General features: G+C 34.2%; 1 protein-coding gene and 2 long non-coding RNA genes across 9 annotated transcripts; all 3 read right to left on the bottom strand.

The window, feature by feature from the left end:
- Nucleotides 1-21,373: 21,373 nt before the first annotated feature.
- Nucleotides 21,374-23,466, bottom strand: LOC149498951 (uncharacterized). The gene is made up of 3 exons (XR_016322587.1): nucleotides 23,246-23,466; nucleotides 23,029-23,108; nucleotides 21,374-21,523 (listed from the first exon to the last, which is right to left on the bottom strand). It is a non-coding gene; the product is annotated as an uncharacterized LOC149498951 (long non-coding RNA).
- Nucleotides 23,467-29,170: 5,704 nt separating this feature from the next.
- LOC149498950 (uncharacterized) lies at nucleotides 29,171-31,242 on the bottom strand. Its single transcript, XR_016322580.1, has 3 exons — nucleotides 31,022-31,242; nucleotides 30,805-30,884; nucleotides 29,171-29,320 (listed from the first exon to the last, which is right to left on the bottom strand). It is a non-coding gene; the product is annotated as an uncharacterized LOC149498950 (long non-coding RNA).
- Nucleotides 31,243-37,389: 6,147 nt separating this feature from the next.
- LOC105640155 (spectrin beta chain, brain) lies at nucleotides 37,390-48,444 on the bottom strand. Of its 7 annotated transcripts, XM_012224395.4 has the most exons (17): nucleotides 48,287-48,444; nucleotides 47,210-47,628; nucleotides 46,439-46,682; nucleotides 45,629-45,906; nucleotides 44,374-44,541; nucleotides 44,065-44,204; nucleotides 43,452-43,986; nucleotides 43,241-43,335; nucleotides 42,733-42,795; nucleotides 42,558-42,646; nucleotides 42,395-42,460; nucleotides 41,561-42,178; nucleotides 41,405-41,476; nucleotides 41,146-41,216; nucleotides 41,003-41,060; nucleotides 38,640-38,907; nucleotides 37,390-38,352 (listed from the first exon to the last, which is right to left on the bottom strand). In XM_012224395.4, the coding sequence occupies exons 2-17, from the start codon at nucleotides 47,482-47,484 to the stop codon at nucleotides 37,748-37,750; spliced, it is 3,645 nt and encodes a 1,214-aa protein (XP_012079785.1). In that variant the 5' UTR covers nucleotides 47,485-47,628; nucleotides 48,287-48,444; the 3' UTR covers nucleotides 37,390-37,747. The 7 variants fall into 7 exon arrangements, with proteins under 7 accessions (XP_012079785.1, XP_012079780.1, XP_012079784.1 ...); XM_012224390.4 differs by having other exon boundaries at nucleotides 43,452-44,204; XM_012224394.4 differs by having other exon boundaries at nucleotides 43,452-44,204; nucleotides 46,445-46,682.
- Nucleotides 48,445-72,089: the final 23,645 nt, after the last annotated feature.

Raw genomic sequence — 72,089 nt, 5'->3', positions numbered from 1 at the left:
ACCAAGTCAAGATAAATACTATCAAAGAGAAAAGTCAAAACCACATAAGAATTATAAAAGAAAGCAACCATCTAAATCTCCAAACAAAACTTCTTATAAAAATTTAACTTGCTATAATTGTGGTAAAAAAGGACATACGTCAAAATTTTGTAGATTCAATAAAAAATTAAATGAATTAAATCTAGACGAAGAAGTGTTAAATAAAATTCATGAACTATATCTCGATTCAGATACCATAGAATCAGAGATAATAGAAAGTGAAAACCAAATTGATGAACTAGGAACAACAACTAGTTCTTCAGAAAAATCTATAAATATGCTTTCTAAAGATCAAAGTACACTTTTAGAAGTAGTAAACAATATAACTGATAATGAAACCAAAGCTCAACTTCTTAAAAAATTAATAAAAAGTTTTGAAGAAGAAAAAGAAGTAAAAGAGATAACTCCTAAACTACAGTCTAATACTTATGATTTAACTACCATATTAAATAAAAATAAGACTAAAAAAGTAGAAATGGAAATCTCCACTAAAGACTTACAAAAAGAAATTAAAATTCTAAAGCATGAAGTTAATGAATTAAAATTACAATCTCAACACAATGCTAAGAAAATAAAATTTTTAGAATCTCAACTCATATCTAGTTCTTCTTCTGAAGAACCAGAGGATGACATAAAAGATGAAATAAATCAATTAGAAGAAGATGAAGAAGTAAATAGTAATATTCTATTTTTACTACAAGAAATTACTTCAAGAAAATATTTGGTAAAAATAAATATTAAAATAGCAAATGATTTTATTATAGATGCAATTGCATTGTTTGATACAGGAGCAGATTTAAACTGTATAAAATCAGATATAGTACCTAAAAGATATTGGTTAGATACTAAAGAAAAATTAAGCACAGCAAATAAAACTAAATTAGAGATAGTTGGCAAAGTAGAAACATTAATGGTAAACCAAGATTTAGAAAATAAAAAATTAATTTGTAAGTCAAGAAGCCCATGGTCATGTGCGGCATTTTATGTTAATAAAAATGCAGAGATAGAAAGAGGAGTACCAAGATTAGTTATAAATTATAAACCACTAAATGCAGCTTTAAAATGGATAAGGTACCCTATTCCAAATAAAAAAGATCTTTTAAAGAAATTATACAATGCTAATATTTTTAGTAAATTCGATATGAAATCAGGATATTGGCAAATATAAATTCATCCCAAAGATAGATATAAAACAGCATTTACAGTTCCGTTCGGTCAATATGAATGGAATGTAATGCCTTTTGGATTAAAAAATGCACCTTCAGAATTCCAAAGAATAATAAATGATATATTTAACCCATATTCACAGTTTTGTATAGTTTATATTGATGATGTATTAGTATTTAGTCAAACTATTGAAAACCATTTTAAACATTCAAAAACTTTCTGTATGATTATAGAGAAAAATGGTTTAGCACTTAGTAAAACTAAAATGGATTTATTTAAAACTAAAATTAGATTTTTGGGTCATTATATTGAACAAGGAATTATATAACCTATAGAAAGGACTTTAGTATTTGGAGAAAAATTTCCTGATGAAATAACTAATAAAGTACAACTCCAGAGATTTCTTAGTTGTTTAAATTATGTTATTGATTTTTATCCTAATTTAAATTGTATGATAAAACCTTTACATGATAGACTTAGAATTAATGCTGGTCCCTGGACCAATACACATACACAATTGGTAAAAAAGATCAAATCATTAGTTAAAGAAATTCCTTATTTATATATTCCTAATCCAACTGCATTTAAAATTGTAGAAACAAATGCATCCAATATAGGTTATGGAGGCATATTAAAACAAAAAATCAATGGTGAAGAACGTATAATTCAATATACGTCTGGACATTGGAACCAGACACAGATAAACTATTCCACTATTAAAAAAGAAATTTTAAGTATAGTGATATGTATAAATAAGTTTCAATCTGATTTGTTAAATCAAAAGTTTTTACTTCGTATTGATTGTAAATCTGCAAAAGATGTTTTGCAAAAAGATGTTCAAAATCTTGCATCTAAACAAATTTTTGCTAGATGGCAAGCACTACTAAGTATTTTTGAATTTGATATTGAGTATATTAAAGGTAATGCTAATAATATACCAGACTTTCTGACTCGAGAATTCTTACAGAACAATGGGAAAGAAGAAGGATAAGGGAAAAGAACCTAAACAAGAATCCGATTCACCCACTAAAGCTCTTTCTGAGCATTCTGAAGATCTCACTAAAACCTTTAGTAAACAAACCCCTTCTAAAGACCTTAAAAAATGGATTGAGGAACTCACTCAATCTCTAGAGGTTTTAAAGGCGTTGCAAGGTATGGCATCTTCTTCCACAGAAGATACAGGTATGACTTCTAAACCTAAAGCGATCGTATCCACTCATGGTACGGCTAGTCTGTCTCAAACGGTAGACAGTAAAGACTTATCAAATCCGTTGATGGCTGTGGATTTGCCAAAAATCCAGTATTCTAATACTAGTAGTATACATAAATGGTTTGTAAAAAATATTTATGATTATGAAGTTGAAGTCGAGGATGGATATAACCATATTAATCCTTGGCAAATTATAAAGCATTATTACCCTGAGGACTGGTATTTTGTTCCCACTGATCCTTCAAAACCTCAGGAATATTATCATAATATTTTAATTGATACTGGTTCAGTAAAAATCAAACATACTTTTGATACTAAAAATAAATCTGTAATTTCTTATTCTTCTAATCAAATAAAACGCGTCATTCATCCCAAGGATTGGCCCGTATCTTCTTTATATACTCCAGTAAGATTTAAAGTTTTATATAAACATAATCCTACATATAATTATTTTGATTACAAGGAAGCTTGGGAAAAGGTTTTTTGTATTCAAAATCCAACTACCACCCATTCGTGGTTAGTATATTTTGATCAACATATCAGAACTGATTTAAAAATTCCAAATTGGTTTAAAAAGTGGTGGCAGTCAAGAGGTATTTCAGAGGAAATCATTACTCCTGAGATCCTTTCTTTATATCATTATTTTAAATCCCATTATAAACCTAATCCAGGAGAAGTTCATATTCCATCTTTGATGTATTACTGTATGACCTTCTTCACCCCTTGGGTATATCAGTGGTATTTTGATTATCAGTATGTCCCAGGAACTCAAATTCCTATGTTAGTAAAAAGACATAAAATCAAATGGTGGGGATCTTTCAAGAATGTATCATTCATTATTCTTTGGAATTCTGAAGGTGCATTTTTTAATCCAAATGGCATTACATTCCATTCATATTGACCGAAAGGAACTGTAAATGCTGTTTTATATCTATCTTTAGGGGCAATTTGTATTTGCCAATAACCTGACTTCATGTCAAATTTACTAAAAATACTAGCATTATATAATTTTTTTAGAAGATCTTTTTTATTTGGAATTGGATATCTTATCCATTTTAATGCTGTATTTAAAGGTTTATAGTTTATTACTAATCTTGGTACTCCTCTTTCTATTTCTGCATTTTTATTAACATAAAATGCCGCACATGACCATGGGCTTCTTGACTTACAAATTAATTTTTTATTTTCTAAATCTTTGATTTCTTTTTTACAATGTTCTATTAATTCAGGATTCATCTGAATTGGTCTAGCTTTAGTTGTAATGGTTCTTTCATCAAAAGTGTTTTCATATGGTAAATCAACTATGTGCTGTTTACGATTCCAAAAAGCATTTGGGTGATCTGCACAAAGTTTTTTCTCCATATAATCTTTTAGGTTTTTAATTTTATTTTGTATAAATTCAGTTTCTAATTGTTCTTTAATTCTTTTTAAACACATATTATTTTTTAAATCTTTTAAATCTGTTTCCTTGGATTTTATTAATGAGTTGATTTCTAAGGTTCTAATAGAATGAGCTTTTAATAAATTTAAATTTTTTCGTTTAGGTTTTTCTGTAAATTCAAGTCTAGCTTTTTTATTTCTTATTTTGAATTTAATACAATCTTCTTTAACAGAATAAGGTGTTATTAAATTTATAAAGGGTGTTCCTAAAATTACCATATAATTTATCTGAGGAGAGATTAGAAAGACTGTTTTTATTTCTAAATCTTGGTTTACAATCAAGGCTTCTACTTTTCCTACTATTTCTAATTTAGTTTTATTAGTTGTACTCAATTTTTCTTTAGTATCTAACCAATATCTTTGAGGTACTATATCTGATTTTATACAATTTAAATCTGCTCCTGTATCAAATAATACGATTGCATCTATAATAAAATCATTTGCTATTTTAATGTTTATTTTTACTAAATATTTTCGTGAAGTAATTTCTTGCAATAAAAATAGAAAATTACTATTTACTTCTTCATCTTCTTCTAATTGGTTTATTCCGTCTTTTATGTCATCATCTGGTTCTTCAGAAGAAGAACTAGATATAAGCTGAGATTCTAATAATTTTATTTTCTTAGCATGTTGTTGAGATTGTGTTTTTAGTTCATTTACTTCATGCTTTAGAGTTTTAATTTCCTTTTGTAATTCTTTATTGGAGAGTTCCACTTCTATATTTTTATGTTTATTTTTATTTAATATGGTGGTTAAATCATAAGTATTAGGCTGGAGTTTAGGAGTTATCTCTTTTACTTCTTTTTCTTCTTCAAAACTTTTTATTAATTTTTTAAGAAGTTGAGCTTTAGTTTCATTATCAGTTATATTGTTTACTACTTCTAAAAGTGTACTTTGATCTTTAGTAAGCATATTTATAGATTTTTCTAAAGAACTAGTTGTTGTTCCTAGTTCATCAATTTGATTTTCACTTTCTATTATCTCTGATTCTGTGGTGTCTGAATCGAGATATAGTTCATGAATTTTATTTAGTACTTCTTCGTCTAGGTTTAATTCATTTAGTTTTTTATTGAATCTACAAAATTTTGACGTATGTCCTTTTTTACCACAATTATAACAAGTTAAATCTTTATAAGAAGTTTTATTTGGGGATTTATATGGTTGCTTTCTTTTATATTTCTTATGGGGTTTTGACTTTTCTTTATGATAATATTTATCTTGGCTTGGTTTAGATCTATTATGTTTTTTATAATGCTTATTTTTATAATGTTTTTTAGGTTGAGAACACTGGCCTGTACAATTCTGGGTACAGGTCATACCATAATCAAACTGTTTACAAAATGATCCTAATTCTTGTTTAGTTTTATGCATCTCATATTTCAAAGTTCTTTGGAGTTTTAAGTCATGACAAATTTGTAATCCTTCTCTTTGAATTATACTATTTAATTGTCCATAAGTTAATTTATTATAAGGTATTGGATTACCAAATTGTTGTTTAATATAATTCCTAACCTTTTCACCCAAGAAAAAAGGTAGTCCGGCTAAGAACTTCTCTTTCCAAAAGGCTTGGTTGGAATCTTCTCTTAACATTAATCTAGTAAGAAAAGTGGTTTTATAATATTGAAAGTCACTTAATTTTTTACATTTTAAATTACTTAATAATTCTGCATTTTTATCTTTTAAATGAGATGGATCTCCTATAAAATGTAGTGAAATGGTGAGAATTAATGTTGATACTGCATCTTGAATAGGTTCACCATTTTCATCATAGATTGGATCTCCTTCATCATTTACTTGGACTGAATTTAAGATTTCTAAATGTTGTTGGTCAGTTAGGTGATAATCCCACCAACCTTTAAGTTGACCTGTAAATCCTGCTATAATTATTTCTGCTATAGCTCTATCTGATATAATTGACTGAGTTTTATAAGCATTAGCTGCCATAGTCATTTGTTGTAATATACTTAATATATTATATTCAGATAGTCCATCTATATTCCATTCATAAATTGTAGTTGCATTATATTTAAATTGAGATATAGAATTGGGTTTATCTATTAAGCCTAAATCTGGTGCTCCATTTACTAATTCTCTATGTGATATATTTACTATGTCTCTATGTTGTATAGGGTTTAGTTCAAATTGTTTAATATCTTCTGATTCAGGTTCACTGATTTCAGATTGAGAGTTTTCTTCTATAATGTTTATATTTCTAGATGCTTGAGGGGTTTCAGGTGCTACTTGTTGAGTAGTATCTGAATGTAATTCAAGTTTACTTAGCTGTGCCTTTAATGTGCCTAAAAATTCATTTTGACTAGATTTAGAAAGTTGATATGGTTTAAAAATATGAGATTTTATCTGTTCTTTACCCTTTACTTTAGCATCTATAATTGGTTTTTCTTCTAATAAGTTTTCTATTCTTTTTAATTGGGTATTTAAACAAATTAAACTTGCATTACTAAAATTATTTTGTTCAATTAGTTTTTTATCTGTATCATTTTCTCTACCTATTTTATATGGAGCACAAATAATTTCATTATCTTGATATTTTAGTTTACTAATTGTTTTAGGTGGAAAATCACTTTGTATGATTCTATCATTTACAATCCATTCTGGGCGTTTATCTCTGACTATGATTGGATTTATACTTTTATTAGAATTATTTTCTTTAATTAAGGCAAACCAATCAAAGAATTTGATTTTAGTTTGATTGTTGAGTTTATAATTCAAGTATTCATTTTTTAAATCGTCAAAAGCATGAGTTTTTAGTATTTTATTTAATTTCATCAAATTTTTAGTTTTTGTTATTTCTTTTATTAATCCTTTTTCAATGTCTTCTTTACTGAGTACATTTAATTCTCTATTTATTTCATTTATATTTTCAGTTATAGCTGAAGCTATTGGTGATTCAGGTGAAGAATTTACTAAATTTGATTGCTGGTTTATATAGGTGTCGACAGGATTATTGAAACGACCTGAAAATTTAATTTCATAGAATTTTCATTTAAAAACTAAATTTTTTATTTCAACCAATGAGATTATACTAGCTAGTATTTTATTATTGCTAAACTGGACCCGTAAACCAATTCGATTTTTCGAAAACCAAGCGAAAAACTCAAAAACCAAGCAAATTGAGCCAAATCATAGAATTAGACCAAATCGGTTCGAATTGAACCGGAATGGTCTGGAAGCTTTAGAATTCTCCTTTCTTTTCTTTTCTTTCTTTTTTCTTCTTTTCTTCTTCTTCCGGCAGCGTCGACCTCACCCTCCCCCTCTCCTCTCGTTTTTCCGACCACCAGAGACCAGCGTCGCGCCTCCTCGCCGCAGCAGCTCCGGCCTCTCCTTCCCTCTCTCCATTCACTTCCAGCGAGAGCAGCTATCGTAGGAAGAGCTGCGACCTTACCTCGACCGGAATCGCATCGTAGTCTCCTCTTCGGCTCTCCGGCGACGCCAGACACTCCAAACGACGGCGTAGCTCCGACCCTCTCTTGCTCTGTTCTGGCTGGCACAGAAAATCACAAGGTGTTACGATTGTGGCTTGCGATCAGTCTGCTCCTCGTCCCTCTTCCCGTTTTCCCGCAAGCCCAGCCAAGGACCGGCCGGACTACGTTTCTCCTCATCTCCAGCGGCCCTCCGGCCACCTTCCCACCCATTTTATTTTTTTTTTAGTAAGTTGTAGCCTAGTATAGTACATTGAAGTTGTAAATTTGATTTTTGATAGGAATAGTTAGCTAATGTTTAATCCATGATTTTAACATAGAAAACTTTGATTTCTGCAAGTTGGCATCAATCATTTGAGTTTTTTTTTGTGTTGCATTAGAAGGACGCATTTATAAACAAGTAATGTATAATGGATAGGCGATTTAAATGGTTTGTTAGCTATGACGCTGCTATTGAAGGAGGATGGGAATTAAATTGATTGATTGCCCGACGGATGGGCTGTGTGTATTGATTGATAAATATATATAATATTGTGATATTTGAGCAGGTAGATAGTCCAATTTTTAGGGGAGGTGCTGACGAAATTTCAATAGAACATAATAAATAAGCTTATTTAGATAAATTCTATAATTCGATACATAATAAATAAAGTGCTCTAATTATTTATTTATTTATTATCATTATTATTCATTTAAGTATTCCATTATTTATTTATTTTCATTATTATTGTTTATTATTATTATTTATTTTATTATTGTTGTTTATTGTTAACACTATTTACTTATTTATTTGCATTTGATTTTGGATGTCTAATTGTGCATTGCATTACGATGTTTAATTGATTAATATGCTTGCATTTAATTGCAATACTTGATTAATTGTGTTGTGATATTGATGTGCTTTGTTTGTGCGGGATTGGGATGAAGTGGGTCACCATGGGACTGTGAGGACGGTCTACCGTCGGCCAATATGGGGAGATTGGCGCCCCCGTGTGCACCTACCGTTACCGTTACCGTTACCGTTACCATTAACCACAGGGTGGCCTCCTGATGGTATGGAAAAGAAAAGAGAGAGATTGGAAAAACAATGAGAGGGCTGGTCAAGTGAGGATTAGACTGGTCGGCCAGTATGGGGGATCGGCTCCCTGGTGCACACGTTATGAGAGGATGGGCCATGTGGGAGGACGGCTCATCGGGGGATTCGGTCACGCCACTGACCAATTTCCACGTGATGTGATTATATGAAGATGTTAATGATTGTGAGTGCTAGTGATTTGCCATTTGTGTGACTGGCTGCGTGAGCATACAACTAGTCGGATGACTAGATTGATATGTTTACATATTTGTGTGACTGCGTGTGTTGTGCAATAATCATTACTCCTTAGAAAACTCACATGTCTTGTTTGATTTTTTTTCAGGAAGTAAGTTTTCATTTAATCCGATTTAGGCTATGTTTCTTCGGCGCAGGGCAATAGAGAAATTTTCCTAGTTCCATAATTATTTTACTATGTAATTATGTGTATAAAAAGCTATGTATACCAAAGAGTTAGTAACTCCGCAGTTGTAGGATTTACATATATTTAGTCGTGTATTAACATAGACAAAATAATTCTGTAAGCCCATATTAGAATGTGATGTACTGTAAATTGGACCTGAACTATGGAATGCTGTAGAAGATAAACTTGGGCCGAGAAATAATAAAATATTGAGGTTTATTTTTCATAATCATATGGGCTGAATGTTGAAATTTATACCGAGATAATAGATTCTAGTGTTTCAGGCTTACTAGGGCCTCGGGGGCCTTAAGCTTACCTGGGCCCTAGTGCCGGTCCGACCCACGGAATCGGGTCATGACAATTATAGACTGCTTGAGGAATTGAAGAGCTATAATCAACACCTTTCATTTTACTTAAACTTGGAATATCTGAAGTAGAATACCTGGGTTTGACCAATGTTTGAATAATAGGTTTAGGTTCAGTATCTTTATATTTTGCATAAATTACTGAAGGTATATTTGAAGAGGGTTTGTCATTATCATCTGTGACTACAGAAGATGATGACCCTGTATATCTAGAACTTTGACTTCTATTAAATTTTAATGTAACTTTACCATCTTCATACTGCTCTATTTTTTGTAAATTTATATTTGGTTTTACCTTATCTGGAATAGGAGGAGGTACTATTCCCTCTAAGATCCATTCTTCTGGTAGAGTTATGTCTTTCCATTGAATGGTTTTAGGAATTACTGTATTAGTTTTAGTTAAATCTGTTTGTAGGAATCTTGTTTCTCCTACTTTAGGTTGTAACTTATATTTAGTACCAAATGCTGAATTCATTGCTTTATAATGAATCTTATATATCAATGCTATAGGAATTGATCCTTGTTTCATTTTATAATTATGGGTTTTGATTTCTAGAACCATACTTTCTAAAATATTTACATCATTTAATGAAATAGTCATATCTGGGTATACTTCAAAGGATATAGGTCCTTCACTTAAACTGGTTTCAACAGATCCTAACAAAGAATCTTGAAAGTTTAAAAATCTAGCATCTCTAACCACTGCTAATATACTTGTGTTTAATCCTTCTCTAGTTAAAGGTTTTATACCTACTTGGATTAATCCTATGTGGATATACTTATATTTTTTACTTTTATGTTGTTGTAAGGTTTTAGAAGAGAGAAGAGTAATCCTCTCAAATGGCTTACTTAATTGAAAATCTCTTTCTTCTGTTTTTATTACATAATCAGTTTTCCATAAATTAAATTTAGAAACTTTATAGATTTGTTCTTTATCAACTCATCAATAGCTTTACTAAAATCCTGCAAAATTAATTCATTTCTATTTATGACCCTTTTTATTTCTGAAGATTCAGAATCATCCGATTTAATACTACTAGCAGATCTACACAATAAAGGATCCATTTTAGAATATCACCAAGTTGCGGCCACTGCCTAGTTATACCCTTACTTAGCCTTTCAACACACGGCCATCAAACGGGTTCAGTAGGCATACCCAAAACTATCTATGATACTTCTTAAATGAATTCTTTATTAGTCTAGATGCTTAGTAATATATAAAAGGGACTAGCTCTAATACCAACAAAACAAAGAGGACCGTTTATAGTAACAAAGCAAAACAAATTAAGTTTACCAATATATTGATTCTGAAGTAAATGCTATGATGAAAAGATTAATAATAAAGTTAATTTATAACAACCAAAACAATATTTCTGATGTGGAAGATCAGACTAGGCTGCATCCACAGAGCATACTTATCAACAAAACAAATCACAACAACAATTTTAACTGGTTTAGGGTTCCTGCAACCTTAACCTGAGATCCCCAGAATTAAGTCAGAGTGTGGAGGGAGAAGAGAAATGTGCCGTCAACACGGACTTAAGATGTAACAATTTAAAATAAAACACAAACTTTTATTTAATTACAAAATATAAATACAATATTTAAATATGAAATACAATATTTAAAACTTACAAAGGTTTTAGAATTTAAACTTTCTTCCACTGAATGCTTACAAAGAACTGAGAATTGAGAGGGAGAAAGAGTTTTCTAGAGAGGGTAGTAGGTTATGCGTATTAGGTTATGCCTTCACAAGGGGAGAGGCTCCCTTTTTATAAAGAAAATTGGGAATCTTTACTGTTTGCCGTTTACTGTTGATGAACAGTGGTTGGTCTGCCACCGAATCTTGATCTTTACTGTAGATGAACAGTGGTTGGTCTGCCACCGAATCTTGATCTTTACTGTTGAAATAGTAACTTGGCTTCTACTGTGGAAATAGTAGCTTGGCCTTTACTGTTTTACAAATAATGAGATCAAGGAATAAGGTTCCTTGTGCCTGTTTTATATGGAATCAGAACAAGATGAGGACGATGATGTGTCCTTCTTTTTCTTTTCTTTTCTTTTTATTTTTTCTTTTCTTTTTTCTTTTTGCTTTATTTTTTCTTTTCTTTCTTTTGCTTTTTTATGCGCTTTACTTTTGATTTTTATCGTGGAGACTTCATCATCAGTGTCTTCAAAAGAAGATATCGAGACAGTTGAAGATGAAGAGGAAATGACTTTGGTCTTGCCTTTATGACTTGTTTTAGAGGAGGATTTACTGGATGATGGATTTACTGGAGGGTCTGAACTGGTAGAAAGTTGTTGAAACATTTCTTGACAGATTAGTTTATACTCTTCAGGGGTTTTAGCGGCGGCTAACCTGGCTTGACATTGGGCTTTCTGGATACTAAATGTAGGATGATCTGGAATAGCTAATGTACTCGCATAGGTTAATGCTGGTTTAGAGGAGCTGGCTATTTTAGTTTGTATCCATTGACTGATTTTTACTTCAGTGGTGGTATTCTTGAAAGAGCCCCTGTGACATCCTACCGAGTTGAGTCTTTGCATTGAGTCGAGTCTTGCATTGAGTTGAGTCGAGTTGAACCAAACCTGGTTGGGGTAGAAAGAGATTAGAAGTGGACTTATTTGCATATAAAGGTTAGGACTTGTTTGCATTAAAATATACAGCTTGTGTATTAAGTTGTAGCCTTTGTACACTTGAGGTACCAATTGGGGAGTTTACACAGCCAAGTCATTTCATCTAGAGACTACCCGTTCTTATCATCAACTCACTTTCCCATTTTCCCGTTTCTCCTTCTCTTCTTACTTGTCCCGCCCATTTTCTTTCAATTGTCAACATAGTTAAGCGTTAAGTCAACTTCAAGTAAGTAGAATTCCTTGAAGTGTGATGTTATTTCCTATTTCATTTAGTTCTATTGGAGATGAGTTATGAGAATTCTTGTGTATAGGAGAAGAAAGTTCAAAAGGTGCAGAAAAGAGAAGCTGAAACAGAGGTCAAGCTTTTGACGTCAAGGTTTGATATCTCATGTTGTTTACTATTTTCTTTGCATGTAAATTGTGTGGTGTGTTGCTAGTGAGATGATATGTTGCTTATTGTTGAGTGAGAAGAGTGGACATGATGTGAAAATAGGGGATGAATATATGAAGTGGAAACAGAGTTTGCTGGAAATTTTACCAGCAACTTCATCTTGATTTTGAACCCATTTAATGATGGAATTAGGAATTGTCACAGAAGTGTTATTTGTTCCTTTTTGTGTTAGCTTTACACGCGTTTTGGAATCACTCAATTTGGAGATAGCTATTGAGAGTTATGGCCAAAAGAATACAGACTGCACAGAATCACGTCGCGCGCTCGCGCATGCTGGAAAGCACGTCGCGCTCGCGACTTCCCATTGCGCGCTCGCGACTTTGGCCAGAAGCTCTCTGACTCTCAGTGTGCGCATCTCGTGCTCGCGAATCACACAAGCGTGCCCGCGACTTCATCTCGCGCTCGCGACTTGTGCTGCGCGGTCGCGACTTCAGCCAGAAACACACTGACTCTCAGGATGCACAAGTCGCGCTCGCGACTTTCACATATGCGGTCGCGACTTGAGCCAGAAACCCTCTGACTCTCAGTCGCGATTCTCGCGCTCGCGACTTGGCATGTCGCGCTCGCGACTGATGCTTTGACATTCTTTTTGTCTTCATTTCCTATGCAATTAACTTCCTTTGCTCATCATGCATGCATCCAATCATTGTAAAACAAAAATACAACATAAGAACATGGATTAAAACAACATACAAGCATTCACATGATGTGAACTCAAATCAATATGATGAACTATGAAGTTGTAAAACTATTTATGTGCTATTGTGTTACATTGTTGATATGCTAATATGAAGCTCCATTGAGGTTGGGTAGAAACCATGTAGATAAGGCTATGTCGCGACATAGGATAGCAGATCTGCGCCTCATACAGTTTGTTACTCCGGCTACAGGCCGTTGAGTGGATATGATTATATGGGCCATAGCAGCCAAGTATACAGTATTCATCCAGTTTATACAGTTTTTCTTATCACCTCGGTTTCGCTATAACCTTATGGAGCCATACAGATATCTGGATATAATATTGCATATATCATACAGATAAATGAAGGATATCATGATATGTGTGCTTATATGTGCCTTGTGTGCCTACATAATTCCTTATATACAAGTATGTGCTTTATTGTTTCTTTCCTTGTTGAGATATCCACTGAGCTTTATTTGCTCAGCGAGTTACCTGTTTAACTCGCAGGTTTTGAGACTGGTCCGTAGAGGGTCCGTTTACAACTGCTGCCGTTCATCTGTAGAAGACCCGATCTTCAGGGTAGAAACTCATTTTGTTATTTTTTTTGGCATGTACAGGGCACACAGTTGGGCCCAATCCATTTTGTAAACAGTATCATGTCTTGTAAATATTCAATACATTATTACTATAAGCTAGCTCAGCATGATATTAGATTCATTATACATTATGATTTCAGCATGTCAGTTCATTCAGTCAACTAGTTTGTAGCGTCTCGGCTCGGTTTATTCGGGTTTACGGGTGGACCGAGAAGGGGTGTTACAGCCCCACCATTTTATTTTGTGTCTTTTTACTAACATAGGAATTTGAGTTCCTGGGATATACTGATAATCAAAATACCATTGGTATACCCAAGGGGTGAAGAAGGTCATACAATAATACATCAAAGATGGTATATGAACTTCTCCTGGATTAGGCTTATAATGGGATTTAAAATAATGATATAAAGAAAGGATCTCAGGAGTAATGATTTCCTCAGAGATACCTCTTGACTGCCACCACTTTTTAAACCAATTTGGAATTTTTAAATCAGTTCTGATATGTTGATCAAAATATACTAACCACGAATGAGTGGTAGTAGGATTTTGGATACAAAAAACTTTTTCCCAAGCTTCTTTATAGTCAAAATAATTATATGTAGGATTATGTTTATGTAAAACTTTAAATCTTACTGGAGTATATAAAGAAGATACGGGCCAATCCTTGGGATGAATGACGCATTTTATTTGAATAGAAGAATAAGTAATTACAGATTTATTTTTAATATCAAAAGTATGTTTGATTTTTACTGAACCAGTATCAATTAAAATATTATGATAATATTCCTGAGGTTTTGAAGGATCAATGGGAACAAAATACCAATCCTCAGGGTAATACTGCTTTATAATTTGCCAAGGATTGATATGATTATATCCATCCTCAACTTCAATTTCATAATCATAAATATTTTTTACAAACCATTTATGTATACTACTAGTACTAGAATACTGGATTTTTGGCAAATCCACAGCCATCAACGGATTTGATAAGTCTTTACTGTCTACCGTTTGAGACAGACTAGCCGTACCATGAGCGGATACGATCGCTTTAGGTTTAGAAGTCATACCTGTATCTTCTGTGGAAGAAGATGTCATTCCTTGCAACGCCTTTAATACTTCTGGAGATTGAGTGAGTTCCTCAATCCATTTTTTAAGGTCTTTAGAAGGGGTTTGTTTACTAAAGGTTTTAGTGAGATCTTCAGAATGCTCAGAAAGAGCTTTAGTGGGTGAATCGGATTCTTGTTTAGGTTCTTTGCCCTTATCCTTCTTCTTTCCCATTGTTCTGTAAGAATTCTCGAGTCAGAAAGTTTGGTATATTATTAGCATTACCGTTAATATACTCAATATCAAATTCAAAAATACTTAATAGTGCTTGCCATCTAGCAAAAATTTGTTTAGAGGCAAGATTTTGAACATCTTTTTGTAAAACATCTTTTGCAGATTTACAATCAATACGAAGTAAAAACTTTTGATTTAACAAATCAGATTGAAACTTATTTATACATATCACTATACTTAAAATTTTTTTTTTAATAGTAGAATAGTTTATCCGTGTCTGGTTCCAATGTCCAGACGTATATTGAATTACACGTTCTTTACCATTGATTTGTTGTTTTAATATGCCTCCATAACCTATATTAGATGCATCGATTTCTACAATTTTAAAGGCAGTTGGATTAGGAATATATAAATAAGGAATTTCTTTACCTAATGATTTAATTTGTTTTACCAATTGCGTATGCTTGTTGGTCCAGGGACCAGCATTTTTCCTAAGTCTATCATGTAAAGGTTTTATCATACAATTTAAATTAGGATAAAAATCAATGACATAATTTAAACAACCAAGAAATCTCTGAAGTTGAACTTTATTAGTTATTTCATCAGGAAATTTTTCTCCAAATACTAAAGTCCTTTCTATAGGTTGTATGATTCCTCATTCAATATAATGTCCTAAAAATCTGATTTTAGTTTTAGATAAATCCATTTTAGTTTTACTAAGTGCTAAACCATTTTTTTCTATAATCATACAGAAAGTTTTTAAATGTTTAAAATGATTTTCAATAGTTTGACTAAACACTAACACATCATCAATATAGACTATACAAAACTGGGAATATGGGTTAAATATATCATTCATTATTCTTTGGAATTCTGAAGGTGCATTTTTTAATCCAAATGGCATTACATTCCATTCATATTGACCGAAAGGAACTGTAAATGCTGTTTTATATCTATCTTTAGGGGCAATTTGTATTTGCCAATAACCTGATTTCATGTCAAATTTACTAAAAATATTAGCATTATATAATTTTTTTTAGAAGATCTTTTTTATTTGGAATTGGATATCTTATCCATTTTAATGCTGTATTTAAAGGTTTATAGTTTATTACTAATCTTGGTACTCCTCTTTCTATTTCTGCATTTTTATTAACATAAAATGCCGCACATGACCATGGGCTTCTTGACTTACAAATTAATTTTTTATTTTCTAAATCTTTGATTTCTTTTTTACAATGTTCTATTAATTCAGGATTCATCTGAATTGGTCTAGCTTTAGTTGTAATGGTTCTTTCATCAAAAGTGTTTTCATATGGTAAATCAACTATGTGCTGTTTACGATTCCAAAAAACATTTGGGTGATCTGCACAAAGTTTTTTCTCCATATAATCTTTTAGGTTTTTAATTTTATTTTGTATAAATTCAGTTTCTAATTGTTCTTTAATTCTTTTTAAACACATATTATTTTTTAAATGTTTTAAATCTGTTTCCTTGGATTTTATTAATGAGTTTATTTCTAAGGTTCTAATAGAATGAGCTTTTAATAAATTTAAATTTTTTCGTTTAGGTTTTTCTGTAAATTCAAGTCTAGCTTTTTTATTTCTTATTTTGAATTTAATACAATCTTCTTTAACAGAATAAGGTGTTATTAAATTTATAAAGGGTGTTCCTAAAATTACCATATAATTTATCTGAGGAGATTAGAAAGACTGTTTTTATTTCTAAATCTTGGTTTACAATCAAGGCTTCTACTTTTCCTACTATTTCTAATTTAGTTTTATTAGCTGTACTCAATTTTTCTTTAGTATCTAACCAATATCTTTGAGGTACTATATCTGATTTTATACAATTTAAATCTGTTCCTGTATCAAATAATGCGATTGCATCTATAATAAAATCATTTGCTATTTTAATGTTTATTTTTACTAAATATTTTCGTGAAGTAATTTCTTGCAATAAAAATAGAAAATTACTATTTACTTCTTCATCTTCTTCTAATTGGTTTATTTCGTCTTTTATGTCATCATCTGGTTCTTCAGAAGAAGAACTAGATATAAGCTGAGATTCTAATAATTTTATTTTCTTAGCATGTTGTTGAGATTGTGTTTTTAGTTCATTTACTTCATGCTTTAGAGTTTTAATTTCCTTTTGTAATTCTTTATTGGAGAGTTCCACTTCTATATTTTTATGTTTATTTTTATTTAATATGGTGGTTAAATCATAAGTATTAGGCTGGAGTTTAGGAGTTATCTCTTTTACTTCTTTTTCTTCTTCAAAACTTTTTATTAATTTTTTAAGAAGTTGAGCTTTAGTTTCATTATCAGTTATATTGTTTACTACTTCTAAAAGTGTACTTTGATCTTTAGTAAGCATATTTATAGATTTTTCTGAAGAACTAGTTGTTGTTCCTAAGCATCTAGACTAATAAAGAAGATGGTAAAGTTACATTAAACTCCAGGCTCTTACCTTTCTTTATAGTCAAAATCTTATATATATATGAAATAACCCGAATTTTTATTTTCAAAGATTTTTCATTTAAATTTAATAAATTGACAGCGTGGAAAATGTATCTAATTATTTAAATGCAAATTAATAATTCGTACAGTGATAAACCGAATCGAAAACCAATTGAAAAGTAAAAAAAAAAAATCAAGTAAAAATCGAGATTTGGGCTGAATCGAACCGGAATCGAACCGAACTAGCCCAAACCCACCCAAATCACATCTAGAACCCTCTTCTCCCCCTATTTCCAGTGCATACTTCACCCTCCCCTACACCATTCTGTGCCTCCACCTGTACGCAGCACCACCACAGCCTTTCTCCTCCACTTTCTTCTTCTTCTTCTTCTTTTCTTTCTTTTATTTTCTTTCTTTCTTTCTTCCTTTCTTCACTGCGCCTGCATTTCTGGTGAGACAGAGCAACAGAGCCGCGCCACCCACGCCATCGTGCGCCACCGGTGCTCCTCGCCGCAACTGGCCGCCGTAGCAGCTCCGCCAGCAGTCTCGCCTTACCCTCGGCCAGATCGTGCAGCGCCAGCTCCTCCTCTAGCTCATCGCGCCACCTGCTCGCAGTTCCAGTGAGCGCAGCAACTTAGTTTGGTCGACTCAACGCCATTGCTCTCACTTGCTCTTAGTTCCGGCACGCGTAGCTCCCTTTTTCCAGTCGAACAATTCCGGCAGCAAGATTTTGGAGGTTTATAAAATTCTGAAATGCGAGGACAAAGGCTGGAAGCACGTGGCTAGAAAGGCAGTCCCCTTAGAAGACAATAAAGATTTGTGAGTAGTGTTAGATAATTCGCCTCATCCGCCTGCATTCATGCATTCACGGTTAAATGTTATCATGCATTATCGCCATATTGTGATGCACTATTTGTTGATATTAAATATTGCTTGATTACTTGTGCTGTGATATTGTTGTGCCTTGTTTGTGTGGAATTGGGATGAAGTGGGTCACCATGGGTTTGTGAGAATGGTATATGTGATATGGATCCTGATACTGATTACTGTTAGCCGGGTAAATGGGAGATCGGCGCCCCCGTGTGCACCTACTGTTACCGTTACTGTTAACCACAGGTTGGCTTCTTTATTTGGGCGCACCGGATAATCTAGGTTTGATCGCAGCCCGCAGGGTGGCCTCCTGTTGTGAGCGCCTGATGATCTAGATTTGAAGGAGACGACCGGGTTGCCTCCTATTGGTATAAAAAAAAAAAAAAAAAAAAAAAAAAAAAAAAGAGAGAGAGAGAGAGAATGGAAAAACAATGAGAGGGCTGGTCAAGTGAGGATTAGACCGGTCGGCCAGAATAGGGGATCGGCTCCCTGGTGCACACGTGAGAGGATGGGCCATGTGGGAGGACGGCTCATCGGGGGTTTCGGTGACTCCACTGACTAATTTCCACGTGATGTGATTATATGAAGGTGATAATACTTGTGATTGCTGTTGTATTGCCATTTGTGTGACAAACTGCATGATCATATAATTAAACGGTAACCAGATAAAAATATTTTCGCATCTGTGTGATTGTGTGGGGTGAGAGGGTCATCTAACCCTACTCATTGAGTTTGGCGTTCATCCCTGCCTACCTATTTTTTTTCCAGGTAATAGAAGAAAGAAAAATCCTATGGAGTTGAGACAATAATTATAGAAGATTGTTAATGATAGAAATGACGATGTAAATGTAAATGTAGAGTTCCGCAATTGTATTCCAGTTGGGTTGTAAATAAATAATAAAAGTCCATATTAAATATACGAACTGTATTAGTGATACATAACTGAAATAAATTATTGGGCTTGCATCCACGGTTATGAATAGGAAATGACATTTGTATAATATAGGCTTACTATGGGCTTCGGGGGCCTTAAGCCCACCCAGGTCCTAGTGCCGGTCCGGCCCATGGAAACGGGTCGTGACAATATATATATATATATATATATATATATATATATATATATATATATATATATATATATATATATATATATATAAGTTGTGTCTCTTCCTCTTTTTTTTTACCTAATTATATGTGTATTCTTTATTTTCTTGTCTTGGTTTTTTGAAGTAAGTATTACTCTTTATGTATGTTTGTATTACCCATTAAATTTGCTCATTTCTTAATCTTCAAAAAGCTATTATGTTCAAGGGATGCCTTTTTAGCTTGCCTTATGCATTCCATAGAGTTGTTACACTTATGGTAGGTGCTCGGCTTATACATTGACTTAGGCATTTCTTTGCTTTTTTTAATACATTCCATAGTTGTGTTTATGGTAAGTGTTTGGACCATATATTGACTTAACCATTTTCATGCCTTCTTATGCGCTCTTCGTAGATATTATGTTTGTGGCAGGCGCTTCGTCTATGTGAAGGCTTAGACATTTCTTTCCCTTTTTACATGTTCTTCATAGATCTTATTATGTTTGTGGCAGGTGCTTGGCCTATGTGTAGACTTAGGTGTTCCTTAGCCTTTATATGCTCTTCATAGAGCTTATTAGGTTTGTGGCATGCGCTCAGCTTATATGTAGACTTAAGCATTTCTTAGCCTTTATATGCTCTTCATAGAGCTTATTATTACCAAGCGTGTGGCGAGGATGATAAGTGTTATTCGATTTTATTTTTTTCAAGTAGTTTTTTAGATTTTAGTTGATTGCCTATAAAGCGTGGTGGGTTTTATGAGGAGTGCTTGGACTTTAACATTTTTCAGTTACTATTTCCTTCTCTTATTTTTATTCGTAAAAGCCAAAGAACAAACTTAACTTTGCAATACCTGTTTTAACTATTCTTGAGCTCCCTAGTCTCCCATGTACACCCTATTCCTGTAGGTTTTACAAGGCTAAGTGAAAAAAAACCTTGCTTTTATCTAAATGCCCTATTGGGGTTTAATAGTAGTTTACAAGTTAGATGACATATGTTTACAAGAAATAGTGCTTTAAGTTTTTTGAATTCTATGTTCAAGGGAGTTCTGATCCATTTATGAGCTTAATTTTAAAAGTGCTCAGCCCCCATTTCTCTGTGATATCGAATGGCCCTTCCTAGTTTGGACCTAGCTTGCCAACGCCTGCTGATCCCATTTTTATCTCTTTTTTCCTCCATACTTGGTCTCCGATTTCAAATGTCCTTTTTTCTACTCTATGGTCATAGTACTTCGCCATTTGATGTTGTCGGGCTACTGTTCCAATATTTGCCTCATACCTTCTCTATTCTGCTAGGTCTAAGTTAATTCTTAGGGATTTAGAGTTTTGATCTTCACTGTAAGGTTGTATTCTGCCACTTAGCCCATTCCGACCGCTATGACAACCTCCATTCTGTACATCAGGGAGAACGGTGTCTCGCCAGTTCTTATTTCTAGGGGTGGTCTTGTCAGACCATAACACACTGTTCAGCTCTTCAGCCTAACTAGTTCCTATTTCTCTTAATGTCTTTTTAATACCCTGCAAAATAGTTCTATTTGTGACTTCTATCAAGCCATTAGTTTGAGGGTGGTACTTCACCATTTCATGTTATCAGGTTTTTGTTCTAATATTTTCCTCATACCTTCTTTCTTCTACTAGGTCTAAGTTAATTCTTAGGGATTCTGAGTTTTGATCTTTGCTGTAAGATTATATCCTCCTACTTGGTAACCCATTTCAATCGGTATGACAGCCTCCACTGTAACACCCACCGGCCAATCCCGAAGAACCAGACGGCGGATGCCACAATCGGTGCCGGAGCACCGTCTTATGTCACTTATTAAAGCTAGATCACAAATTAGAAGTGGTTAAATTTTCATAAGGAGGCAAGTACTTAACATTTTGTTTTGTTTTTTTTTTTTTTTTTTTTACAAAAATAATATTTGAGGAAATTCCTACGAAAATTTCGCAAGAGTTTCCCCTAAAAATTAACTTGCCACACAAAGAAAATATACACACTTCCAATTTTCTCCAAACCCCCAAAACTCCAATTCAACACAACATACTACAAGCACTTCTAAATATCCATCAACATACGCATAAAATTCAAAACACATTCTTTTCAAGGAATCTATAATCATCATACACCAAAAATATAATAAGATGTTATTTCCTTAAATAATCATAACTCTTAATACATTATAAACTTATTATGTCCAACCTTCACAACACAATATTTATATACATGCCAAAAATCACCATTTACAAAATATCCTACCCAAAATGTGATATCTACTCTGATGCTCGTCCTCTGGTCTTGAAGAACACCCTCCGCTCCTAACCTGCGCGTGATAAAAATCAACGCGCTGAGTGGAAGACTCAGTGGTGCTAAATAACCAACAATTTAATTAACAATAATAGTCAAGGCAAAACTTAAATTACTCAACTATATAAATACTGAAATCGCATGCATTTAATTCAAATACAAAAATAAATACAAATATGTCTTCATTCTTTTATAGCAACAATAAAATTTTATTTTTCGTTAAGGCTCGTACTCATGCAGAATGAACATAAGCAGATTTGATCGTGGCCTATATTAGCGCCACCCCCATCACATACTCGTGGCCTATGAAAGCACCACCGTGGCCTATGAAAGCACCACCCCCATCACACAATCGGGGCCTATGAAAGCACCACCGTGGCCTATGAAAGCACCACCGTGGCCTATGAAAGCACCACCCCATCACACAAATAAGCGCGTCCGCCTATTTAGAAGGGCTGATAACCCTAGCATATGATCATAGCTTCACAATAAGAAAATCCATCTCATCATACCACGTTTCAATCATGCATAGTAGAGCCCAAATCAAAATCATTCTTTCACAAAAGCAATAATTATAAATCAAAACCTCTTCATTTCTTAATACTCATTACTCAAAACATTATAGATATATATAAACTTAAGATAGTATAAAAGTACATAAATCAAGAACTTTTCAGCATTTTCATAATCTTGACCTTTGCTGGGTTTTTAACACATAATTTGAGTTATGGGTCTCCAAATTGAATGAAATCAGATTCATTAGAAAGATAAGACAAAATACTACAAATGTTCAGAAGGGACCACAGCCCAGATCAAAGAGTAAGATAGCAAACAAAAGCTCAGAACACAGACCAACAGATCAGACCTGATTCAGCAGAACCAAGTCCAATGTTTCTTGAATTCCTACTTCACAAAACACTCAAATGAAACCAATCCAGAACGAGAGAAGTCTGAAGACACAGGGAAACAACTTTTATGAAGAACTCAGAACCTAATCTTGTCATTATAGTGGTCAAAATGGGCACTCAATTTAGTAATGCATGTGGCCCGACACAACAGAGTCAGTTTGGGTGTTTCAGCCATAAGTTGAGCTATGTATCTCCAATTTGGACAAAAGAGGATGGGTTGGAAAGATAAGAAGTAAAGCTATAACTTTTATGAAGAACATAAGACATTATTTGGCCATTTGAGTGGTCAAAATGGACAATCATTTCGGATAGACAGGTAAGACAGCATAACAGAACCAGTTTTGGTATTTCAATCATAAGTTGAGCTACAAGTATTGGAATTAGACATAAGAATATGTTCTGGAAAGCTGAGAAATAGAGCTACAACGTTCATGAAGAAGTCAGAAACACATGGGAATTGTAAAGGGGTCAAAAATGAGTTCCAATCCCACGGCAGAACACATCTCACATTAAAATCAGCAATTTCAACAAAACATACAAAGTTCCCAAAATATATTCAAAACTCTAACCATGTAAAAACAACTTAAACAAGTGAAATTATGATTGCACTAACCTTATTAACAAGCTTGAATAAGCTTGGAAAGCCTTACTCCTTGGCTTTCTCTTTACCCTTTGAGGATGGTTCTCCAACCTCTTCAAAGCATGAAAAATCAACATTACAAGCAAAACTTGACAAAAGAAATAGTTGGAGCATGATTTAATGCATCAATAACATGTCTAAACCATGAATTCTACTTAACAATTCACAAAACTCAAAAACCACAACTTACTTGCTTCAATGGTAACTTCACTTCTCTTTGCTTTTAATCACCAAACTCAACTTCTACTTCTTAATTCTTAAGAATAAAGTACTAATCTATGGTTTAATTAGGTAGTTTGGTGGTAAATTTGGAGGTAAGAAAATGAAGAAATGAAAGAAAGAGGAAGAAGATGGAGATGGCGTGGATAAGGAGAAGAGAAGAAAGAAATAAGTGTTGTGGTGTTTACTTTAAGTGCCAAAGTCAAATTTGACTTCCAAATTTCATATCAATTGTGTGGCTAAGATCAAGTCCTAAGTAATCTCATCCAACGGCTCTAAATATTCCTCAAATACTCCTCTTCTACTTATTATTTAACTCCACCAATTAATTAAATTAACTCCACTAAAATAATTCCTCATTTATTTCTTAATAGACCACACTAGAAATATTATGCATGTAATACATAAACTCTCCAAAAATATTCATTAAATATTTTCTACCCACCTAAATCATGCAAACATGCTCCAAAAATAGTAAATAAAATATTAACTATGCATAGTAATTTTTCCGGACTAAAATAATACCAAGTCCCGGACCGATGGTACTATTCACAGACCGGTAAATCACTATTGCCGACACTAAAAGAAAAATCAGTCTGTTACAGTTCTCCCCCCCTTAAAAGAAATTCGTCCTCGAATTTACCTGGTGTAAATAACTGAGGATGCTGTTGTCTCATAATATCTTCACTTTCCCATGTAGCTTCCTCGGTCTTATGGTTTCTCCAAAGGACCTTTACCAAAGGTATTCTCTTATTCCTTAGTTCCTTGATTTCCCTCGCAAGTATCCTCACTGGTTCTTCCTCATAGGTCAAATCTGGCTCTATGGTAACAGATTCAACTGGTATCACATGCGATGGGTCGGACCGATATCTCCTCAACATAGACACGTGGAAAACATTATGGATCCTATCCAGGTCTGGTGGTAAAGCTAGTCTATAGGCTAATGGACCCACACGCTCAATGATCTCATATGGACCAATGAACCTAGGACTAAGCTTACCCTTTCTTCCAAATCTCAATATTTTTTTCCATGGAGATACCTTAAGGAAAACCTTATCACCCACTGCATACTCTATATCCCTCCTCTTCAAGTCTGCATAGGACTTTTGACGATCTGAAGCTGCTTTCAATCTATCTCTGATAATTCTGACCTTATCCTCTGTGTCTCGAATCAAATCTGGACCTATAATCTTGCCCTCACTCAATTCGGACCAACATAGTGGAGTCCTACATCTCCTGCCATATAGTGCTTCAAAAGGGGCCATCTGAATACTCGATTGATAACTATTATTGTAGGCAAATTCTAAAAGTCGAATGTACTTCTCCCAACTGCCCTCAAACTCAATAGCACAAGCTCTTAACATATCCTCCAAAATCTGAATAACCCGCTCTGACTGACCATCAGTCTGAGGATGAAAAGCTGTGCTGAAATTCAGCTTAGTACCCAGGGCCTCATGTAGCTTCTTCCAAAATCTAGAAGTAAATCTCGGATCTCTATCTGAAATGATGGAAGAAGGAACCACCCCATGTAATCTCACTATCTCATCTATATAAAGCTCTGCATACTGCTCCATGGTGAAGTCAGTCCTAACAGGAAGAAAGTGTGCCGACTTAGTTAGCCTGTCAACTATTACCCATACAGCATCTTTCTTTTTAGGAGTTAAAGGCAATTCAGTCACAAAATCCATAGTAACCTTATCTCATTTCCACTCTGGAATAGAAGTAGGGTGTAACAAACCAGAAGGAAACTGATGCTCTGCTTTCACTTGCTGGCACGTCAAGCACCTCGACACATAATCTGTGATATCCCTCTTCATCGCCGGCCACCAATAGTGTGATTTCAAATCATGATACATCTTATTACTGCCAGGATGCATAGCATAGGGACTACTATGCGCTTCCTTTAAGATACTCTTTCTCAACTCTGAAATTTTAGGCACACAAATCCGATCCCCAAAGTACAAGCAGTCCTCTCTAATCTCAAATCCCTTTTTCTTACCCTCTCTGACTAGACCTTTCCACAAGGCAATAGTCTCATCACCCTGCTGTGCATCTCTAATCTGCTGCAGTAGGCTAGGTTTCACCATAAGCTCTGCTATAAGAGCACCATCTCTAGTCACAGATAAGCGTGCATTCATAGCACGAAGAGCAACTAATGCCTTTCTACTGAGTGCATCTGCCACTACATTAGCTCTACCCGGGTGGTAATCAATAGTGAACTCATAGTCCTTAAGTAGCTCTAACCATCTGCGCTGCCTCAGGTTAAGCTCTCTCTGCGTAAGCAAATACTTAAGGCTCTTATGATCCGTATACAAGTGGCATTTCTCACCATACAAGTAATGTCTCCAAATCTTCAAGGCAAACACAATAGCTGCTAACTCCAAATCATGGGTAGGATAGTTCTTCTCATGTGGCTTCAGCTGTCGGGAAGCATAAGCAATCACCTTGCCCTCCTGCATAAGCACACAACCCAGACCATTATGCGAAGCATCACTATAAACATCATATGGTCTGCCTGGAGCTGGCTGTGTCAAAACTGGAGCCTCAGTAAGCATCGCCTTAAGCTTCTCAAAGCTACTCTGGCATCTATCAGTCCACTCAAAACGGACATCCTTACGAAGAAGTCTAGTCAAAGGGGCTGCGATAAGAGAAAACCCCTTGACAAACCTCCTGTAATATCCAGCCAAACCTAAGAAACTGCGAATCTCTGTGACATTAGTAGGTGGCTTCCAATCAAGCACTGCCTCAATCTTCTTTGGGTCCACCCGAATACCCTCTGCAGAAACAACATGCCCTAAGAAAGTAATCTCAGTCAACCAAAATTCACACTTACTGAGCTTGGCATACAACTGTCGGTCTCTCAAAGTCTGCAGAACTGTTCGTAGGTGATGATCATGATCCTCTCTAGTCGGAGAGTACACCAAAATATCATCAATAAAAACCACCACGAACTGATCCAAATAAGGATGGAAGATCCGGTTCATCAGGTCCATAAACACTGCTGGGGCATTAGTCAACCCAAATGGCATCACTAAAAACTCATAGTGACCGTAGCGTGTCCTGAAAGCAGTCTTAGGTACATCTGATCCCTTCACCCTTAGCTGATGATAACCTGATCTCAGATCTATCTTCGAGAATACACTAGCTCCTCTCAACTGATCAAACAAATCATCTATCCGAGGCAATGGATACCGATTCTTCACAGTAGCTTTGTTAAGTTGTCTGTAATCAATACACAATCTAAGTGAGCCATCCTTCTTCTTTACGAACAATACTGGAGCACCCCATGGAGATACACTAGGACGAATAAAACCCTTATCAAGCAACTCCTGAATCTGTATCTTTAACTCTTTCAATTCAGCAGGCGCCATCCGATACGGAGCAATGGATATCGGTGCAGTACCAGGCATAACCTCAATACCAAACTCAACCTCTCTCTCAGGAGGTAAACCAGGCAACTCCTCTGGAAACACATCCGGAAAATCACATACTGTGGGTATATCATGGACACTAGGAGACTCTGACTCTGGAGCAAGTACACAAGGCCTCACAACCATGCTGTATCATTCTCCTAGCAGTACTGGCTGAAATAACATTAGAGAGGTAATCCATCCTCTCCCCCACAACTACAATCTCCTCTTCAGACGGAGTCTGAAGCATAATCCTCTTACGTCTACAATCAACAATGACCCCATGTCTAGACAACCAATCCATACCCAATATCACATCATACTCCTGAAAAGGCAACTCTATCAAATCACCCGGAAATACATACCCATGAATGACTACAGGGCAATCTCTATACACCCGATCAACTACTACACTCTGACCCAAAGGGCTAGTAACCTCAACGCTGTGCTCTAATGTCTCAGCATGCATACTACCCAGTCTACCCACATGTGTGCATATGTATGAATGCGTGGAGCCTGGATCAATCAAAGCAAGTACAAAAGTGTCAAAGATAAAGAAGGTACCTGCAATGACGTCCGCCGCATCCCGCTGCTCCCTGGTCCTGATGGCATAAGCTCTCGCCTGTGCTCTAGCCTCTGGTCTCTCCACAGTCTCAGAAACTGGTCTCTCACTCCTAGTCCCATATCCCTCACTACGGCCTCTACCTCTGCCTCTCTGAACATAGGGAGCTGGCCTCCCAACCTGCTGAGCTGGACGAGTCACAGTCATAGGACAATCCCTAATTATATGCTCAGTGGATCCACATCTATAGCAAGCTCGCGTAGCTGCCCAACACACCCCAACATGCCTCCTGCCACACTGACTGCAAATCGGTAGACCTGGCCATGTAGCACCTCCACCACTAGCAACAGATGAAGCCGGAGGAGCTGGTCTCGTAAATATACCCCGACCAACTGTCTGGCCCGGTCGGACCCCCATCTGCGATCCGCCTCTAAATCTCTTGCTACTAGACTGGACCCCTGAAGTCTGTCCAGACGTAGCACTCTGAAATCTCTTATACTGACTACTCTGTTGGATCCTCTGACCTCTGGCCTGTCTCTCATTCCGAATAAGCTCAAGCTCTGTAGCAGCCTTCACCAAACCAGCTAATGTAGTGTGGGGCTGGGATGTCAAGTGCATCCTATACTCATCCAGTAACCCCTTCCGAAACCGCTTACACCGATCTGCCTCAGTAGGGACCAACGTAGAAGCATACCGACTCAACCGCAGAAACTCCCGCTCATACTCGGAGACAGTCATCCGTCCCTGCCTAAGCTCAAGGAACTCTGCTATCCTCTGATCTGTGTATAACTCCCCTACATATTTCTCCCGAAAAGCAGAGAGAAAGAAATCCCAAGTAACATCCTCGGCTCTCGCTATCTTAACCATAGACTCCCACCATAGGTAAGCCTCTTCCTTTAGTAAGGAAACAGCACAAATCAATCTATCTGCAGGAGTACACTGCATCTGGTCCAAAACCCTCTCTGTAGCTTGGAGCCAAAATTCTGCTGCAGAAGGATCATCATCTCTCCGACCCATAAAATCCTCAACACGATACTTCCTCAGTCTCTCTACCGGGGTATGAACTGGAACAGGGGCTGGTGCGACTGGAGCCTGGGGAACAGCTCCTGCAGCCTGCCTCAATGCAGCTACCATCTGCTGTACCAAATCACCCTGATTAGGCCCCGCAGGACCCGCAGTAGCCTGCCCTACAGCCGAGGCGCGCTCTGCATTAGAACCCAAAATGCCACCAGCAACACCACCGGCTGGCCTACCGCCCTCTAACATAGCACCCTCTGGAGGGGCATAACTGTCCACCTCCTCATCCGGCAGGCGCTGAGACATCACTAAATACCTACAAAGACCAGCGGATTCGCATCAGAGAGAAATTCCCAAAACAGACTAATGGCATGTATTTAACTTAAATCACTTATATCATTACTCCAAAGCGGATAAACTCTCATACCAAATCATATATCCTAGAATCGTCTAAACCTATGCTCTGATACCACAAAATGTAACACCCACCGGCCAATCCCGAAGAACCAGACGGCGGATGCCACAATCGGTGCCGGAGCACCGTCTTATGTCACTTATTAAAGCTAGATCACAAATTAAAAGTGGTTAAATTTTCATAAGGAGGCAAGTAATTAACATTTTGTTTTGTTTTTTTTTTTTTTTTTTACAAAAATAATATTTGAGGAAATTCCTACGAAAATTTCGCAAGAGTTTCCCCTAAAAATTAACTTGCCACACAAAGAAAATATACACACTTCCAATTTTCTCCAAACCCCCAAAACTCCAATTCAACACAACATACTACAAGCACTTCTAAATATCCATCAACATACGCATAAAATTCAAAACACATTCTTTTCAAGGAATCTATAATCATCATACACCAAAAATATGATAAGATGTTATTTCCTTAAATAATCATAACTCTTAATACATTATAAACTTATTATGTCCAACCTTCACAACACAATATTTATATACATGCCAAAAATCACCATTTACAAAATATCCTACCCAAAATGTGATATCTACTCTGATGCTCGTCCTCTGGTCTTGAAGAACACCCTCCGCTCCTAACCTGCGCGTGATAAAAATCAACGCGCTGAGTGGAAGACTCAGTGGTGCTAAATAACCAACAATTTAATTAACAATAATAGCCAAGGCAAAACTTAAATTACTCAACTATATAAATACTGAAATCGCATGCATTTAATTCAAATACAAAAATAAATACAAATATGTCTTCATTCTTTTATAGCAACAATAAAATTTTATTTTTCGTTAAGGCTCGTACTCATGCAGAATGAACATAAGCAGATTTGATCGTGGCTTATATTAGCGCCACCCCCATCACATACTCGTGGCCTATGAAAGCACCACCGTGGCCTATGAAAGCACCACCCCCATCATACAATCGTGGCCTATGAAAGCACCACCGTGGCCTATGAAAGCACCACCCCATCACACAAATAAGCGCGTCCGCCTATTTAGAAGGGCTGATAACCCTAGCATATGATCATAGCTTCACAATAAGAAAATCCATCTCATCATACCACGTTTCAATCATGCATTGTAGAGCCCAAATCAAAATCATTCTTTCACAAAAGCAATAATTATAAATCAAAACCTCTTCATTTCTTAATACTCATTACTCAAAACATTATAGATATATATAAACTTAAGATAGTATAAAAGTACATAAATCAAGAACTTTTCAGCATTTTCATAATCTTGACCTTTGTTGGGTTTTTAACACATAATTTGAGTTATGGGTCTCCAAATTGAATGAAATCAGATTCATTAGAAAGATAAGACAAAATACTACAAATGTTCAGAAGGGACCACAGCCCAGATCAAAGAGTAAGATAGCAAACAAAAGCTCAGAACACAGACCAACAGATCAGACCTGATTCAGCAGAACTAAGTCCAATGTTTCTTGAATTCCTACTTCACAAAACACTCAAATGAAACCAATCTAGAACTAGAGAAGTCTCAAGACACAGGGAAACAACGTTTATGAAGAACTCAGAACCTAATCTTGTCATTATAGTGGTCAAAATGGGCACTCAATTTAGTAATGCATGTGGCCCGACACAACAGAGTCAGTTTGGGTGTTTCAGCCATAAGTTGAGCTATGTATCTCCAATTTGGACAAAAGAGGATGGGTTGGAAATATAAGAAGTAAATCTATAACTGTTATGAAGAACATAAGACATTATTTTGCCATTTGAGTGGTCAAAATGGACAATCATTTCGGATAGACAGGTAAGACAGCATAACAGAACCAGTTTTGGTATTTCAATCATAAGTTGAGCTACAAGTATTGGAATTAGACATAAGAATATGTTCTGGAAAGCTGCGAAATAGAGCTACAACTTTCATGAAGAAGTCAGAAACAAATGGGAAGTGTAAAGGGGTCAAAAATGAGTTCCAATCCCACGGCAGAACACATCTCACATTAAAATCAGCAATTTCAACAAAACATACAAAGTTCCCAAAATATATTCAAAACCCTAACCATGTAAAAACAACTTAAACAAGTGAAATTATGATTGCACTAACCTTATTAACAAGCTTGAATAAGCTTGGAAAGCCTTACTCCTTGGCTTTCTCTTTACCCTTTGAGGATGGTTCTCCAACCTCTTCAAAGCATGAAAAATCAACATTACAAGCAAAACTTGACAAAAGAAATAGTTGGAGCATGATTTAATGCATCAATAACATGTCTAAACCATGAATTCTACTTAACAATTCACAAAACTCAAAAACCACAACTTACTTGCTTCAATGGTAACTTCACTTCTCTTTGCTTTTAATCACCAAACTCAACTTCTACTTCTTAATTCTTAAGAATAAAGTACTAATCTATGGTTTAATTAGGTAGTTTGGTGGTAAATTTGGAGGTAAGAAAATGAAGAAATGAAAGAAAGAGGAAGAAGATGGAGATGGCGTGGATAAGGAGAAGAGAAGAAAGAAATAAGTGTTGTGGTGTTTACTTTAAGTGCCAAAGTCAAATTTGACTTCCAAATTTCATATCAATTGTGTGGCTAAGATCAAGTCCTAAGTAATCTCATCCAACGGCTCTAAATATTCCTCAAATACTCCTCTTCTACTTATTATTTAACTCCACCAATTAATTAAATTAACTCCACTAAAATAATTCCTCATTTATTTCTTAATAGACCACACTAGAAATATTATGCATGTAATACATAAACTCTCCAAAAATATTCATTAAATATTTTCTACCCACCTAAATCATGCAAACATGCTCCAAAAATAGTAAATAAAATATTAACTATGCATAGTAATTTTTCCGGACTAAAATAATACCAAGTCCCGGACCGATGGTACTATTCACAGACCGGTAAATCACTATTGCCGACACTAAAAGAAAAATCAGTCTGTTACATCCACTCCATACACCAGGAAGAACGGTGTCTCGCCAGTAGAGTTTCTAGGGGTGGTCCTATAAGACCATAACATTCTTCAGCCTAACTAGTTCCTATTTCTTCTAGCCTATAATTAATACCTTGCAAAATAATTCTGTTTGTGACTTCTATCAAGCCATTAGTTTGAGGGTGGTACTTCACCATTTCATGTTATTGGGCTGCTGTTCTAATGTTTGCCTCATACTTTCTTTCTCCTGGTAATTCTTAGGGATTCAGAGTTTTGATCTTCGCTGTAAGATTATATCCTCCTACTTGGCAACCCCATTTCGATCTATATGAAAGCTTCCACTCCATACACTAATAAGAATGGTGTATCGCCAGTAGAGTTTCTAGGGGTGTTCCTGTAAGACCGTAACACACTGTTTAGCTCTTTAGCCTAACTAGTTCCTGTTTCTTCTAGCCTCTTTTTAATACCCTGTAAAATAGTTCTATTTGTGACTTCTATCAAGCCATTAGTTTGAGGGCATGCTACTAAGGTGAAGTGCAGGCTGATATTCCAATTAGTGCATAACTCTTTAACACTTCGTTTTGTTTGGAAGGTAGTTCACCTGTTTCTGGATGTTTTATTGTTGGGGTCATCCAATTTGGTTTGGTTGCCAGGGGGAGGGCCTCATCACCATTAATGCTCGAACATACTTGTTTTTCAACAAAAACACCAGCTGGCAATGCTTCACTTTTGGCGATGGCTTTGGCAATCATATCAACTGTATGATTTTCTTATCGAAGTATCTTCCTGATCTTCCAACTACCTTCGTCTTTCTCCAATTGGTTTAGCAAGCTTTTTGCAAAGGTTTGGTATTTATTCATGGAGGGTTCTTTTGCTAAAAACTTCCCTGTCACTTAATTTACCACCAATTGTGAGTCTAAGAAGATCTGTGTATCTTTTTGCAAAGGTTTGGTATTTATCTCTTTATTTTCCTTAAATTCATCCTCAATTTCTTCAAATCCTTTTATTTCTTCAAATAATGTGCTTGGTTCTATTGAAACAAATGTCAATTTTTGTTAAATCAAGTTTCAGTTAATCATATTTAGATCTATGGCTTTGTTTTCCTAGATTGATTCATTTATTATAGTTGTGAATCTTCTTTTAGCAGTTCAATGATTCTGTTTCATTCAATTATCCCTGAATTTTAGGATTTTTGTTTCAAGTTCAAGCAATAGTTTATAGATTACATTTATGAATATGTTTTATTAACTTAATCTGGTATTTTCTTATAAATGGGAAGCTCTCCTTCACCTCAAGTCACATTTGAAAAGCCTTGGTTAAGCTATCACAATCTTTCTCTCTCTTTGCTCTTTTCACCTTTGAGAATTCTAGGAAAGCAAGGTTGAAGTCAACTCAAACTTACTTTCTCTATCTTTTCTAATTTCTTCTCTTGGTTAAGGGCCTCCTTGGTTTCCATTCCTTAATCCTTTTCTTGGTTTAAAGCCTCTTTGATTTCTATACATTGACCTATAATTTAGTATTCTCCTTGAATCTAAATTCTCCAAACTAACCTTTGCATTAGAAAGATCGTGATCATACCTTCTCCTAAACCAAAGAAACAAGGCAAGGCTCTGCTTGACTCTCAAGCAAAGGTATGGACCTCCAAATACCATAATCTCAAATCTATCTACTTTTTCTTTTGCTCATCACTTAGTAAACGTCATAATCTCAAATACCATACTTAAAACATGATAAAAGAAGAACTAAAACAATCCTTATGTCCATGAAAAGAACTGCACGGTTCTAATTTCCATTCAAAGGGGTATGCATGCAAACTCGACATTTGAGTCTCAATTTGCGAACCAAATCAACTGAAACTGATTGTCTCTCCCTTCATCTTTTTCTTCTTTCTTTCTATTGCTTTTCTTACTACTTTTGAGAGATGTATGATCATCTAGAATCCCTAAAAATGTTATAAAGTAAATACTCCCTGATTACTTTTGGATCAGATTCAATAATTTTTTATCTTTATTATGAATGATAAATGAACTATTATAATTATCATGTATAGACTGATATTGCCAAGCATATTATATCAAGCCAGTTAAGCAAAGTAAGAAGAATGAAGCTAGAATGTCATTAAAGATAAAGAAAGAAGTCATGAAACTACTTGACAATGGATTTATAGAATCACTTCATGGCTAGCCAATATAGTACTAGTGCCTAAGAAGGATGGTAAGATTCAAATTCGTGCGGATTATCCAGATATGAAAAAAGTTTGCCTTAAGGACGATTTCCTTTACATTACATTAACCTATTGTAGATTGAACGACCGAATTAGAAATGGTTTAATTCATTGATCTTTATACACAATACAATTAGATTTCAATTTACTCACCTGAGAAGGAGAAGACAACCTTTACAATAGAATGAGACACTTATTGCTATAAGGTAACACCTTTTGGGTTAAAATGCCAAGGAAACATACTAACGGATAATAACCACTATCTTTCATAATACAATAACAACAGAGAATCACTTAAATGCTTTCAGATGATTGTTTCCTAGACTCTGCTTTAAGTTGAATCCAACCAATTGTTTATTTAGAGCCTCCTCCAAAATACTTTAGGTTACATGGTGATTAAAAAAGGAATTAAAGCTGATCCTTTAAAATCACAACCCATCTCAAAAATGCCGCCTCCTAGAACAAAAAAGGAGATAAAGGGTTTCTTATGTCACTTGTAATACATAAGCCGATTCATCACCCATCTAGCTAACACGTGAGAACATATATGCAAGCTACTGAAAAGGGAGCTTTCATAGTGGAACCCAGATTACCAAACAACATTTTGAGAAAAATTAAGGAATACTTATTAAATCTTCTTATCCTTTAGCCTCGTAGGATAAGGAGATCATTATTGCTCTACTTGTTTGTAATAAAAGAATCTCGGCTTAATGCTTGTGCAAAATGTTGAAAATTCAAATAAAGAAAATTCCATCAATTATCTAAGTAAGCGCATGCTAATGCACGAGTTCAAGTATAATCAAATTGAAAAACTTTGTCTTGCACTAGTATGGATTTGATAGAAACTCCAACACTATCTTTACTTATATACAACACATGTCCTTGCTTACCAAAGCCCTTTGAATAAGCAAAGAATATTGTTGCTAACCAAAGCCCTTTGAAGTTCCTTATATGAAGGTCGGTTCTTGATAATAAGATGGCAAGGTGCATGGAGGTACTAGTATCATTTGATCTAAAGTATGTTTCTAGAAAAACTATTAAAAGTACTATAGTAGCATATCAGTTGGCAGCTGCTCCGGTTGTTAAAATTACCACTATTCGCATTGTTCTTACCTTGGCTACAATGCATAATGGGCCTCTTCGCCAGTTTGATATATCCAAACAATTTCTCCATGTTTATTTGAATCATGAATATTTATGGAACAAACTCAAGGTTTTATTAATGCTGCTAATCCTGATTATATTTGCAAGTTGAATAAATCTTTATATGGTCTCAAACAAGCACCACTTGAATGGGTTCATCGTCTTGCTAATTTATTATATGGCTTTGGTTTTGTTTCTTCCAAAGTCGATAGTTCTCTGTTTATTTTGAATAAGGATGGTTTGAAATTTTATATCCTAGTATATGTTGATATATCCTTATTACATGTTCCAATGCTAACAAATTGAATTGGCTTCTTCACAAATCTGGGCATATTTCCTGTCTGTGATCTTGGATCATTGAATTTTTTTTCTTAGGCATTGAGATTCAACCAAAAGAGGGGGGTTGGTCTTACCCAATGCCAAAGTTATGGGTGCTCTAAGTATGTCACTTTAACTCATCCAAATATCAATTCTTGTGTTAATAAGTTATTTTAATATATGCACAACCCCACTGATGAACATTAGAAAGAAGTTAAAAGCAGCTCATTATCTTAATGGCACTTGTGATTATGGATTAATTTTTTCCAAGTCTAGTAATCTTACCTTGTAATTAGGGAGGTGTCTTGATGATCTTTGTTCCATAAGTAATTATGTTGTTTACTTGGATTCAAATATCTAGTTTCATTGTAATCAAAGAAGCAGTCAGCTATTGCTCGCTCTTTTATTGAAAATTAAGTATAAGTTTGTGGCAAATGCTACTGCTAAAATGGTGGCTTTGATCCTTACTGCATGAGCTTTGCATTCCTCTTTCTAGGCTAATGGTGCTGTGATGTGATGATATTGGTGCACTTTCTTTATGTGCTAATCTAGTCTTCCAAGCTCACACTAAATATATTTAGCTTGATTATCATTTTGTGTGTGAACAAGTTCAATTGCAATATTTGCAGGTTCAACATATTTCAGGTGATGATGAACTTGCGGATATTCTCACAAAGCCCCTTAATCAAAGTATTTCTAAAGTTTATCAAGACAAGCTTCGATTGGTGACTTTCCCATCTTCAGCTTGAGGCCTAGTGTTAAGGAATATATTTCTCCCTTATTCTAGTGTACATTCCTTCCTTATTTATTATCCTGTGAAATCCTTCTCTTACTATAATTCTATTCTTTTTCCTCTTTTGTAATTAAGGTTTATACTATATAAATAGACAGGGCTCTTGTATGATGATTATTAAGTCAATACAAAGTATCAATTATTCATGCAAAAAAATAAAAAATTGCAAGATCAGTAACTTTATGAAATAATAATAAAAAAAAAAAATTGCACGTTCCTACTTGAATTTTATTTGCAAGATCAGGAATTCAAAATCTGAAATCACTTTTGTAGAGAGTGCTTTTTCTAAGAGGGTGCTTGAGCTTATTATAGCTTATTAGACACATATTTTGTTAAAAGAAAATGAGTTTATTTGATTTGTGTTTTCAGATAATGTTAAATATGAATGCAAAAAATTAGCTTATTCAAAAAGCTAAATTTTCTTAGCTTATTCGGTCAACTGTATAGCTCTTTTTCCCAGAAGACAAAAATTATCCTCGCCTAATGTTTAAAACAAAAAAAATATACTCTACTATAGAAAAGGAATTTTATATTGGATATAATTTAACTTCAAATTTTATTATGTTAGGTTATTAAGTTATATACTTTAATAAGCGAATATAATTTAATTTTATATTTTATTATATAGTGAATTATAGATATACTTTAATTTTATATTTTATAGTAAATTTTTTAAATTATTATGAACTATTTTTAACTTTTATATAATGAATTGGTAACACTCATTATTAATTTTTTTTTTTCAATGGACATTCGTTATTAAATTAAATTTATATTATATATAAATAGTATTCCTTTATTCATTTACAACCATATTATGCTAATAGTTGAATATTAAATCAAATTTGTATATTTGAATTTCTCTTGTATAATATAATGCAATTTTATTATTATGCAAAAAGTACATAATATATAAAAATATAAAAGGTCAAATATGTAAAATAATACACTCATTTATTCAGATATCTCATTTACCAAATAATCTTAATCATTCAAATTTTTCAGATATCTCATTTACCAAACAATTTTAATCATCCAACAATAAGCTGATGATTCAGATTCAACATTCAACCCAGTCAAATGACCCTAAATACTACTTCCAACCTGAACTTGGAGACGTAAATTAATGTAAACTAAATAAACTAAAAAGGGATTGTGCATGTAACAGAACAAGAAAGGAAATCCTAAAATAATCTTTGAAGAAACCAACACAATACCCAGTTCAGCCATTGTGCAGACACTAGATGAGCTCGATCTGTTACTCGAAATATAAAGAAATATTCAAAGTTCACCTTTCAATGTCAAAATGAATTCATGTCTCGCAACTTATATCATTCAAGAGCCATCCATAACACTCTTATAAGATACAGAACGCAACCTGCTCCAATAACTGGGCAGCAAGATCATCCTACAGTTCTTGAGACTGAGAACTGCAAATACTTACAGATTGGAAGCACAAGCATTCAGTTCATATAAATAATCAAATACCATTCGATTACCTACAAATTATATACAGTAAAACGAACTACAATTTCAATATTTGATTTACTTGCCTCAGCTAGACTAATTAATTCTTGATCTCACAAGCTCTTGAATCCTCACTTAACCAAAAAAAGTGTAAAAATTCTCTACATAATCATATTCAACTCCGTAAGGTCATCCATTGGTATTGCAAGACCTACAGAATCATGGTCCTGTAAGCCATCATCATCGAAATTCAACCATGAATAGAGATCTTGCGGCCCATCAAGATCATTTGGAACTTCTAATCCAATTGTATCCAATTCATGTAGCTGCAAGTTTGAAAAATCCATGGGTTCATCAGCTTCTTTAGAACCATCCTGAGTGATGTTACCAAGAGACATGGACCCAGAATCTCTATTTATTTTGTTACTAGCATTAGCCCCTGAATGGCTAGATCCACGAGCTCCGTTTCCTGATGTTGACAAATGATTAATCTTTTGCTTGGGCTTTAATTTTGTTTTGCGCTCATTTTTAAAGCCATCCAACAACGAGCGACTTGTTCCAGAAACAGAATTAACTCTTGTGCTATCCTTGTTTAGATCCTTATCTCTATCACTTCTCTTGCCTTTTAGCACAGCACTGTCAAGGGTAGATGTTACCCTTGATGAAGCACTGCCAATAACATCATCAATAAGGGCTTCCCTCTTCTTACCTCTATCAAAGTAATCACCATGTGAATCATATCTTTCGAAGGCACTAGATACGGTACCTGTGGCAACAAAGGAGAATCCAAAGAGTCATTTTTTTCTCTTTCTTTCTTCTTTTTTGTGTTTGTGGGTGTTTGCCGAGATAAACTTATTTTCTTATTGTGAAGAAAAGTAAAACTTGCTTAAAAATCACTAAAATACAGTAAAAAAAGTCACTATTATACAAAGAATATTATAATCCTTCAACAGAATTTCTGAGCTCAGACTATCAAGAATGTATACCATATTGTAGATCATATGTTCTAAAAATTTAATTCACCCAAAAAGAGAAATATTGAACTTGGCATACCTGATCCTCTGGCTTCAGCATTATGGTTAGAAACTTCATTGCATGTGTTACTTGCAGTTCCTGAACCAACACAATCAACAGATTTGGCATCATTGTTGCATGGCGGCGTGGAGAAGATGATCTCCTGCAATGCAGGCTCACTGAAGCAACTGCTACCTGTATCTTCAAATTTTCTACATCTAGCAAGAGTTCGCTTGATGAAAGCCAGGGCAACTTGTCTTGAAACTTTGCGGACTGCACTTTTTGAGGAATTATTCCCACGACAAGCCTGCATAAATTAATTTAACAGAAAATAAATAGTCTATAATTAATGACATAAAAAATGATAAGGATCCAAATGACCTGTATTTTATGCCTTTCTTAATAATCATTTTTTTTTGTTTTTGTCCTTTTAAGTTCTCAAACTATTCAGACTCATTAGTCACTTCTTGTTTCCATAGAGGTGTGCTTTACATTTCTCTCTCCCTCAGAAACACATATATAGTACAACTTTCAAACTACCTACCAATACTAAAAAAACAAAACCCATAATAAAGATATTTTTTTTTCTTAAACTAATATCAAAATTTAATTGAGCAAATACTAATCCATGCCAAAGATGTAATAAAAAATCTTTCTATTTGGATGTGGATGATACATGCAATAAAGAAAAGAACCACAAACATATTGCACTACTGAATGTATAGATCAATGTCAAGATGCACAAATGGAGTACAGCACACATTAATTTCAGTCAAGGACCTACATGGGCATATTTCTAGTTTTGTATTATGATGAATTCAGATTCTAAAGGAAAAAATATATTAAGTGCACAAGACTTTGTACCTACCAATTAACTTAGGTTTCACGTTAAAAAATGTTTTCTTAAAGAACAAACAGGATTTTGAAAAATGATGGGCACAAAACTTACTCAACCCTAGTACATAGGGGTGAGAGTTTGTTTGGTCTGATTGGATCTGAAATTTCACAAAATCAACATATCTGTATATTAGGTTTTTAACAGAGTAATAAATTATAATTGACCAATTTCAGTTCAGTTCTTTTAGTTTGGGAATTTGTGTTGGTAGGGAGGCCTAAAACTGAAAAAACAAACATGGGTTGGAAAGTGTTCCAATCTTCCATCACCAGAAGACTAGCAATACAAACATTAAAATGATTAATTTGGCTCCATCCTGCATAAACCCTAGACGTGTAGTACTCGTAATTCTTTTAAAATCAAAATCAGGCCTCAAATCAGGTTTGTATTATGAAACTTGAGTTCATTCTCTTCCTATATAAAAGTAGGTTTTTCATTTAGATGCTCAACCTGAGATAAATATATATATATATATATATATATATATATATATATATATAGAGAGAGAGAGAGAGAGAGAGAGAGAGAGAGAGAAACAAGAGGGCTAAAGAAAGTGAATGCAGTACTTCCATTACATGACACAGGCAATTTTGAAAACAGAAAAAAACTGAGACTGAATTCTGCCTTTTGGATTGGTTATAGAAACTAGAGTTATTTTCTCCTTGAAATAGAAGTTGATTTATCCTTTAAAATACTCATCCAAAAAATTGCAAAAGAAATTTAAATAGAAACTGGAGGTCTATAGAAAGCGAATGTAAGAGTTATTAGCTAATGATTTTCTCATTTTGGATCTCTTTCGATCTCCCATCAATTTGGTTTATAGATATATAATCAGACTTGCATGTGGGTATCTTGCAATAAACTGTAGCCAAAGAGCAACGTACATAGGCAGAGCTCGATTGTGAAGAATAACTGAAAGCTTTGGTAATCAAAGATCAACAAAATAGCAAGCAGCGGCAGACAAAGAGCGAGTTATGTGAGAGAATTGAAAAGATTGAAATGCCAGGATAGAGTTTCTTTAGAAGTATAAAGCACTAGCTCTAAAAAGTCACAGTTTAACTAAGCAAATCTTTATTAAATTTTAAAGCTTAAAAAAACCAAAGTTAAAATAAAAATTTCCAAAATAACAAGTGAACTGAATTTCAGGTTTAACAAAACAATCCTCACCTCTCCCAGTACATAGGAATCGCACCAGGAAGACAGAAATATAAAAGGATTGCACATTATAATTATATATAACCCAAAACTTGTAGGAATTTGACCTGCAAGTGCAGACATTTGATACAGTTCATATGTATAATAATTTCTTCACGAAGATCATGCAAGCCTGTCCATAGATGTACGTTTTTGTAGGCCCAAAAACCATTTTTCTACCAAATGATGTTTTCTTATATGATCAGGAAAAAACAACTATCCCCAGCTTCCTAACTTGTAGACTTTTCTACATGCTACTGATTCAAAGATAGTTGACTTTAAAAATGACCGAATGAGGGAATAAAACAAGTACCAATCGTTTTCTATAAGCCATCTCAACAAGCTGGTCCATAGCAACCTTGTCAGTGATCCTGCAAATTAAACCGCATTACTTCAGTCCAAATATAACATTTCATGAATATGACACCCATGATATCCCACCATAATGAAACTAACCTCTTTTCTGCTTCTTTCCCTTTCTGAACAGCCTTATCAATTTTACCTAACTTCCTTTTCTTCCTTCCAATCTATCAGTTAATAAAAGATGTCTTAAAAGATGTGATATGAAAGGAAAAAAAAAATGATTTGAAAGGAAAAAATTTGAAACACGAATAAAACATTTGTAAAACAGAAATTTCCAGAGAGAAAATATACAAAAACTTCTCTAATTTCATCTTTGTAGTTAAGGAAAAAACAAGTATTTGTGGCACAAAACCTGCTGATATAGCCCTTCCTTGAGCTCCATAATGTCTTGATTTATCACTTCCTCTCCCTCCGCCAGATCAGGCTGCAAGGAAATATATAAAAATTGTAATAAATTATGAACCAGAACCATAAATATGACTTCACAAAATAATCAAATAGAGCATACCAATGTCTCTGGACAAAGACCCATACTCTGCAGCTCCAATAGAACCCTATCATCAAGACACATCAACTGATACTTGTGATCAGAGGAAGGGAAGCAAGATGCATTTAATTCCTGACCCAGATCATTCAAACATATTTCACTGGCATGCCCAATGTCTGAATGTGAAAATTCATCATCTCCTGGCCACTGTTCGTTGCTATACAAGGAATTGCACATGCTTGGATTCCTAATTGTGTTAGATGCAACACTCTTATCGCATGAAAGTCTATCCAATAAACAATTCTTCTGGTTCTGAAAACTTAATTTTGACTCGACTTCAGATTCCACCCTATCCCTATCCTTGGGTTCAATATCAATCAGATTACATGAGCCACAATGAGAATCATCACTGGCATAATGAAGAGACATGCTCTTCACTTCACCATGGATGGAAAATTCTTCACTTTCATCCTCTTCAATTAAAGCAGAAAGAACCCTCTGGTACAATGGAGCACCCTTTTCCAATCTTCCCATGTCAACCTTTCCACATACAGAAGCCTTCTTAATTGATTCTTGATTAGAGTCTTTGCCTTGTCTTTCACCAGAACAATCAGGTACTTCTTTATGCACAAGAACACCCTATGAAAATGAACTCCAAATTAACCAATGTTCCTTTAATATGTTGAACTTAGTTCCCAAGTAATATTTATTTCCTTTGAGGTTATTTGAAATTCAAAATTGATTTTCCATCATGAAAGTAGGAAGAGACTTTAAGTTAATTGGATTCTGAACTTTTCTCTCATAATAAGGAGATGCTGAATGCTTAGAGTAAAAAAATAAAAGATGAAAGATTACCAAAAAATTATATTCACCACTAAGCATCTGAGACAAATTCCCATCAAGCTCCTCTGCAAAAGTTAGCTGATATAACAGCAGAGCAGAAAAAAGAAAAGAAAGTTTAAGTCCCCAATGCCAAGTCCATAAAATCACAAATGTATCCACCTGCCTAACTTAGTACCTGTTGCTTTAGGTAGGACAGGTCCTCTGAGCTTACAGAAGCAAAAATAGTTTCCATTTTCTTCCAAAATAGACTACAGCATGCTCGGTCTACAAAAATAAGCATGTGTAATTTTTATGTACAAAAAGAAAACGGGATCGAAAGAAGAAAGTTCAGAAAAGGTCAAGACACATACTGCTAGCATTTCGAGCAGAATTAGCAGCCACGAATAGTTCCTCACGATCATCATCAGATTCACCTGTAAAATTAATTCCAACGGATATCAGGAAACTTTGTTACCAAGATTTTCATCAAGGAAATTGGTACAACTTTTTCACCATATATCCGTCAATTTAGAGCCATTGCATATGTAGAGTTATACAAGGTAAAATCTCAAAAGAAAACCAAATTAGTTATCCAAAATGGCATTGACAGCATTGACATAAGCACATAGAAGCAAATGCCCTTTTCGAACATTTGCCAGACCTCCAAGAACTTGTAAAATGCAACAACAATAGTCTTTTAAGCCGGCAAATAAAGTTCATCCATCAGGGAAAGTCTAATAGTCTAATCCTTGCAACATAGGATTGAGATTTATAATGCTCATGCAAATAACAAATTTGACAGGTTTTTATATCCTACCATAAAGCTAAAATCTGAAAACTGCAATTGATGCAACAATTTCACTGATTAATTATTTCTACCTGTGAAATACGAAGATCCTCCATTCACAATTGTCCCAACACGAGTTAAAGACTTCCGCTCTTTCAACTTTTTTGAGGGTGGACGACCAGTTTTGCTGATTCCAAAAAAAAAAAAAAAAAAAAAAAAAAAAGGCTTCAATATTCAGAATACTGTGAGGGGAAGTGAAAATAAAGTTTTTAAGTTGCGGATCGGGCACCATGGCAGTGTTACCTTTTATTCCTATCGGAAGCAGGTTTCATACTCTGAAGTGGCTTCATTGTCGGTAGATTCTCTACCTTCTCTCTCACTGTATGAAAACCTGGCCTTGTTAAGGATGAACCTCTTCCACTCCTTCCTTGTCTCCGCACACCATCTCCAATATCATTGGTATGTAATTTATTTTTCCTAGCCGGTAGAAAGGACCCAACTTTCTGAGGTGCATTCAAAGTAACCTCACCACTATCTGTTCCTTTATCTTTAGGTTTATTCTCCCCAGCACCTGACTCTTCACTTTTAGATAACCCAAATGGAGATGGGACACTTTCAAGTTCCCTCTTAAACTTGGGAGTATTATTTTCTATACCGTTGGCAACTAGTGATCCATTGGTCCCAAAGGAAGTTCTGGGACTAAAGTCATTGGTTGGGAAACCATGAGGTGAAATCTGACCTTCAACATGGTTTGAAACAGGAGCAACTATATTGGCTCTCCTTGTACGTGAGTTTTTATGTGGCCTCTGACCAACCCACTGAGCCATGGAAGACGAACCTACAGATATTTGACGCTTATGATTATTTACCACTCCAGGCATAGATACTTTATGCGAATTTGTAGGCTGTTCCACACCTTGAAGAGATGAAGATGAGGACTGAATTTTGAGCGATGAGTCTAGCATCATGATGGAGCCAGTTCGTGGCGCCCGAGAAACCTTTGCTTTTATCGTTGTATTAGGACTGCTAGCTAAATTATCTTCATGGACATTTGGCCTGATAAACAACACCACAAAAAGGTCAATAACCTAATTATGACCATCTAAAAGAGAGAGCAAGACACCAAAGCAGCAAGATGAGAAACTTGACAGCTTTTCCATCAATTATCAACTCTGCATATCTTCTAAAGAGGATAAGTGATAATTCCAAGATGAAAAATACATACTTATTGCTTCCTTTTGTGAAAGTCTTTTGCTCCAAAAGGGCCAAACGATCTCTTGGAAGAGTTCCCGAATCCATTTCATTCCTGAGTATCGTACTGGTATCTGAACCGCTAGGCTCTAAGGAACCATCCAACTTGTTGATTCCACTCACACTCGGTGAAGATTTAGATCTAAAATGCATAAGAACTCCCATTAACATAACAAAACTTGTTTTCCTTCATTTTCCCCCATAGTTATCGAAACAACATATAACAATTTTAATCAGTACCATAACAATGACTAAGTTAGTAGGATACAGGGCCAAACATAATCAATGAGAGAGGGAAAAAACAGCAACTAACAAACTGGTGACACACAAATGACGCACATAAAATTTCTACTCGTTAATTAAGAATCGATGAAGACACTCCATGATTCCTAAACAAAGAACGAAGCTTTCTCCCAAAGAAACCAAAAGTAATATAGTTTCACAATGGATGACTAATAATATTTTTCAGAACTAAGGACTATGAAAAGCAGACGTCTTCTCTAAGTGAACAGCCTTTATATTCCCAAACTTTCCTGAAACCATTCTATAAGTTCATGTTGTTGTGCCTAATACTCCTGCAAAACAGAGCATATACAACGCAGACCCATTCACCATGCTAAATCAAAGCACAGCAAGCACCACGAAAACATTGCTAGCATGAACAATGCTTAACCACATATGGCAGCATTATTCTTTTTCAGTTTCATATTTGTCACACACACGTTATACAAGTGCGGGTGGCTTGCATACCCAACACTTCAACAGAAGAATGTCAAAGTTGTTAAAATGTTTACCTAATACTTGAACAACATCGTTTTTTTTTTTTTTTTTAATCCAATTAAGTTTCTGTGACGTGGATCAACCATGCATAGTTGCATACGAGAAGAATCAACTTGTATTCAGCAGTAAAAAGAAATAAAACTAAAAACTTCCTTAACAATTATCACAACTTTTTGGGTAAGTTGGAAAGCAACAGCAATCACAACTTGAATCTGATGAACGTTGAGTACAAAGACAGGAAAACAAATTAATAAACTATTAAATCAATTACATATTGCAGCCATGGAGGCTGAAACAGAAAAACTCATAAACAATATCCAAAAGCATAGAAAACAATCTTGTCCAAACTAAAGACTTTCTAGACGGGCATGCATATAGACTCTCAATTGTAATAGACTAGGGGAATAACATTAAAAACATTGATGAAATCCATGGATACAACATATTACCTGAAACCCTGAGCATCACAAGATCGCAACTTAGAGTCAGCACTGATCTTTGCATGCAAAGTTCGTTTTACATCTCGATCACCATTTATAACTCTACCACCCACCACTCCAACAGATCGCTTCTTTTTATTTTTTGTATCCCATCCTTCACCTCCTGCAGGCAATCTTCGGATCTTTTCTTCAAATCGAACAGTAACCCCATTGGTGTCCTGGAGCATATCTCCACCCTTTTCCATGACCATCTGCTGCCTTGAGACAGCGATGGACCTACCATCTGCCTGGTTGCATCAAAGGAAAAAGAAAAAATATTAACTTAAAGAAATACACATGGGATTAACATGTGTAAAAAGCAGCAAGCAATTGTGTGGAACAGCCAGTCAGGGTTCAGAATCCCTGTTCCCTTCTCAAAGAAAAGAAGAAAAAAGGAAACAAGCTAAGTATGCAATGCAATGTAAAAACCACAAATACTCCTCTCACACTTGGAGCAGAATTGTGAAGTATCTTAATATGAAACTAATTATTTGATTCAAAATGAATTTCTAGCCAGGAAATAAACGAGACACAAAACATAAATTACTCTACTTCTTCAAAATCAATATTGAAAGAAATTACATATCGACAACATAAAAGTGGGGCAAACAGAATTATGAGGAACTTTCTCCCTCATCTAAGTTAAGAAGGAAGACTTGGAAACCAGGAAAAAATTAATTCCCCTCAGCATGAGAGTCAGCTCATAAAGTATTCTCACAAACAGAAGATCAAACAGCAAATTTACAAATAAAAATCAACAATAAAACTTAAAGTACAAACCCGCACATCAGCCACTGACGTCCGAACACGCTTATTAAGCCCAACATTCTTGGCCCTGTCCTCCAACCTTTGAGCCATAACATCGTGAGAGTTTCTATGAATTTGACTCACCAGTTTTGTTATATTTGCTCCATTTGTCCTCTCATTCAATAAAAGTTCACTCCTATGTCGCTTCTTTGAGCTTAAGGCTTCCTTATACTTCTCCAATTTGGATAAGGAATCACGCAACATTTTTGCTCTATCCCTGATCAAATGCATGACATCTTCATCAGTGAGCAACTAGGAAAAAGGCATTTTGTGAATGCTTCAGCAACCAATAATTAAATTACAACTAAATAATTAGTTCATTCTGAGCAAAATATGAAGAATCTATATAAGACAGCACTAAGGAAGAACTTTGAGGAATATCTATGAAGGGTTTTCTAAAATAGAGAAGCATAAATTCCAGGGGAAGAAGACATGCAGGCAACACAAGGCGATTTACTATATCTTTTCATGTATGCATCAAACACAGGCAATGAACTTCAAATAATCAAATTAATGTTTACCATCCTATGTCATTATACTCATATTTATTGATTTGGTGATACATAAAACCGGAGGTAGCTCTTCCTCTTTTCCCCTAAACCCCTAGTTCAAACTTGAGACCTAATAAAAGTACCAACTATTTACTGCATAACACTTCAATCATAAAGAGAAGCATGCCAGAAATAATACTATTATGGGCAAGAACAATATACAAGAGGTTGTTACAATATAAATACAAAATACCTAGCCTTTCTAGAAGCATCTTGTACACTTTCTTTGAAGTGTTTTAGTTCCTCTGTTGCCACTGGAGGTGGAGGCTTTGGATGGGCAACTCCAAAAGGATGGTCCTCTGCTGCACTTCCAAGAGGAACACCCAAAACCCTCCTTACCTCTCCAGAACGAGTATATTTCTGATAGCCCAATGTAATTTGTTCCAAAGGCAAGCATTGTGTCAAAGGTAGAATATCTGAGGTCATCGTCAAACTTCCTCGGCTTAAATTATTCCCTGGACTTAACATTATGCTCCAAATCTCTTTCTATCTCCTACTTCATGCAGCCAATGAAGAACACCAGGACCATCAAAAGGCAATGTGAGTAGACTGCCCGCCAAAGTAGGTTTTTTATAAAAAATTCATGTCAAACAAAGAACCTGTTTTTTCTTCCTGTAATTCACTTTAGATAAAACACTTAAAATTTGAGAGAAAAGCATCATTACATTAAAGATTATGCTTCCAGTATAAGAATAGATCATACAGATTTACAAGCAATACTCAAAACAACTGCACTGTCAGACAAAGGAAACAAACTACTTTCATTTTTTGTTCGTTCCTCCAGAAAAATTAACAGAAATAGCACAAAAAGCCAATGCTTAAATCATTTACTATCATGTATCCTCTATTTCCTCTGGAGAAAAAACAGAAAAATTCTACAATTGTACAATCAGACAGCCTACTCCATCATATTCAATAATCTAAAAGCTACAACTCACTGGTTCTTACATAAGCCAATCAAAGAATAAAAAATTCAAAATTCCCAAAATTTCCAAAAACAATGAAAACAACAAAAGTAATTTCTTAATCTCCAATTAAAACAAAAAAAAGAGCTCCAAACAAAAATCAAAAAGCTTGCAATTAATTTGGGCCAAGCATAGTATAACCAAACACATTACGCGATAAAAAAAAGTTGAAGCAATAAATTAAACAAGCTGAATGAGAACTAGCAAACCCTAGGTGAAATCAAGAACCTTAGCTGTCTTACCTACAATAGGGTTAAGGTGAATCAACAAAAAGGCGAAATCGACAGAGAGGAATTGAAAATTACCTGAGATTCAACGAAGTCAAGAACAGATCAAACCCGCTTCCAAACTATTTTGAGGACGAAAGAGAAGGAAAAGGAAATGTAAATTATGGCGTTAATGTAAAAAGCGGGAGAGAGGGATTCGGTGTTGTGTCAGCGCGTCTCTCTGTTAATTATGGCGTTAATGTAATAATATATACTACATAGATTCTGTACGTATATACTCAAAACTCCACCTTTTTTAGCGTTTTGGAGGTGGGAAACGGATCGGATCTGGTTCGGGTCACTTCTTCGAGCGCGGATTGTTTCAGATTCAGGTGGTACAAGCAGAATATGCTGCATTTGTCTCATTTTTTCTTATATTTTCTTAATATTACTAGTTTTTTAGAGCGTGTTACTTACGCGTTCATACTCTATTATTTATATCTCGCTCTTCATACTTATTATTTATTTTTATTAAATTACTTTATTTACTTTGATCAGTTTGTATTGTTTATATTTGCATAAAACAGTTAAATAAATAATAAATTATTGAAATAAAAATAAATTGTCTTATTCTTTCAATTGATTATAATTGTTAATTTTCATAAATTATACAAATTGACATCATCTGTCTCATGGTCCCTTTTAAAATGTCTTATAAAATTCAGAACACGGGTTCTCTCCAATGTTTAAATGACTATTGTTAGTTTTGAATTTTTTGCAATAGCATTGATTAATATTTTGAATATCTTAAAAAAAATTCATAACAATTTCTTATTTTATTTGTTAGCCAATCTAAGTAAAGGATAATTTATCATTATTAAATTTAACCACGTTTTTCCACCTATCCTAATATTACACTTCTTCTTGATACTTTTACGTATACTAGTTTTTTTTATCCTACACTAATCGTTTAATTTTTTATTTATATAATATTAAATATTAAAGTGTAAGTTCTTTTTTAGATTAAAATAAATATAATGGTTAATTTATATTATATTGTGCCCTAAAGGTACTTATAATTATATAATTATTCTATTTTCATACAGTGAAGTGATCTCAAAAGTTTAACTTAATCCCTAAATCTAATCATTCAACCCCTAATTTATAAATACAGATTCTTAAATCCTTAATAAGTGTTCAAAAAAATCAAGTTATCATTCAATCCTAACTTTTCACTCCCTCCTCTAACCCAAAATTTTATTTATATGTACAACAATGAATAAAAAAATAAAAAATATTTTTTACTACTAGATAAGATAAAAAAAATGAAAAGATGATATTGAATTATTTAAAAATAAAACGAGTCAAAATAATATTGGTAATCACTTTGGCCGTACTACTTACCACTGCATTTAGAAAGAGGAATATATATACATATACATATATCCTTAAAACCCCAAAAAATAATCTAAAACAAAAACATACGATTCTAGTATTTTCTTAGTTTGCCAAATAATATTTTCTTTCAAGTCAAATAAATTTAGGATATAAGAGGAAAATATCATTAAAAATGATTAATCATCGAGAGGTCATCATTTATTGTAAAGGAGATACAAATAAAACTAGGACTATTATAGAAAATATCAGATACCTTATTATTTAAATTTTTCTTATTCTTATTACCTTATTTAATATATATTAAAAAATAAATTTAAAAAGTTTGAAAAATAAAAAATTTTCAAATGCCTTATTATCGTATGTATTTATTTAAATAAAATAATTTAAACAAAATTAAAACGTATAAATTTTGAAAGGCTTATCTATCTACATGTATTTATTGAAAACAATCCAAGATTTTTAAAGATTTCACACTCACCTTGGCGTCCATTAGTCATGGCCATATTACGGTTCCGGGAACCGGAACCGTCGGTTCGAACCGGCCCGGAACCGTAACCGGAACCGGTGAGAACCGGAACTGGGATGAATCGGAACCGGAATCGAAAAAATTCGGTTCGGTTCCGGTTCCAGCAAATGAGGAACCAGAACCGGCGATTCCAGAGAACCCGTCGGAACCGGACTAGAACCGCCGGTTCTCCGTCCGGTTAGAACCGTCGGTTCGAACCGGCAGTTCTAGCCGTTGTAACTGTCAGATTTTTGCAGTTTTTTTTTTTAATTTGTTGTGAAATGTCTTAATTACCCCTCTTAACAGCCATAAACGGCTATATAACGGCTAGTTTTAAGGGTATTTTTGGAAAAATGAATTTTTGGATTTATTATAAATACCTCATTTTATTTACAAATTCATTACAAAAAAATCTCAACTCTCTCTACTTACTCTCTCTACAATATACTACACTCTACTCTATATTATTCATTTATTCTTCTCTACTCTACAATCTCTCTTATTAAGTAATTATTCTCTCTAATTTTTTTTATTCAATTTTCCAAATTATATTTTATTATCATATAATGGCAAGTGGAGGAAACTCAAATTCGGGTAAGGGCAAGGGAAAAATTGGAGAATCATCTATCCCTACAAACGACATCTATGATATGATTCCCGACCAATTTAATTTTGAAGGTTTTCCAAATGAAAATTTGGATATTCCAACTCAAGAATCCGAATTTAATGAGCAATTTCAAGAAGATGAAGAGCAAGAGCAAGAGCAACGAGCAAAAATTGTTACAAGAGCAAGACAAAATTCCGACATATTCTCCATTCATTTCACAAAAAAATTCAAAGGTGAGAAAATGTACGATGTAATTTGCAATTATTGTGGAAAATCTTATAAATTTAAACAAGCGGGCGGCTATGGATCATTTTGGAAGCATTTGGAGGCAAAACATCCAACAAAAATAGGAGTTGATCGGTCTCAATAACAAATTTCCGGGTACGCTTCTAACCTGTCTTTATTTAAATATTCTGAAAAAATACAATAAGAAGAATTAGCAAAATTGATTTCTATGGAACATTTATCTTTTAGTTTTGGTGAAAAAGTAGGTTTTAATAATTATTGTCAAAAAGCTTTAAATCCTTGTGCTAAAAGAGTACCAAGAAATACTGTAAAATGAACTATTATTTCTTTATATAACAAAGGAAAAAAAGAGTTAGAGCTTTTATTTTCTCAATTGAAAATTCGTGTTTCAATTTGTTGTGATGTTTGGAGTGATCATTGGCAAATGCATTCTTATATGGGTATTACATGTCATTGGATTGATGATGATTGGAAAATTCAAAAAAGAATTATTGGTTTTCGTGTTTTTGATGATAAACATACTGCAAATAATATTTATAGAGTAATTGTTTCAATTTTAGATGAATATAGGTTGACAAAAAAAATTTTTTCAATTTCATTTGATAATGCTTCTGCAAATACTAGATCACTTATTGAACTTAAAAAAATTTGTGAATCAAATTTTGGTGGTAAATTTTTTCATATAAGATGTGCATGCCATGTTTTAAATTTATGTGTACAAGATGGTTTGAAAATTCTTGATCTTTTATTTCTCCAATTAAAAAAGCTATTTCATATTTATGGACACATCCCCAAGTGATGAAAAGTTGGGCTAAATTTTGTAAAGAAAATAATAAAAGACCAAAACGTTTTCCAAGGGATGTCTCAACTCGTTGGAATTCAATATATGAATTACTAAACGAGTCTTTTTCTTATAAAGAATTATTATGTTTTTTTTGTTACTAATAATATTGAGGATATTAATTTATATCCACAAAATTGGGAGATTTGTGCAAAAATTTTAGATATTTTAAAAATTTTTAATGATGCTACCTATAAATTTAATGGGGTTTATTATCCCACATCTAATTTATTTTTACCTATGTGTATTAATATTGTTACTGCACTCCAAGAATTTCAAAATGATGATTTATTAAAAGATTGTTTTTTTTCAATGAAAAAAATGTTTATCTTATTTTAAAAATATACCACCTCTTTATCTTGTTGCTATTGTATTTGATCCTAGATGTAGAATGGATGTTTTATGTGATTATTTGACTATTTATTATGACGTATTAAATCTTGATGTAGAAGATAATGTTAATATAAATGTACTAGTGCATGAAGTTAAACAAAATATTATGCAATTATATAATGAATTTGTTCAAGTTTCTAGTTCATCTACTTCTATTTCTACTTCTTCTCAATCTAATATTCCACAATTTTCAACACAAAGGGTAAGTGGTGTTGATGTTGCTCAACAAGTTTTATTGCAAAGACAAAAAAGAACAAGGGAATCCAGTTCTATTTCTGAATTTGACAATTATCTAACAACTTTTGAGTTTGGTGATAATTATGCAGATGCAAATTTTCCAATTTTAGATTGGTGGAGTCGTCACGCAAATACTTTTCCAATTCTTTCTTTACTTGCAAAACAAATTTTAGCAGCTCCGGTCTCCACTGTTGCGGTTGAACAAGCTTTTAGTCAAGAAGGTAACATACTTGATGAAACACGATCTCGTATGACACCCGATTCATTAGAAGCACAAGCGTGCGTGGATGATTGGACCAAAGCCGAACTAAGAGCCCAAGAAAATCCAAAAGAAAATGAAGATTTATTTGATTTATACGATGGGTCCTCAACGGGAACATCAACCGGTGGTGCAAATAGCGATTAAGGTAAAAAGTGTGAAATTGATATAAGGTAAGTAAGAACTACGTGGGCTTTGATTCCTCTAAACCCCAAGAGGATACGTAGGCAACTTAATTTTTTTTTTAAACAAAAAAAAAATTAAGTTCAAGCCCATTTTTTTTTTAAATTATGTTCAAACTTAAAAAAAAAAAAATCAGTTCAAAATTTTTTTTAAAAAAATCATTATGTTCAACACTCAACTATTCAAGTCTTTAAAAAAATAAATTTAATTGAAGTATTTTTTAATTTTTTATATTCAAATAATTTTTTTTAAACCGATCTTCAAAATTTAAAATTTTTTAGGTGTATTTTTTAATTTTTTATGTTCAAATAATTTTTTTTTTGACCGGTCTTCATATTTTAAAATTTTTTAACTGTATTTTTTAATTTTTTATGTTCACATAATTTTTTTTTTAAACCGGTATTTAAAATTTAAAATTTAAAATTATGCGATTCGCCGGAAAACCAATCGGAACCGTCGGTTTTGTAATCGGATCGGAACCGGAACCGGACGGTTCCAAACCGGAACCGGAACTGGAACCAGACCATTTCGGTTCGGTTCCGATTCCAGCTTTTCTGGAACCGGAACCGTGGCCAAGTCTAGCGTCCATAAAGGCTATAACCAACCTGGGTACCTTAATGATAGTATACCGTCTTTTTTTTCATATATGATTGATGTTAGGCCATTCAAATGTTGAATACCAAATTATCAAATGTTGAAATTCAGGTTATATACTTATAGCCATTATAGGTTTGGGTCTAGAGGAGAAAATGTTATACTCAAATTATCTTTTCATATTCTTCCAGTTTAGCAGAAGCTAATATACAGAAAGTAATTACAATGAAAATATATATATGCAAAAAGCAATATGTATATATATATTATATTTAAAATTTTATTTTAAAAAATATATTCAATCAAATTTTATAAATACAAAGAAAAACGAATATAAAAATAATATTTTTTATCTCTCTTCTAAATAAAATATTTTAAAAAATAAATTTTAAAAAGATAAACGTTAAAATTTTTGAAATATTTAATTATTTATATGTGCTTATTTAAGAAATATTTTAATAAACTATATCCAATCAATTAATAAAATATAATTTTTTAATTTGTCATCACTAGAATTATTTTAAGATATTTTAAACTCATTAAGAGTGTTATTGGAAATCTCATTATTCTCCATATTCTTATGTTTTTATATAGTATAAACTAGTCTTTTTATGACGTGTGTTGCACGTTGACTATACTCATTATTTGTATTCGTTCAATTTTTAATGTCATTACTCATTTTTATTTATTATTTATGCTTATTTTTTTAGTATTAAATATTGATTATAATTTTTGTCTTATATTATTAGAATTTTATAATGTTAAAAAATATCATATGAGGTTAATGTGAATATTAAAATATTATAAAAAATATATTTTTTATTTCTCTCGTAAATAAAATATTATAATTTTTGTCTTATATTATTTAAATTTTTATAATGTTAAAACAAGATTTCATATGAGATTAATGTGAATATAAAGAATATATAAAAATATAATTTTTTTTATCTCTCTCCTAAGTAAAACATTTTAAATTATAATAAAAGCTGAATCAAATATTTAAAAATTAAATTTAAAAAATAAAATATAAAAAATTTCAAATCTCTCATTATCATAATATATTAACGTTAACTATATTCTTTATTCGTACTTGTTTAATTTTTTTATGTCATTGCTCACTTTTACTTGTTATTTATATTCATTTTTATTTTTTAAGACTCTCTCCATTCCATTTTGTTTGCATGTATTGACAAAACACGCATATTAAGCATTTAATAATAAAAGTTATTTTGTCATTTTTTACCCTTAACTCATTAAGATATTAATAAAAGTCATTTATTTAATGAACAATTATAAAAGTTATTATGGAAAAAATAATTATTTTCCTATCTAAATTTAGAAACCTTATAAACATTTTGGAACATCCAAAAAAGAAATAACAAGCAAATAAAATAGGATGGATAGAGTATTAAATATCAATTATAATTTTTGTCTTATATCATTATATTTTTATGATATTAAAACAAAATTTCACATGATATTAATATGGATATAAGAATATTATAAAAAATATATATTTTTATTTTTTTTATCTCTCTCCTAAATAAAGTATTATAATTTTTGTCTTATATTATTTAGATTTTTTTTTTGAAAACAATATTGTTTAGATTTTATAATGTTAAGACAAAATTTCATATGATATTAATGAATATAAAGAATATTATAAAAAATATACTTTTTTCTTTTTTTTATCTATCTCCTAAATAAAATATTTTAAATTATAATAAAATAGAATCAAACAGTTAAAAAATAAATTTTAAAATAAATTATAAAAATTTTTAAAGATCTCATATCATAATATATAAAAAAAATAAAATTTACTCAAGATAAAACTTAAAATTTTAAAATGTTTAATTATCTATATGTATTTATTTTTAAAATAATTTTAATAAATTATATCAAATAGATTAATAAATTGTAATTTTCTAATTTGTCATCACTAAGGTTATTTTAGAATATTACAGATTTCATTAAGGGTGTTATCGAAAATCTCATTATTCTCCCTATTCACACACACACACACACACATATATATATATATTATCCTGCAGCAAAAAAAAAATTTTCAAGAAATTATGTGGTACTCTATTCTTTCGACATTTCCTTTTTTCTCTTTTTACAAATTTTTTAATTTTTAAATATTTATTTTCCTATATCTAATATCTAATTTAATATATATCCAAAATTTTAAATAATTAATAACTTAAAGCTTTTGACTTTAAAAAAATAAAATTTTGAATTTTGAAATTAAAAAATTTTAATTTTAAAATTAAAACTTTTAAAAATTTTAAATTTTGAATATATATATATATATATATATATATTTCCACATTAATCATTTCCAATGATTTTGTTCCATAATGGTTTTTTACATTTTTTTTGTTGCTTTTCAATTTTCTTAATTTTGAGTGCTTTATTTCTTTATTTGTTTATGTGTGATTTTTTGTTTTGCAACTTCAATCCAGATAATGTTAATTCTTTTACTTTAATCCAAATAATGTTAATTCATTTTCTTCGACTAAGGTAATGTTAATTCTTTGATCTTTTGTTCCTTTTTCTTACATTTAAGATTTTTTTAATTTTTTTTGTAATTTTTATGGTTTTTCATTTTTTTTTTTTTTTTGTGAATCATGTGATTTCTCTTCTCTTTATTATGCAAGTATGAGAAATATCATGTTAATGGAGATGAAGAAAAAAAAAAGCTAACTATTAATCTATTTATATATATTTTTTAATTTATTATATTTTTAGTAGACAGTAGAAAACTATAATGTTTTTTATTCATTGCATCATATTCATATATATATAAATTTTAGTTATTTATAATTTTTTTAATTCATGTAATTATATATATATATTGTATGATTTGAGTATTCAGTTTTGTTAGAGTTTTGAGTTTTGAAATAAAAGTGTAATTTATATTTATTTATTTATTTATCATTTTGTCAAGAGAAATCTCTTTACTTAAAATTATATATATATATATATATATATATATATATATATATAGCAAAGTGAACATTTACACCTATCTATAGTTAAAATTATATTTTTATTATTTAAATTTTATTATCATTTATATGAAATAATTATATTTTAAAAATTAATATTTATTTACAATAATAATGTATATCTATATTTCAATTTTAAATTTTTTTTTATCATTTAAAATACTTTTTATGTTTAAAAATTATTATTTATTTAAAATAATTAACTATATTTATTATTTTTTTTTAGTTTTAGATTGAATTGTTTAATTTTTGATATCCTTTATTTAGAATAATTATCTACTTTTACATCTATATATCTTTATATATGACTGGAATTTTTTTATGTCTTTCATATTAGTAATTCTATATATCTTTATTTGTAACTAATGTTTATTGTTTAGGGTGTTATATTTTATGTGTTTATTTGCTATATGTAATTCTATATGAGATTTTTTTATTTGTTTCTTTTTATTTCTTTGAAGTTGTAGGATATATTTTTTTCATAAATATTTATTTTTATATGTGCAATAAAAAGTAACATCAAATACAATGTACAATAACAAAGTAATAAAACAACCCGGGCAATGCTTGGGCCTCTGCCTAGTTTATATATGGTATAGATACTTACTTGAGGCTTAATAATTATAAGCAACAATATATTATGAATGAAATGAAATGAATCTAATTATATAAAGTTACAACAAACCTTAATTTATTGAATAAATTAAATTCTTTAAAATAATTTTTGTTGTTGCAAATGTGAAGAGTAGCACTAGAATCAAATCACCAATTTGTAGATTTTTCAATTGCCTAATTCTGTCCAAATTTTTTTTCTACTTTAAGCTTCTTCCAAAATTTGCATTATTTCTTAATATGCCCCTTTTTGCCACAATAAAAACAACTTTCATTTTCTTATTATTAAAAGAATTACCATTCATATTTTCTTTTCTTTCCGCTGTTGTTTTTAGAATTGCTTGCTTTTTTAGACTTAACAACATTCACTTTTGAATTATAAACTAAAACATATTTACTCTCACGAGTTCTTGTTTCTTCTTTCCACAACGACTTGAAGTGATTTAGAAACATCAACTTTCATGTCTTATTCTAGAAATCAACACAAACAATTCATCAACTTGATCCATGACAGATTTACCATCTATCATTTGAAATTCAAAGAATTTCATACTCAAAAACTTGTCTATGCTTGTTTTTCAGAAGTGTATTTATTTTTCAAAGTTACCCAAATTTCTTTTGGTGACTTAATAGGATGAATCGAATCATATAGTTTATTAGAAAAAGCGTTTAGAATAAAGCCTGTGCAACGAATCTCATCCTCCTCACATTTCTTTGTTAGTTGATTTTGGAATTTCAAGAACTTTCTAACTCAACAAATAAACAACTCCCAATTTTGTTAGAAAGAACAATAACTTTCTTTTTAGAAAGAACAATAACTTTCTTTCTAGTGGGTGAAATTGGTTTCATCAAAGCTATGCAATTTCAATATGTGAGGATTGAACATTTTAGAAAAAGTAGCCTTCTTAGTTATTTGATTCCTTAAGATTGTTCGGAAAATATTTGCAGGATTTGATAAAACAAAAAACTTTGATAATATGTTCACTATCCTTAAGGAGTTAAAGCCTCTACTATAGTTGAATTCGGGTTGAATAGCAGTATTTCTCCAGGATTTACAAAGTCAATATAGAACACAAAATTAATTCTAGTAGTAATAATACGAGTTTAAGAAACAAAATTTTATAATGCTAAAGAAACTCTTAAATAGACACAATTATTATCCAATAGATACTGACAGTTTATTATTTTCAAAATAATAGCTATTTACCAAAACCAATTAATTGTTTTAATTAAATAACTTATTTCAAAAATAATATTAATAATAGTAAAATAAATAATTAATGGAATTAATTAATTACTTAATTATTTTAGGCCAAGCGCCTATCTTTTGACTATAAATATTTTAAAGAAAAACATATTATTTAGTCCCTCTAATTTTATCAAATTGACTACTTCGTCCCCATATTTTAGAGGACCAGTTGGTTCCATCCAATAAAAAAGTCTCTCCATTCAAAAAGAGTTGTTTTTTGTGAGTCTTCTATAAAAAGTTGATTCAAAGGAGAGGGAAAAAATATAATTCCCAAAAAACCCTTATTAACTAATTCTCTTTCTCCTCCCTCCACCACCATGCAAGCCCTTCAATCCCCATATATACAAGCATCCCCTCTGAATCCCTTCCATAAGAAATCCTACAATGCAACAGAACCTCCAACTAAAAAAATTTCCCTGTGTCATTGTAAGTTATCTTGATTAATACCAAGCTATATGGACGATGAAGCTATAAAATGACTTTGCCCACTGGTTTTCAATACGTAAGCCACCATCGATGACAAATGCCAATGATGGTGGAGAAGACTCTTCTACAAATGGCTACAATTTGCACAATTGTTGCTCTTTATGCCCGTCGCTTCTCAACAAAATTTATTTCACCAATTCAACTCAAGTTAGTAATTGATTAATCAACTAATTCAATTATTAAAAAAAATAGAATCAAAATTAACAGATTAATCACCCGAGACATGATTAGATAAGAAATGGAAGAAGGAGAAGGAGAGGATCAAAGGAAAATGAAGTTATTAGATCTGAGGTTTCTTTTAGAAGTAGAAGAAGAGAATGGGTGAACGACAGAAAGCGAGAGCATCTTTTTCTTTTGCATATAGTTGATGGTCAAAAGGACTCTTTTTGGACAGAGGGATCTTTTGGTTGGACGGAACCAAAATATGTTGACTTTTTAATTGGTTTTCTGAAATAGGAAGATGAAGTAGTCAATTTGACAAAACTAGATGGACTAAATTATACTCATCCCTACTTTAAATTTCTATAATTAAATTTTGTTTTCCCTCCATTACTTCTCACCATCTATTTTATTCAAATAGACACAATGAATGGTTATATACAATAGTTTACATTGGTAACTTTTTAATATGGGATAACAACTCTTCATATAATTAATAACTACACTAATAATAAGTACACTGATATATAAGCCAATTATAATATTTACATTTTTATTTTGTAATTTTCACAAAATATATATACATTATATAGAAGAACTATAAGTTCAAAGGAAGAATTTGATAGTCTGACTGAGGACGTGTGGTTTTTCCCTCAATAGGGAAGGAAAGAATCGAGTCGAACGAGCTTCATTGATTTTATTTAGTAAATCAGTTTTCTTTAGTTAACTCATTCATTAATCCTTAAAAAAAAAAATGTTCTCTTACTTTGGTAAGAGTTTTATTTTTGAAGTCGCCACCCTTATTAGGAAAAATTCTTAAATTTAGTTGATTCTTTGGAATCGACTAACTCGATTTTAAACTAAAGATGGGGTCCAGGAGTTAGGTACGATGTAGGAAGGTGTTAGGCACCCATATCGCTCAGTTAAACCGGGCTCCTTGTTCTTCATTAATTCACAATCCATTCAATAATACCATTAACTAAAAAATGAGATGTAAACATTTTTTATGCACTTTTTGAAAAACATTTCAATCAAGCATTTTAATAAAACATCAAACACAAACAACCAAAGAAGGAGGTGAGGAGAAAAGATTACAAACCACACCTAAGATACATTCTACCCAAATGCCCTCCAAATTTCCCAATACCCAATAATTGTTACAAATAAGCATTAATTGAGACCTATTAAGGTCTTTTACATCTTGTCATAACATAATATCAATGTAACACCCCTTCTCGGTCCACCCGTAAACCCGAATAAACCGAGCCGAGACGCTACAACCTGGTTGACTGAATGAACTGACATGCTGAAATCATAATGTATAATGAATCTAATATCATGCTGAGATTGCTTATAGTAATAATGTACTGAATATTTACAAGACATGATACTAGTTACAAAATGGATTGGGCCCAACTGTGTGCCCTGTACATGCCATAAAAAGAATAACAAACTGAGTTTCTACCCTGAAGACCGAGTCTTCTATAGATGAACGGCAGCAGTTGTAAACGGACCCTCTACGGACCAATCTCAAAACCTGCGAGTTAAACAGGTAACTCGCTGAGCAAATAAAGCTCAGTGGATATCTCAACATAAAACAACAATAAGCACACATATAAGCAAAAAGCATTATGTAAGCACATATAATCACACATAACATGCGGCTTTCATTTTACCTTAATGAGCTTTCTTACTGTTTATTTTACTGTATGATTCATGCAGTAGCAAGTTAAAATATCTGTATGGCTCCATAAGGTTATAGTGAAACCGAAGTGATAAGATAAACTGTATGAAACTGTATGAATACTGTATGCTTGGCTGCTATGGCCTGTATAATCATATCCACTCAACTGCCTGTAGCCGGAGTTCCAAACTGTATGGGGCGCAGATCTGCTATTCTATGTCGCGACATAGCCTTATCTGCCCGGTTTCTACCTAACCTCAATGGAGCTTCTTATGTACATGTCAATTATAACACCATAACACATAAATGGTTGCATAACTTCATAGTTCATCATGTTGATTTGATTTCACATCATATGAATGCTTGTATGTTGTTTTAATCCATGTTCTTATGTTGTATTTTTGTTGTAAAATGATTGGATGCATGCATGTTGAGCAAAGGAATGTAATTACATAGCAAATGAAAGGCAAAAGAGTGTCACAGCATAAGTCGCGAGCGCGCCTTGCAACATCGCGAGCGCGAGAATCGCGACTGAGAGTCAGAGGGTTTCTGGCTCAAGTCGCGACCGCGTATGTGAAAGTCGCGAGCGCGACTTGTGCATCCTGAGAGTCAGTGTGTTTCTGGCTGAAGTCGCGACCGCGCAGCACAAGTCGCGAGCGCGAGATGAAGTCGCGGGCGCGCATGTGATCCTCGCGAGCGCGAGTTGTGCAATTGAGAGTCAGAGAGCTTCTGGCCAAAGTCGCGACCGCGCATGTGATCCTCGCGAGCGCGAGTTGTGCAATTGAGAGTCAGAGAGCTACCTGACTCAAGTCGCGAGCGCGCAATGGGAAGTCGCGAGCGCGACGTGCTTTCCAGCATGCGCGAGCGCGCGACGTGATTCTGTGCAGTCTGTATTCTTTTGGCCATAACTCTCAATAGCTATCTCCAAATTGAGTGATTCCAAAACGCGTGTAAAGCTAACACAAAAAGGAACAAATAACTCTTCTGTGACAATTCCTAATTCCATCATTAAATGGGTTCAAAATCAAGATGAAGTTGCTGGTAAAATTTCCAGCAAACTCTGTTTCCACTTCATATATTCATCCCCTGTTTTCACATCATGTCCACTCTTCTCACTCAACAATAAGCAACATATCATCTCACTAGCAACACACCACACAATTTACATGCAAAGAAAATAGTAAACAACATGAGATATCAAACCTTGACGTCAAAAGCTTGACCTCTGTTTCAGCTTCTCTTTTCTGCACCTTTTGAACTTTCTTCTCCTATACACAAGAATTCTCATAACTCATCTCCAATAGAACTAAATGAAATAGGAAATAACATCACACTTCAAGGAATTCTACTTACTTGAAGTTGACTTAATGCTTAACTATGTCGACAATTGAAAGAAAATGGGCGGGACAAGTAAGAAGAGAAGGAGAAACGGGAAAATGGGAAAGTGAGTTGATAAGAACGGGTAGTCTCTAGATGAAATAACTTGGCTATGTAAACTCCCCAATTGGTACCTCAAGTGTACAAAGGCTACAACTTAATACACAAGCTGTATATTTTAATGCAAACAAGTCCTAACCTTTATATGCAAATAAGTCCACTTCTAATCTCTTTCTACCCCAACCAGGTTTGGTTCAACTCGACTCAACTCAATGCAAGACTCGACTCAATGCAAAGACTCAACTCGGTAGGATGTCACAATTCTCCCCTCCTAAATAAAAACTTCGTCTCGAAGTTTACCTGTTGTGAACAACTGCGGATACTGTTGTCGCATGGTTTCTTCAGATTCCCAAGTTGCTTCTTCTGTCTTATGATTCCTCCAAAGAACTTTTACCAATGCTATTTTCTTGTTCCGCAGTTCTTTCATTTCTCTTGCTAGGATCTGAACTGGTTCTTCTTCATAAGTGAGATCCGGCTGAATGTCAATCTCTTCTGCTGATAACACATGTGATGGGTCTGATCTGTATCTCCTTAACATTGATACGTGAAAGACATTATGAATCCGATCTAAGGTTGAAGGTAATGCTAGGCGATAGGCCAATGGTCCGACACGTTCAACAATCTCGTATGGACCAATGAACCTAGGGCTAAGCTTACCCTTTTGTCCAAACCTTAGGATCTTCTTCCATGATGAAACTTTCAGAAATACTTTATCACCGACCGAATACTCAATATCTGTAACGCCCCTTCCCGGTCCACCTGTTAACCCGAATGAACCGAGCCGAGACGCTACAATCTGGTTGCACTTATATCTTGTCATGCTAATAGCATACTGTATGCAAAATATGAATATAAACACTCCCAATTACACTCTAAACTTCCAACATCTCCAAGAATCATCATAACACAATAACCCTTTATCTATATATCTTTACATAATTATATAAATCCTCAAAAGCATTTAATATCTAGCAATTAATTTCATTCAGAATCTATATCAAGTTTTCATGACCTAATCATATCAACTATAGTAAACTATTTCATCTTCAATCATTTCATAAATATTATTCTTATCATCAACTACTTACACCAAAATAATTACATGTTTCACTTATTTTTACAATCACATAAGCTCTAACAATAAAAGAATTATACATGCCATAACTCTTAATACATGCCATAAATCTTAATTCTACATCTCTCAATCTATTATGACCAAATTAAGCACTTCTGCTTTGATAGGACTCCTCAAGTCTTCAAGTAGCAACCACGATCTTCAACCTGCGCGTGATGAAAATCGACGCGCTGAGTATAAAACTCAGTGGTTCTTATACGTCACATACTAAACAAAGTGCGATGGCAACTAACTTCAAATACCAATTTCATAAAGCATTGATACTCATAGAATCAGTAAATTTTAACATGAATGTCTCTTTGTAGCAACGAATAAACTTCTAACTCATAAACATAATTAATCTACTTCTCTCATAACTCCTTTACATGAACCGTATATTACACATTATGATGCTATCATGGTCTTACCTGCTGTTCATTGTGTTGTCTGCATGAAATCAATAAATATGTAAGAATACATAACATTATATTTCCATTTTCTTACTTGCTGTTCATTCTGTTGTATGACTGATGCACTTTAGTCACAGCATATAAGGTATGATTAACAACGTTGCATAACTGTATGGCTCATTAAGAATTAAATAAATAAATTTGTAAGCATATATAACATGATACTTTCATAATCTTACCTGATGTTCTTTATGTTGTATGAACTCTGCAACTTTGATTAAACTCAGTGAATATCACAATGAATGAAGAAACATATAAGCACATACATATGTAGAACTAAACATTTACTTACATATGGAATGTAAGCACACATATCATGATACTTTCATTTTCCCTTAATGATCTTTCTTGCTGTTTAGTATACTGTATGATTATGCAATTTGCAGTCGATATAACTGTATAGCTCCATAAGGTTATAGTGAAACCTACGTGATAAGATAAACTGTATGAATACTGTAGGCTATAGGCCCCGAACCGGATTCGCCTATGCCACTGTATGATCTAGTGAGATACTGTCCGCTTTGGTGCCCCTAACCGGATTTGCACCGCACGGTTTAATCATATTCACTCAGCGGCCTGTAGCCGGAGTTCCAAACTGTATGGGGCGCAGATCTGCTATTCCATGTCGCGACATAGCCTTATCTACATGGTTTCTCCCTAACCTCAATGGAGCTTATTATGTACATGTCAATAATATAACACCATAATACATAAATGGTTGCATAACTTCATAGTTCATCATATTGATTTGATTTCATATCATATGAATGCTTGTATGTTGTTTTAATCCATGTTCTTATGTTGTATTTTTGTTGTAAAATGATTGGATGCATGCATGTTGAGCAAAGGAATATAATTACATAGCAAATGAAAGGCAAAAGAGTGTCACAGCATCAGTCGCGAGCGCGACATTCCAAGTCGCGAGCGCGAGATGCTTCCCAGAGAGAAGTCGCGAGCGCGTCTTCAAACCTCGCGAGCGCGAGAAATGCATTTGAGAGTCAGAGGGTTTTCTGGCTCAAGTCGCGACCGCGTATGTGGAAGTCGCGAGCGCGACTTGTGCATCCTGAGAGTCAGTGTGTTTCTGGCTGAAGTCGCGACCGCGCAGCACAAGTCGCGAGCGCGAGATGAAGTCGCGAGCGCACTTGTGTGATTCGCGAGCGCGAGATGCGCACTTTGAGAGTCAGAGAGCTTCTGGCCAAAGTCGCGACCGCGCATATGAAAGTCGCGAGCGCGACTTGCTTTCCAGACCGCGCGAGCGCGCGACGTGATTCTGTGCAATCTGTATTCTTTTGGCCATAACTCTCAATATACAACTCCAAATTGAATGATTCAAAAGCCCACGTAAAGATAACACATAGAGGAACAAATAACTCTTCTATGACAATTCCTAGTTCCATCATTAAATGAGGTCAAAATCAAGATAAAGTTGCTGGTAAAATTTCCAGCAAACTCTGTTTCCACTTCATATATTTATCCCCTGTTTTCACCTCCTTCCCACTTCTTTCATTCAACAATACTCAACAAGAATTCTCATGAACAACACTCCATACAAGTTTTCATGCAAAGAACATGGGAAATAACAAGAGATATCAAACCTTGGTTTCAAAAAGCTGGGACTCTGTTTTAGCTTCTCTTTTCTGCAACTTTTGAACTTTCTTCTCCTATACACAAGAATTCTCATAACTCATCTCCAATATAACTCAATGAAATAGGAAATAACATCACACTTCAAGGAATTTTACTTACTTGCAGTTGACTTGATGCTTAACTGTAACGCCCCATTTTTCTGTGTCTAAAATAGTAAGTTACCGGTCTGTGAATAGTATCATCGGTCCGGGAATAAATGTATTTTTGTAGGATTGTTCCCAATGTATATATATTAAAAAAAAAAGATAAGAAAATGAAATGACATTTCTATTATAAAAAAAAAATAATAATATACTCGTGAAACTTGTGAATACCCAATTACTTCTAATGTAAAATTTTAGTTTTATGATTTATATGTTAAGTTAAGACGGTGTCTCCGGCACCGAATGTGGCATCCGCCGTCGAGTCTCTCTGGATTGGGTGGCGGGTGTTACATTAACTATGTTGACAATGGAAAGAAAATGGGCGGGACAAGTAAGAAGAGAATGATAAGCATGAAAATAGGAAAATGAACTGATAAGAACGGGTAGTCTCTAGAAGAAGTGAGTTGGCTGTGTAACATATCTAATTGGTACCTCAAGTGTACAAAGGCTACAACTCAATACCTCAACTTTACACTTTAGTGAAATCAAGTCCTAATCCTTATACTTTGATCTTTTTGTTTCCTTCAAGTAGGTCCACTTCTTTTCCTTATTTCAATTTCATCCCATTCTAGCCCACTCTAGAATCTAATGGATCGAACCGGGTTTTGGATCAGCCCGACTCGACTCTAAACAACGACCCGATTCAATAGAAAAATGGGACGTTACAATATCCCTTCTCTTTAAATCAGCATAAGACTTCTGTCGATCACTTGCTTCTTTCAGCCGTTTTCTGATAATCTCCACTTTCTCTTCAGTTTCTCTAACCAAATCTGGACCCAAAATCTTCTTCTCACTAAGTTCTGTCCAACACACAGGTGTCCTGCATTGTCTCCCATACAATGCTTCATATGGTGCCATTTTAATGCTCGATTGGTAGCTGTTGTTGTAGGCAAATTCCATGAGAGGTACATATCTGTCCCAACTGCCTTCAAATTCTATGACACATGCTCTCATCATGTCTTCCAGGATCTGAATGACTCTCTCTGATTGGCCATCTGTTTGAGGATGAAATGCAGTGCTAAAATGCAATTTCGTTCCTAATGCTTCCTGCAGTTTACCCCAAAACTTCGATGTAAACCTTGGATCACGATCAGATATAATGGATGATGGAACTCCATGTAGTCGAACTATTTCTCTAACATAAATTTCGGCTAACTTGGCTAGAGAATAGTCCATCCTAACTGGTAAAAAGTGTGCAGATTTAGTTAATCTGTCCACAATCACCCATACTGCATCATGCTTCCGCTGCGTCTGAGGTAATCCAGTAACAAAATCCATCGTGATCTGATCCCACTTCCATGTTGGCACTATTATTGGATGAAGTAACCCAGATGGCAGTTGATGTTCTGCTTTTACTTGTTGACATGTTAAACATCTTGTCACAACATGTACAATATCGTTCTTCATGCCCGGCCACCAATAGCCTTTCTTCAAATCTTGATACATCTTGGTACTACCGGGATGCATTGTATATGGACTGTTATGAGCTTCATGCAGAATCCTTTGTCTAAGCTCTCCTGTCTGCGGTACAACAACTCTGTCTTCATAGAATAAGACTCCACTGTTATCCACTCTGAATTTCCCACCATGATCTTCCTGTACTTGTTTCACCCATAGTGCTGTTTGTGCATCTTTCTTCTGTGCTTCTGCAACTTCCGGAACCCAAGATGGCTGTATTTGCATCTGTGCTAGAATCACTCCCTGCTGTTGCAACTCCATGCGAATTCTCATTGCTTTCAAAGCAAACAATGATTTCCGGCTAAGGGCATCAGCTGCCACATTAGCTTTGCCCGGATGGTAATTAATGACATAATCATAATTAGCCAGAATCTGCATCCACTTCCGTTGTCTTGAATTCAAATCTTTCTGTGTTGGTAAATACTTTAAACTTTGATGATCCGTGTAAATGTGACACTTTTCACCATACAGATAATGCCGCCATACTTTGAATGCTAGAACAATAGCTGCCAGTTCTAAATCATAGGTTGGATAATTCAATTCATGTGGCTTTAACTGTCTGGAGACATAAGCTACCACCTTCCTGTCTTGCATAAGTACACATCCTAACCCAATATGAGAAGCATCACTGTAAATCTCAAAGTCTTTACTTGACACTGGCTGGGTCAACACTGGTGCTTCAGTCAACTTTTTCTTCAAAGTGTCAAAACTCTGCTGACATCTATCATCCCATTGAAATACAACTGCTTTCTTCAATAATCTTGTTAAAGGTGATGAAATGATAGAGAATCCCTTTACGAACCTTCTGTAATAACCGGCTAAACCCAGAAAACTGCGAACTTTTGTAACATTTCTGGGTGGTCTCCAATTAACAATAGCTTCAATCTTCTTAGGATCCACTCTGATACCCTCCGATGATACCACATGTCCTAAGAAAGAAACTTCTTCCAGCCAAAACTCACACTTACTGAGCTTGGCATACATCTGTTTATCCCTCAATGTCTGAAGTACGATCCGCAAATGTTTATCATGTTCAACCCTGTCTCTGGAGTAGACCAAAATGTCATCTATGAACACCACCACAAACTGATCTAAATATGAATGAAACACGCGGTTCATGAGGTCCATGAAAACCGCTGGTGCATTTGTGAGACCGAATGGCATGACTAAAAATTCATAGTGACCATATCGGGTCCTGAATGCAGTCTTAGCGATATCTTCTTCCTTTATCCGCACCTGATGGTATCCCGACCTGAGGTCGATTTTAGAAAACATACCTGCACCCTTTAATTGATCAAACAAATCATCAATGCGAGGCAATGGATACTTATTCTTGATTGTCAGTTTGTTCAGTTGTCTGTAGTCAATGCACAATCTAAATGATCCATCTTTCTTCTTTACAAATAATACCGGTGCTCCCCAAGGTGATACACTGGGTCTGATAAAGCCTTTGTCTAATAACTCCTGCAGCTGAATCTTTAACTCTTTTAGCTCTGCTGGTGCCATTCTGTAAGGGGCAATTGATACTGGTGCTGCTCCAGGATAGACATTTATAGTAAACTCCACTTCCCTCCTTGGTGGTAAGCCTGGTAACTGTTCTGGAAATACATCTGGATAATCACACACTGTTGGTATATCTTGCACTTTTGACTGTTCTTGCTCTGCGTGTAATGCACATACCAAGTATGCTTCACAACCCTTCTGAATTAATCTCTTTGCTGTCATGGCTGATATCATATTACCCAGAAAATCTCGCCGCTTCCCGACTATTATTATCTCTTCCCCTGCTGTAGTATATAATGTCACCCTTTTCTTTGCACAATCAACTATAGCCTGATGTTTGGCTAGCCAATCCATACCCAGAATAACATCAAATTCTCTAAATGGCAACTCCATAAGATCTCCTGGAAACTCTTTTCCATGTATAACAATTGGGCATCCTTCGATCACTGTATGGGTTTTTACTACATCACCTAGTGGATTAGTAACTACCATACCCTGACTCACATATGCAACTTCTAACCCTTTAACCCAAGGTTTAGGTACACTAATGTATGAATGTGATGATCCAGGATCAATTAAAGCATAAACTGTATGACCACCTAGAGAAAACTCACCAACTATTACATCTGGAGCTTCCTCCTCTTCTCTGGTTCGCATAGCATAAACCCTGGCTGGACCTCTAGTATCGGGTCTATCCACAGTCTCTGATTGTTGTCTCTGCCCTCCGGAGCTCTCACCTCTACCTCTGCCTGCTATGAACTGTGTAGGAACTCTTGCCCTCTTAGGACAGTCTTTCTTCTGATGGTCTGATGCTCCGCATAGCCAACATTTACCAGTCACCAACCAACAATCTCCACCATGCCGTCTGCCACAATGCTCACAAGGTGGAAAAGGATAATCGGCCGTCTCTGCACCTCTACTGGTGCCTCTACCAGTTCCTCTGCCTGAACCTCTACTACCACTGGCGGAACTAGCCACAACTGATACCGCTGGCATGTTAGCACCCCTAGCTGCGCCTTGGCTAAAGGAAGGTCTAGAACCAGCTGAACTACTAGCACCTCTGAATCTCTTACCCTCCGGCTGATGTGTACTCGGTGCACTCGGAGTCTGATCTCTTCTTTGCTGAGACCGCTGGCGTCTAGTACGCTGATTAGCCTGAATTCGCTCTATCTCTTGAGCTGCCTCTACCAAGGCTGAGAATTCTCTGAATCTGGAAGCTACCACTCCCATCTGAATCTCATCATTTAGACCTTCTTGGAACTTTTTACACCTTTCGGCTTCTGTAGCCACTATCTGTTTACCATACCTGCTTAGTCTAGTGAATTCTCTTTCATATTCAGTTATAGACATTCTATTCTGTCGCAGGTATAAGAACTCCTTCCTTCTCGCATCTAGGTAAGCCTCGGTGATGAACTTCTTCTTGAATTCATCCAAGAAGAATCGCCAAGTCCGCTGATCTGCTGTTACTCTCTGTTGCACAGTGGTCCACCATGTATATGCCTCTTCTATCAGCAATGAAGTGGCACAAACCAACTTGTCTTCTGCTGTACACTGCAATTGTTCTAGAACTCTCGATGTCCCATCTAGCCAGTACTCAGCTACTTCGGGACTATCATCTTTGCTCGCTTTGAATTCCTTTGCACCATATTTTCTAAGCTTCTCCAGTGGGGGCTTTCTGTCTCTTTCTATTATGACTGGTGCTTGAGGTATCACTCCTGCAATCTGTCTGAAAGTATCTGCAAGTTGCTTTAATAATGCCTCTTGACCTGGTGCTGCTGGAGCCTCACCCTCCACTGCTCTGGAGGCGTGTGACTCACTCTCACCCTCTTGTGACATCCTCCTAAAAGAACAACAACTGCTTAGTTCATCAGGGTAGTCATGGCATGTACACTATACTGACTTATGAATGCAAGCCCAAGGAAACTGAACCTAGGGCTCTGATACCAAAATTTGTAACACCCCTTCTCAGTCCACCCGTAAACCCGAATAAACCGAGCCGAGACGCTACAACCTGGTTGACTGAATGAACTGACATGCTGAAATCATAATGTATAATGAATCTAATATCATGCTGAGATTGCTTATAGTAATAATGTACTGAATATTTACAAGACATGATACTAGTTACAAAATGGATTGGGCCCAACTGTGTGCCCTGTACATGCCATAAAAAGAATAACAAACTGAGTTTCTACCTTGAAGACCGAGTCTTCTATAGATGAACGGCAGCAGTTGTAAACGGACCCTCTACGGACCAATCTCAAAACCTGCGAGTTAAACAGGTAACTCGCTGAGCAAATAAAGCTCAGTGGATATCTCAACATAAAACAACAATAAGCACACATATAAGCAAAAAGCATTATGTAAGCACATATAATCACACATAACATGCGGCTTTCATTTTACCTTAATGAGCTTTCTTACTGTTTATTTTACTGTATGATTCATGCAGTAGCAAGTTAAAATATCTGTATGGCTCCATAAGGTTATAGTGAAACCGAAGTGATAAGATAAACTGTATGAAACTGTATGAATACTGTATGCTTGGCTGCTATGGCCTGTATAATCATATCCACTCAACGGCCTGTAGCCGGAGTTCCAAACTGTATGGGGCGCAGATCTGTTATTCTATGTCGCGACATAGCCTTATCTGCCCGGTTTCTACCTAACCTCAATGGAGCTTCTTATGTACATGTCAATTATAACACCATAACACATAAATGGTTGCATAACTTCATAGTTCATCATGTTGATTTGATTTCACATCATATGAATGCTTGTATGTTGTTTTAATCCATGTTCTTATGTTGTATTTTTGTTGTAAAATGATTGGATGCATGCATGTTGAGCAAAGGAATGTAATTACATAGCAAATGAAAGGCAAAAGAGTGTCACAGCATAAGTCGCGAGCGCGCCTTGCAACATCGCGAGCGCGAGAATCGCGACTGAGAGTCAGAGGGTTTCTGGCTCAAGTCGCGACCGCGTATGTGAAAGTCGCGAGCGCGACTTGTGCATCCTGAGAGTCAGTGTGTTTCTGGCTGAAGTCGCGACCGCGCAGCACAAGTCGCGAGCGCGAGATGAAGTCGCGGGCGCGCATGTGATCCTCGCGAGCGCGAGTTGTGCAATTGAGAGTCAGAGAGCTACCTGACTCAAGTCGCGAGCACGCAATGGGAAGTCGCGAGCGCGACGTGCTTTCCAGCATGCGCGAGCGCGCGACGTGATTCTGTGCAGTCTGTATTCTTTTGGCCATAACTCTCAATAGCTATCTCCAAATTGAGTGATTCCATAACGCGTGTAAAGCTAACACAAAAAGGAACAAATAACTCTTCTGTGACAATTCCTAATTCCATCATTAAATGGGTTCAAAATCAAGATGAAGTTGCTGGTAAAATTTCCAGCAAACTCTGTTTCCACTTCATATATTCATCCCCTGTTTTCACATCATGTCCACTCTTCTCACTCAACAATAAGCAACATATCATCTCACTAGCAACACACCACACAATTTACATGCAAAGAAAATAGTAAACAACATGAGATATCAAACCTTGACGTCAAAAGCTTGACCTCTGTTTCAGCTTCTCTTTTCTGCACCTTTTGAACTTTCTTCTCCTATACACAAGAATTCTCATAACTCATCTCCAATAGAACTAAATGAAATAGGAA

Source organism: Jatropha curcas, chromosome 1 (assembly GCF_041381405.1).
Source record: "Jatropha curcas cultivar XTBG-Jc1 chromosome 1, XTBG_Jcur_1.0, whole genome shotgun sequence".
Classification (NCBI taxonomy): domain Eukaryota; kingdom Viridiplantae; phylum Streptophyta; class Magnoliopsida; order Malpighiales; family Euphorbiaceae; genus Jatropha; species Jatropha curcas.
The sequence above is the reverse complement of the archived record's forward strand: the minus strand, read 5'-3'. Positions and strand labels throughout refer to the sequence as shown.

Bases quoted from the DNA above. Each gene is read 5' to 3' on its own strand.
- LOC105640155 (XM_012224390.4), bottom strand. From the start codon at position 47,484: ATGTTAAGTCCAGGGAATAATTTAAGCCGAGGAAGTTTGACGATGACC. The intron at 43,336-43,451 runs GTAACACTGCCA...TTTTGGAATCAG, and splicing joins GCTTCCGATAGGAATAAAAG to CAAAACTGGTCGTCCACCCT. The intron at 38,908-41,002 runs GTACTTGTTTTA...TAATTTATGCAG, and splicing joins TGGCTTATAGAAAACGATTG to GCTTGTCGTGGGAATAATTC.